The following is a 64032-nucleotide window of genomic DNA, read 5'->3' as shown; positions in this document are numbered from 1 at the left end:
TGCAGAGAAAATCTACAATTTCTTGAAAAAAAATTGAGTCACAGGATGAGAAATCCAATGCGTAGCTTTGGGACCCCTTCCAATTCCTGCTGTGAAATCGAGAGGAGTTTACAAAATTAGGCAGGATTATCATTTTAGTGAGTTTTGTGATATTTTCTCCTTGGTTGATGATCTTGAAATATTTAACACAAATTATAGTAGGTCAATCTGTTAAATTATCATAATTGTTATTTTTTTATCATTTGGAAACGGTGCATTACGGTATCTTTGCCCCCCCCCCATCATACATGTATCTATATGTGTATACTGCAATCATACATGATTGTTGCTCAGGACCTAACTACAGTGCTTTAAGAGCTGGAGCCGATTTATCTTTCTGGCTGATAGAACTTCAAAAGCAAAACCCCTTTCATTAACACACATACTCCTCTACACTACAAAGAAATATAGGTAGCTCTGCCGAAGTTGAATCTTTTTGGACCAGAGAAATCTGTTCCGACTTACGATGAAAATCAACTTAGATGAGGTATAAACAAGGTTTTGAATAGTTTGGTTAACAAAATTGTTTTGACTTGGGTGAATATGACTTATGGAAAGTCACCTAACAGAGTTGCCTGCACTGACTAAAAATACAAATTCATTGATTTTTTCATTATTCATAGACTCTGCTTTAATGTGAGTTTATCTCTTTTATTAGATATCTTTATAAATTTCATAAACATACAGCACAAAGTAGCTTTCAGAGATACCATCAAAATATGATACAAAACATCAATAAATCATGATATACATGTAATATAATAACGCAAATATTTCATAATAAATTATTTTCTCAATTTGAATAATGTACTGATTTATAACATGTGACCTTCAAGATACATTGTTTTTTTTTTTAAACATGCCAACATACAAAAAAAATAGATTTATGAAGAACACCTTCCAATGTCTACTAAGCCATACATGATGAAATGCACAATTTAAGCAAAGTATTACGTTTGATTCTGAAACCCATGTTCACACAATTATCAAACCCCGTGCAGGCATGTAAAAGAATACGTTTTTTAAAATGGGAGGTTGTTAATGCTGGATCTCAAGTCATTGGCCCTGAACACATGCAGTGTTATAACCCCGGTGGGTGTTTCATAAAGCCGTTTGTAAAATAAGAGCAACTTTAAGAATGACTGGTGATCTCTTCTTGCGGTAAGTGGTATATTGAATCGGCGATGGTTTAGCGCGTAAGTAAGGATCACCAGTCGTTCAAGTCACTCTTAACTTACGAACAGCTTTATGAAACGGCCCCCCTGGCCCTTGTATACTCATTGAAGGAGAATATGCAGTGAACTCTCATAAGGAATAACTTTTCCAAAAAATTTACCAAGCATCTAAATTCTACAAATAAATTGCTGATTGGCCTATGACCACTTTATCTACTGCCATTAGTTTTATTTATACAAAGATGTGTGAGAATATGTATCTGATATAGAGCTAATGTACATGTGGTAAAATGGCCAGATTCCTGAACTCCGGTTTAGAGCATGGTCTAAGTCTGGGCTAAAACTATGGAAAGCTATTTGTGTTTAACATGTTTACTCTGCTTGATTCTTGTGGGTTTAATGGGCTCCTTCCACGATTTCATGATGAAGACAAGTGGAATGCCTCTGGCAGTCTCACCTGCATCACGCGGTTCAATATAGCAGCAGTGCTCACTTTGAATACTACTCTAACTCGCACAAGATGTTCAGTGATACATGGTTACTCTTATTTCCCTTTTTTATGAACTAGACCAATAAACTTACAGAGATATGATGGTTATTCAACAAAAAACCCCAACATGGCCAAAGTTCATTGACTTTACATGACCTTTGACCTTGATCATGTGACCTGAAACTCGAACAGGATGTTCAGTGATACTTGATTACTCTGATGTACAAGTTTCATGAATCAGATCCATAAACTTTCAAAGTTATGATGGTAATTCAACAGATACACCCAATTCGGCCAAAGTTCATTGACCTTTGACATTGGTCATGTGACCTGAAATGCGCACAGGATGTTCAGTGATACTTGATTACTCTAATGTCCAAGTTTAATGAACTAGACCAATAAACTTTCAAAGTTATGATGGTAATTCAACAGATACCCCCGATTTGGCCAAAGTTCATTGACCCGAAATGACCTTTGACCTTAATCATGAGACCTGAAACTTGCACAAAATTTTCAGTGATGCTTGATTACCGGTACTATTATGTCCAAGTTTCATGAATCAGATCCATAAACTTTCAAAGTTATGATGGGAATTCAACAGATATCCCCAATTCGGCCAAAGTTCATTGACCCTAAATGACCTTTGACCTTGGTCATGTGACGTGAAACTCATGCAGGATGTTCAGTGATACTTGATTAACCTTATGTCCAAGTTTCATGAACTAGGTCCATATATTTTCTAAGTTATGATGACATTTCAAAAACTTAACCTCAGGTTAAGATTTCGATGTTGATTCCTCCAACATGGTCTAAGTTCATTGACCCTAAATGACCTTTGACCTTGGTCATGTGACATGAAACTCTAATAGGATGTTAAGTAATACTTGATTAACCTTATGGCCAAGTTTTATTAACTAGGTCCATATACTTTCTAAGTTATGACATCATTTCAAAAACTTAACCTCAGGTTAAGATTTGATGTTGACGCCGCCGCCGGAAAAGCGGCGCCTATAGTCTCACTTTGCTTCGCAGGTGAGACAAAAACTATCAATAGCAAGATGATCTGCAATGCCTTGGTGTACAGAGTGATGGCACTACAGTACAGCTACATGCTGTTGTAAAGATTTTTGCCATAGTTGGCTATCCATAGTTCAAACACAGGTTTAGACAAGAGTTTAAATTAAACTCAAATTCAGAATACAGGAAACTGAATCTACTTTGGCCTCTAGTTGTTTCACCACCCATCCCCCCCAAAAAAGGGGGGGAGATGTTGTCTTATCTAAAATGGGGGAAAATATAAAGAATGGACCTACATGTTCCAGTAGATTGAGCAATAGAAGAGCAAAGCTAACTTCCCCAAAACCGACAATAGAGGGATACTCACAACATCCCTAACCAAGTGCCAAATCCACACAACACTGAGTAGTGAGTGAAATGGTGCAGGGTTAGGGAATTTGACTTTTGGAAAGTAAGCTTTTCTTAAACAAGGGCCCAACTGCTGGATGTTTCATAAAAATGACCATAAGTTACACGCAACTTTACAAACAACTAGAGGTCCTTTCTTGTGGTAAATGATACACACCATATTTGTGTTAATATAGTTTCTAAGAAAGGATCACCGGTCGTTCCTAAAATAGTTGTCACTCATGAACAGCTATATGAAACACCCGCCAGGACCTGTACACACATGGCTCCATGAAAACATGATTCGCGCTCAAGCATAAAAGATTGCACAGTATTAAAATATAATCATCTATATTTACATACATTTACAAGTAGGTACCTGCAAACCTTAAATCCCAAAAGAGTGGCACATTTGGGGAGACATGACGCTGACAATAGGGACATTTTCAAGTTTCACACAAAAACAGATTTTTCACAAATATCCAAGTAGATTAGAGACAGAGTGGTTGGAGTGGCTCCCTCTTTCACCAAAAACCTGGAGCCCGTAACACAAAGCTTAGCAATGATCTTAGAACAAATTTTCATGATTGATTGCATAGACTACAATGTACAATCAATCGTAAAAATCAAGCGTACGATCAACCGTTGTGCTTTGTGTTACGGAGCTCAGGTGCGTGTTTCATAAAGCTGTTTGTAAGGTACGAGTGGCTTTACGAGCGACTGTTGATTCTTCCTTAGGAGCTAAATCCACACCAATGAAAGTTTGGTGCGCATAATGTACCTCAGGAAAGGATCACCAGTTGTTCATAAAGTCACTTGCAACTTACAAACAGCTTGATGAAACATCCTCCTGGGGGGTGTTTCACAAAGATATAAGCATGACTTAAGTCGCACTTAAATGCCGACGCGTACATGATATGCAACGCGCGATCTTATTGATAGATACGCATTAGTGCGCGTCCTCATGACACGATCTGACCAATGCGGTCAAGCCTTTCATACCGTACGCAACTCGGTATTTAAGTGCGACTATAAGTCATACTTAAATCTTTGTGAAACACCCCCCTGGACTGTTCCCCTGTTTATTGGGGTCAGTCGGCAGGCATGGATTTACTTACTGGGCGTAAATGAAAATACATCAAGCTCATTCTTAAAGAAATGCCCTCAACCATCTCATAGATTTTTTTTTTGGTTCAGGCTACACTGACAAATTTGTCAGTTGTACAGTCATGTTTGTTAATATATAAAATGCTCATCTCCATTGTATGCTTCATGTATTGCTAGGTTAAACAAGCTATGTATTTTTTTCACATACAACAATTCATCAAGTTTCGATTGAGCTAACAGCAGGATATGACCTTTGTACATAGTTTTCTGATATACAAAAAAAAATTTGTAAGCTAAGTATTCATTTATTTTGATAGAGTGCTCACTCAAAACAATTTCATATGTACGTATTATTCTACATAAAACATCTTCTGAAGTATGGAATGAACTAGAATTTCAGGATATGACCTTTGCATATAGTTTTCTATAAGCTAATATCAAAGTTTGTAAGATAAGTATTCAAAAGGTCTGTTTAGAAGACAAACAAATACAGTACTAAGAGAGGGTGATAGATATCTAATAAATTCAACATTCTAATTTTCAGAGAATCAACGGCTGATGAAAATATCCAGCCACTCACTTTTAAACTGGAATGTTAAAAGACATGTCACTATAATTCACATTACTGACCCATTACCAAATCTTTAGACAGGCTTTAAGAGTCCTGTTAAATCACCCTTAGAAGGACAGCCAATAAACCAAACAAGAACATGCATCATTGCTACGCCACAGATTCAAACGATCGTTTACAGGATCCTGGACAAGAGCCCATACATGAGGCCTGTTTCATAAAGTGTTATAACTATTGTAACTTTGACGTTGTTGTAGGTTCCATGGTAATCTTGATTTTGATTGGCTGTTGAGTCTCCCTGTTGCCATGGTAATTGCCATAATGGCAAAGTTACATTAGTTGTAACTCTTTAGGAACAGGCCCCTCAAAAATTGTCTTTAATTTAACAGTTTTAAGACAGCACATGAATTTTTCATGGATCTCTTATTATTTCATCTTACAATCCAATTGCTCACATTATTTTTTTTGTCACTGCTACTAAATGAAATAAAACATCATTTAATATAAAAAATAAAAGAACACAATATTCACATACCTATCACTCTTGATATAAAAATAGAATCTGACAAGCTTATAGGCTCAAATTCACAAAGTTTGATTACCAAGGGGATTAACCCTCACCTAGATTTTTAAATCACTCCAAAATAATAACATTCTGTTATGGTATAGCACATATAACATACCATTCAAATATTCACTTCCAAAGGCACACATTCAGTATCTGTTTACCTAGTTTAAAAGAATACTGGTACTTAGTTTTCTAAGATTCAGTGTGTGCATGCTTGACCAAAATCTAGGTGGGGGCTTAAACCTGGAGGGGAATCAAACCTCTGTCATGAAGCTGCATCTTAATCTGAGAGCAATTCACATTAACTTTAAGGTACATAGGAAGACAGTTGATTCTTTCTTTTAACCCTATCTAGGCCGGGGTATTTTGGGAGTTCCTATGGCCGGGGGGGGGGGCCTCCCAGGCCCCCCCCTAAGATCTCGGCCGTCGACCGCGCGATCGCGCCGAAAATTGGCACGCGGGTTGCCTGGGACATAATCTACAAGATTGTATAGTAATTTATTTCATGTGAATCGCTATTAAGTGATTATGCTAATTTATGCGTAATTAGTATGCGAAATCATACTTTTTCCTCTAACTCCCTAAATAAAGCTCCAAATGTACTAATTTTTGGTATAGAAACTCTTTGTGGTGTCCTTAGCAAGTGTACATGAAAAAAATTGTGACATCAAATCATTTTCTTATGTATTATATTGTTTTTTGCAATTTCTTATGTATTTCTTTGTTTTTTTTACCTTTTGTTTTTCATTGTTTTTTCAATGAAATTTGTTGGGGACTCTTCTGTGATCATAAAAAGCATAAAATGAATACATTTAGACTAGCAAAACTAAAAATAATCATACATTTATGAATTTTGGTTGAAAGCACAATTTGCATTGACTTTGTACACGAAATCACGTTTTTGAGCCATTTTCGGTCTGACATGCACTTACTCAATGTTACGTAATTTCGGAACCACGTACCCGGGTGACGCAAAATTGGTCTCAAAAGTTGCGCAAGACTTGAAAGTAAAAAGTCAGCGAGCGGCGCGGTCAAAAAATTTCGCACGGCGAAAATATCGCGCGATTCGTTGAGGGGGGGGCCTCCGAGGCCCCCCCCCCGGCCTAGATAGGGTTAAGAGTGGGGGAGGGTGTAGAGTTGGTTTTCATTATAACCATCTGTTGTGATCTACCATGCTTTTCTGCCATATGTGAACTGCTCCAAAAAAGCCACTTCACCACTGTGGAATCATATGAACAGACCTTGGTTGATAGGTTGGGGTATCTGTGAATAGACCCTTGTAAAGTCCTTTCATCTACATGGCACACATGTTGAAAGAAGTTCCACATTGGAACTTAATGATATGAATCGACTCCTGTCAACAAACTTCACAAGTTCGTCGGAACAAGCTTTACCAGACCCTCTGTAGGTCACGTGACCAGACTGATACAAAATTTGACTGACAGACTAAGGTCAAGTCACAAAAAACCAGGGGCCTGTAACAAAAAACAATGGTCTAAGAAAGCAATGATCATAGAACATTTTTCTGCAATTGATTCCAATGACTACAATATACAATCAATCGTGAAAATCAAGCGCACAATCAATCGCTAACCTTTGTGTTACGGGACAAAGATGGGAACATGAGTGAACAGACCCTTGTCAAGTCACTTCATTTCACCTGCATGGGTGGATCACTGTGGTCAAACCCTTATTAAGTAACTTCACCACATTCAAATATACATGGAAATACCTTAATTCAGTCAATTCACTTATTTAAAACACAAGTGAATCTAAATGCACCCTCATCAGGGCACTAAAGTGGAACAGTACTGATTTCTCTTTGAGTTTTGTTTTTTCTTTGTCCAATCAGAGACTACCGCTTGCATCTGTTTCGTCCATATCTCTGTAGTTCGGGCCATTCACCTGTAAAGAGAAATTGAAATTTTCACACTGATAATGTCTACAGACAGGATTTGGAATTTGGGTGGGTGTTTCATAAAGTTGTTGGTAATCTATGAGTGACTTTACAAACGACTGATATCCTTCGCTCTTCAAGTGGCTTGTAACTTACATAGCCTAATGGAACATCCACCATTCAGAATAAAAGCTCAATGAAATCGGGGGGGGGGGGGGGTCATAAAGCGGTTAGTAAATTAAGAGAACTTTACAAACAAGAGGAACCCTTACTTGTGGTGAATGATACTCACCAGATTTCTATTTGTGTTGGGTTAGTTTCAAAGAAAGGATCACCAGTTGTTCGTAAAGTCGATTGTAACTTACAAACACCCACCAGTCAGAAAAGCTCAATGGAATATAGGGAGGGGGGGGCATAATGCTGTTGGTAAGTTACAAAAAATGACTGGTGACCCTCCTTGGGTGCCACATCAAAATTTTTCATTGTATATAGCATTTTCATTTATTAGAATACAGGATAAAAGAGCACGTTTCTGTCTGCATAGATTAAAAAAATTCATACACCCCCCAATGTTTAAAGGTCAAGTCCACCTCAGAAAAATGTTGATTTGAATCAATAGAGAGAAATCAGACAAGCACAATGCTGAAAATTTCATCAAAATCGGATGCAAAATAAAAAAGTTATGACATTTTAAAGTTTCGCTTATTTTCAACAAAATAGCTATATGACGAGCCAGTTACATCCAAATGAGAGAGTCAATGATGTCACTCACTCACTATTTCTTTTGTTTTTTATTGTTTGAATTATACAATATTTCAATTTTTACGAATTTGACGATTAGGACCTCCTTGCCTGAAGCACAATATGTTAAAATAATGGAATTCCACGTGTTCAAGGAGGAATGAAACTTCATTTCACATGACAATGACGAGAAAATAAAAATATTGTATAATTCAAACAATAAAAAACAAAAGAAATAGTGAGTGACATCATCGACTCTCTCATTTGGATGTAACTGGCTCGTTTATATAACTATTTTGTTGAAAATAAGCGAAACTTTAAAATGCCACAACTTTCTTATTTTACATCCGATTTTGACGAAATTTTCAGTGTTATGCTTGTTGATTTTTTCTCTTTTTATTCAAATCAAGTTTTTGTTGGGGTGGACTTGTCCTTTAAAACACTGGTTTTAAAATAATAGGAAGGATAATACAATTCCCCCAAGTCAGAGAAATGTTTCAAACCACATTATGCAAACATTATAATATCCCAGTCAATTTCAACTGGTCCGAAAATATTTTGCTTTAGCGAAGTTACCTGTATTTAATCAACCTTAGTTAAGTATTACTGAAATGATTGAAATCAACAAGATGGAAAATAAAACCGAAAAAACATATGCTTGACAATAATAACCACAACATATTGAAGCATGAAAACAGAATGCAGTAATTACAGGAAATTAACAATGAAGAGGTTTTTTTTACACTCGTTTCCCATAATTTAAGCACAGTCTGGGCCACGTCTCACTCCCATATATAGGTGGCCATCCTTGGTGGACGGATGGAGGTAATCCCCCAAGATCTTGATTTTCACTATTTAAAAAATTATTTTTTACAGATTTACTATTTGCCCACTGGCCCCAAAGATAAATGTGATGGAAATTGACTATCAAAATTCTAATGCAGGAGGGGCAATTGCACATTTTCCCATTTAAAAAAAAATTGATTTATGATGAATTTCCATCATTCACTGCTCTGAAATCAATAAGAGTAATGCACCATAATTTACATACTTGGTTGATTTCAACGCGCGCAGAAGGAATTTACATGGCTGCATCCCCTCTCATTACATGATATATTGCTCCACTACAATATACATGTACTTCCTTACCTTCATATCGTGTTCAATTACAAATGGAGGGATGTCTAATTGGTCTGGGTGTATGGTTTTGTAGAGGTAATGGACGGCTCCTATGGAGTGAACTTTGCTTTTTATGCTAGATGCCGTGAACGTCGTGAAATACCAGGTCACTAACTGGGGGCAGAGATGAAGAAAAAGGAATGGGTATTAAAATGGGTGAGAAGGAAAGGAGAGGTAGGGAAAAAGAAAGTTTTTTTATTATGAACTACTTATGAATCCAGTTTTCATATATGTAACCTGCCACCTGCTATCAGGGCCATCTTACAAAGAGGTACAATTGATCTGATCAATCGTAACTATGGGAAAAACAGCAACGTCAGCATCTTCTAAATGCATGTTTGTTCAAAATATTTTCTAGATATGTTTATTCACAAATTCATTGTTTTGTTGACAATTTGGAATTTCCCCTTTATTTACAAAGGACATTTTGCAAATGTCCTATAGAAAAATTATGACACTGATGGATTTCTATAGAATTGCAATTGATTGGATCATCGTAACTATTAGACGGGGCCCTGAAGTAGTTCTTCCTCTCCATACTTTCAGAATTTGAAGTTCAGTTAAATTTAACAAAAAGACTTTCTATTGCACCATTTTTCCATACAGTTTGAAAGTTTCACTGAGATTGCATTGTTTGCACATAGTGCATACTGAGTGCACAGTGTCCAACAAATTTTGTTTTCTCCTCATTTTTTTAACTCTCACTGAATTTCTTCGACATTCTATCAAGTACTTGTGTGTGTGGGTGGTTGTTGATCAATTCTAGCAAGTAATCTATCATTTTTAAGCTTAGGATGTGCTTGTTCAATAAAAGTCGCAAAATTCATGTTGGGGGACTTGCTGATTTGGGGTCACTAATCATAAATAGGGATACTAGGGGCCCGTCAAAGAGTTGCAATGATCCAATCAATCACAAATATGGAAAGCCAGCAAAGTCATTATATATTTAATGCAAGCTTGTTAAAAAAAGGCTAGATATGAATGTATATCCATAAATTCATTGATTTCTTGACAATTTTGTGTGTTCTCTTTTGTTTACAGAGGACATTCTGCAAATTTCCTGTAGAAAAATTATGACACTGATGGATTTCCATAGTTATGGTTGATTGGATCGATCGTAACTCTTTGTAAGACAGGGCCCAAATACATTCCACTTGTTCAGGCTGTGGGCCATTATCACACTCATGTACAATCAATGCAATATTGGACCTTCCTCATGCAACATATCTGGTATCCTATTAAACCATTAAGACTATTCCACTCTCTCACCTTGGACCAAAAAGTTGGATGGACAATATACATGGCTCTGAGGTTCTTCCTATACCTATTATCCACCATATGATAGACATCCTTCAACCAGCTCAGCTCTGGCTGGTTGTCAGCAGAGCTCATTGTGTGGAAGTAGACGACGACGTAGTCCTGGTTGACCACGGAGTCCAGGAGGTGGATGACGTATAGAAGTACCTGAGATAAAGAATCAATAAAGTGATCCTAGGGGTGTGAGTGATCACAAATAAGAAAAGAGCTGAAGGGTGCTGAAAATAGCTGAAATTGAATGGGCTCCCTTACTTGTGTAGAAGAGAGCTCAAATAAGTTGAAATTAAGCTGAAAATCAAAAAAGTTAAATCTAAGTGTCTGGTGGATTGATCCTCCTGCATATATAAGTTTTATTTTTAATCTTGAAAGATTTCTAATCGATATTCCTTTTCCAGTGCTACTTTTTAGCTCAAAAGCCCAAATTTGGGTTATTGCATTACCATTAACATTGGCCCCTATTGGAACTTCAGGAGATCTTTTTAAAGAGAAATTCCAGTAGTTGCAGTAAACACTGATTTCATGGGAAAGTCTGTAAAACAAGGCTTAATTGTCAGAATATCATCTAGATCTGGTACAGTTACATAAACTGAACTTTGTGAAATCTTGAAATCTACGCTGAAAAATGTTCACACCAAAGATCCCCAACACAGATAGGCGCACGTGGGACAGTGCATAATTATTGCTTTGAATGTTGGGCCCGACGCTCTACCCAAATCCTGTGCTTATTTGCTGATTTCTCAGCAATTACACAATTTCTTCCAGAATCCTTTGGCACAAATGTTTTATTTATACAAACAGACACTTTGGTGGTCATTTCATTGGATTCTGTACAAACTCATTTTGATATTGTTACCAAAACTTGCATTTACCTTTAAAAGGTTTTCCAAGGCTTCTGGAGGCATTCTGGGAGCTAATTCATCCCAAGCCCTCATGTTAGTATCCCCCGCTTCTTACCTTGTTCAAGTCAATAGAATGTGCAGGGAAATTTCTTGCCACAAATGCAATGATTGGACGGCCATGGATGTCATGTCCTGTAGCATAGATACACCGATGAGCCGCGATGTCTGACAAATCTTCCTGCCTGGCTTTCCTTAATAACCTCTCGTATCTGTTAACAGGTTTGAGAAGAGATTTTGGTATTCAAGTTCTTTCATTTTATCAATAATCCATTGGTTCATTTACTTGTGCTATGTCTTTTCATGTTATTTGAAATTCAATAATGTAATGTAACGTAATGTACACTAGTGCATTAATCATGCAGAGTTGCCAACCTAAACAAGAACATTTCAGTATTCTAAAAGCTGAAAATCAGTATTTTGGCGAGGAAATCATTATTTTCAAAGAAATACCATAGGACGACACATAAAATTGAAACTTTAGAAATCAGTATTTTGTATGAAACCATCAGTATTCTTCTCACTTTTCAGTACTAAATACGGAAAATCAGTACTACTTGGCAGCTCTGATTATGTGCACTTGTTCACTGCTACCACCCTGCCTGTGGGGAATCTACAGGTAGGACTATGGTATGCCAATGTTGTCCAGAGCACACACTTTAAAACGTCATTAAAATATCACTTTTGTGACCAAAATTACTAATTTCCGTACAGTTGCAATTTATTTTTCATTAGTAACTTCAGAATAATTTTTGTATTCACCAGAGCGCTCAAAAACTTGAATTTGGGGCATATTTTTGTGTACGCCCTCTATTGGTGGAAAGTAATATGGCAAGAAAATTTTCATTTTTTGATCTCTATTTTTAATTAAGAAAAAAATGATTTAAAGTATCAAATTTAAATAAGAGCCAAGTTGTATGAATAATAGGTGTAATGGAAACTGTCAGTGTAAAAAAATCAAGCATTTGCTCCAAACAAAAAGAGAAATTTAGCCAAACATTGCCACCCTTATTTTGCCACACATGGAGATATAACTGAGAACAAGGTTATATTATAACCTTGTTCATTGAATGAGTGATTATGTGTATGATGGAGGGTCCAGTGTATGCGCACCTAACTATTAAGTTAAGATTTAACATGAATTTAATTTATTTCACAGAAATTTTCAGTTGATAATATTCCTTATATTCTTATGAGTAGGTGTGCCATAAATCTCGTAAAAATATGAAAGAAAAATATGATTTACTTGGAAAAAACCTTGGCCAATCATTTTCATATTGAACAAAAAAATGGATGCCCCATGTCTGCGCACCCATTCACAGGGATTTGATGAGAAAGGCTGCATTTTTAGGCCGTCACATAAAAGTCCCGAAATACATTTATTTTCCACCATTTTGAGTCAGATTTTTCAATGACTATCTTTTTATGTATTACATGTGTAAAGTTTGTGGTTGTTGCAATATCTTCTCTTACTAGAATCAAGCAGATACGCATGTGCGCAGACAAGGTGGACTGCGCAGACATGGGGGACCTTACCATTTTTGTGTGCTGGGCCCTAGGGGAAAACTTGTCCAAGTCACTGACAAGGCTACCCGACAAAAATAACTTAGAACATATGAATACAAAGTTTGGTATTGTGAAAGCAATGGTTCATGTATTAATACTATCTAAAATAGCCTTAAAAATGGACATTGAAGCTTTTCGAAATGCACTAATCGGAGTAAAATCGCATTAATGACTAAAACACTAGAGCAAAACAATATATAACAGAATCGTAACCAGACAATGGATGCTAAATATCTAAGCATTGTTGGTGAGAAAAATGCGATGGAGTACCATTTTAGAGACGATCGGGAAGAAGTGATTATTGCCTGAAGAAGACATGTATAATCGCAAGTTGTCCTGGAGATGTACCCAAACTAGGCTAGCGTTTCGTAAATGGACTTGTCACAGGTTTTATCTAACAAATTCCTTTTTATCGAACAGATACATACATACATAACAGGTACTTATATAGCGCTTTACCAAAAAATATGAGCAAAGTGCTTTACAATAAATAACTAATAATAATAATTACATCACACTTACAATATCTCTGTGGGACTGGTGCCTGATCTTAATGCCCTGTTCACGCGCAGTTTAAGGAACTTGCCAAGAAGGCAATCCAGCAGGTACATAACTCACAAGGGCTCTAAAAACACCAGGCCTAAGCTAAACCCTAACAAAGAAACAACTTACGAAAGAGAACTAAACATGAATATTTAAACCTATAGTTACACAAAAAATCATATAAGGAAAAAAAAATGCCAAAGTAACAATGTTTCCCAGCCAATGAAAATCGATGAAAGCTATCCAATCTGACTTGTCGGATGAAAAATGTTGATGAAAAGTTCCCCAGGGGGAACCTACCTGTGCTTCTGTTCTGCTTCTGCAGGGATAACCGACCTCTTTGCCCTCTGGTTCTGCCTCTTCACAGAGTCTGGGTTTTTCTCCATGGCTGTGAACGCGTGCTTCCCAATCTCCAGCTCCTTTTCCAGCTCCGGCTCCACGTCATATGGAGCTCCGTTGGAGATCCTGCTCCCCTTCAGCTCCTCCGCGAGGGCTTCTTCATAGGCTGCCTCCTCTGAACGAACAAAAAAAGAGAGAAGTCAATTTGATACAAACTAATCTTCAGAATCACCAGCTCCTTTCCGTCTCCAAGTCATATGGCTCTGGCTCCATCTAATATGGAGCTCCGTTTGAGATCCTGCTTCCCCTTAGTAGGAATGCCCATGATGCGCATTTTTCTATCTGCGATAACAGGCTCTCCTTCCTCATAGCTGACATTCTCGGGACAAGATCGATAGCCCACTGCTCTCGGTTTATAATGTAGTCCCACATATAGACTTTCATGATGCTGCAATATTAACTGAAAACGATAATTGATCGTTTGATCGTTTTTGATCATTTTACTCATGTCAACACCACGAAAGTCTACATGTGGGACTACAATATCTACCAAGTTCAACATCATAGAACAATCTTTCTGAGTCGAGGAAGAGGTGAATATTCTTGGTGGTTTCCAACTAAATCAAAACAATTACAAAGATATATGGAAATAGATGTCCATTTCATTAATATAAAGATGTAAAAAGTGAAATTTCAGCAACTTTTTTTTGGAAAAGGTCCCCCCCATCTTCCCCAGCTTTGGATCTATTTACGGTTTATTAAAACAGTTGTCAAAAAAATTAAATGTTTATGCTTTTAACTGTCATTTGAATAGCATTTAAACGTTTTGACTCAGCCCCAATTCATACTATTGATAACTTTGTGCAGTGAGATCCAAATATTAACTGACTTTACTACAAATCAGGACCATCAGCAGAGATCCCTTACCAGATTCTTTTCTCGTAGGACCGCCCATGATGCGTATTTTTCTCTCTGCAATAACTGGCTCTCCATCCTCGTTGCCGACATTCTCTGGGACAAGATCGATAGCCCACTGCTCCTCAAGCTCTGTTCGTGGAAAGTAAAGTGGCAGCAACTCGCTGTATAGTTGCTGCAAAGGTTAACAGTAACAGAAAAAATATATGATGACCAAGATGACCAAGTTTACACTGTCCTGTGTATTATGAAACTCAATACTGGTAAAAGCAGCAATATTATGTAAAACAAGTGGAATGCCTCTGGCCGTCTCACCTGCATCACGTGATTCAACATAGCAGCAGTGCTGACTTTGAAAACTACTATAACTCGCACAAGATGTTCAGTGATACTTGGTTACTCTTCTTTCCACGTTTTATGAACTAGACCAATACTTCTACAGAGATAGGATGGTAATTCAACAAATACCCCCAATGTGGCCAAAATTCATTGACCTCACATGACCTTTGACCTTGATCATGTGACCTTAAACTTGCACAGGATATTCAGTGATACTTGATTACTCTTATGTCCAAGTTTCAAAAGTCAGATCAATTAACTTGCAAAGTTATGATGGTAATTCAACAGATACCCCCATTATGGCCAAAGTTCATTGACCTTTGACCTTGGTCATGTGACCTAAAATGCGCACAGGATGTTCAGTGATACTTGATTACTCTTGTGTCCAAGTTTTATGAACTAGACCAACATACTTTCAAAGTTATGATGGTAATTCAACAAATACCCCCAATTCGGCCAAAGTCTATTGACCCTAAATGACCTTTGACCTTGATCATGTGACCTGAAACTTGCACAGGATGTTCAGTGATACTTGATTACTATTATGTCCAAGTTTCATGAATCAGATCCATAAACTTTCAAAGTTATGGGAATTCAACAGATACCCCCAATTCGGCCAAAGTTCATTGACCCTAAATGACCTTTGACCTTGGTCATGTGATGTGAAACTCATGCAGGATGTTCAGTGATACTTGATTAACCTTATGTCCAAGTTTAATGAACTAGGTCTATATATTTTCTAAGTTATGATGACATTTCAAAAACTTAACCTCAGGTTAAGATTTTGATTCCCCCAACATGGTCTAAGTTCATTGACCCTAAATGACCTTTGACCTTGGTCATGTGACATGAAACTCTAGTAGGATGTTCAGTAATACTTGATTAACCTTATGGCCAAGTTTCATGAACTAGGTCCATATACTTTTTGAGTTATGATGTCATTTCAAAAACTTAACCTCAGGTTAAGATTTGATGTTGACGCCGCCGTCGGAAAAGCAGCACCTATAGTCTCACTCTGCTATGTAGGTGAGACAAAAAGGAAGAACGACCCAAAGAAATGGAGATTTACTTTGAAAATTGAATGAATAATAGAGGTGTCGTGGTCTAGTAGTTCTGACTCTTGTCTTTCAATCAGAGGGTCATGTGTAGAAATCCCACTATGACCAAATTACCACTCTCTACCCAGGTGTTCAATAGGTATGTATACGCAATAGGATGTGAGAGCCTATATAGTATGCACGGCACTCGAGTCTGAGAGGAGAAATGTATACATGCCAGGATCCAATGATCGAGATGATACATCTGTAAAGTGCTTTATCAAGACATTCTTCCAAAATATTTCACATTATACAAAAACGGAATATCATCATTATTTTACTACTATCAGAGAACAGGGCCCCGTCTTACAAAGAGTTACGATTGATCCAAATAATCATAACTCTATGGAAATCCATCAATGTCATAATTTTTTTCTACAAGAAATGTGCAAAATGTACACTGTAAATAAAAGTGAACCCATGAAATTGTCAGGAAAACGATGATTTTATGTAATATACATCATATCTAGAAAACATTTTGAACAAACATGCATTTTAGATGTGGGCGTTGCTGGCTTTCAATAGTTGAGGTTGATCAGATCAATTGCAACTCTTTGTAAGACAGGGCCCGGGGCCCATGGGATCTAAATGTAACACAGCCAGGTTCTTACCTCATCAACACCCATCATTGTCAGCACGATGGTTTCAAAAGAATCTCCATGCTTTTCTAGGAATCTTCTAATTGTTCCTGAAGGGGTGGGGGATACAAAAAGAATAAAAATTCTTGGTATTAAAGATAACATAATGTAGTTGCAGTAAACATTGATTTCATCAAATTCATGAGAAAATCATCAAAACCAAGGTTAATTTACAAAGTCACTATATTTTCATAGATCCCGAGCTGGTACATCACATAAACTGGACTTGGTGAAATCATGGAATCCTCCGTCAGCTTAAACATAATCACACTGAAGAACGCCAACACAGACAAGCACATATGGGACAGTGTATTATTATTGCTTTGAAAGGGAACACAAAGCTTATCAATGATCGTTGAACTTTTTTCTACGATTGATTGCATTGACTACAATGTACAATCAATCATGAAAATCAAGCATATGATTAATTTATAAGTTTTACGTTACGGGACACCGGCATCTGGCTGGAATGCCATGCTTATTTTGTTAATTTCTTCCAGAATTTTTGGTCACACATCATCTTATTGGATTCTGTACGATCTCATTTTGAAATCATTACTAACAACTGGCATTTATCTTGCACCACAGTAATACTAAAAACTTGCCCATAAAATTTTCCAGCTGAAACAATTGTCTATTCCCTTGCCGAATTACATGTCTCATGGATCATCCCAACACCCCCCCCCCCTAATTATGTACATGTACATCATAATACAAAATCAAAATGAAAAAAAAAGCAGCTCCACAAAAATTTAATCTTTTCAAAGTACAATTCATTCCTCATGGTCATGACAAGACACATATTAAAGAAACAATAATATTACATTTGCAACAGGAGCAACAAACAAAGTACTTTTGCTTTTGCTATTAGTCTTGGTAATCCCCCCCCCAAAAAAAAAAAAATATTATATTCATTCCACGGGGTTGGGGCAACAGCACTTTTTTGTGTTCCTTATGAATTGTTAGCTTTATCCTGAAAATGTGTTTGGTGTTTTGATGTTGCAATGTGGTTTTGTTGGAAGGCAGTTATGTAAGCAATTACTTGATGCAGAAATAAAAATGTTGAACTGCAAGAATTATTGATGGTGGGACTTTAAATGATGATGTCCAGACTGTTTTTTTGGGTACCAAGTGTGACATCCAAAATGGTCATTTTCAGTTGAAGATATCTAATCAAAAGATAAACTTAGTCAAATTCAAATGGCCATAATTGATAAAGCAACATTTGTTTAATAACAAAACAGTAATGGGATAGCAAATGAAAAGAGGCTTCATATCATAAATCATTCCTACAACTCGGCATACCACCGTTACATGCGATGTCCGCGTTTATTTTTTTCTGTAACGGCGGTAAAGTGGTAAATAACTAAAAGTCAGGTTTCATTTTTTCCAAAGTTATGTGTCAGAAATAAAGGGCAGGCAGTAAGCAACTTTTCATCAAAAGATTAGCTTTGAAAACCTATGATAATGTCATTTAAATTAATCGAGTGTCGCCGATGTTTTGGGCGATGTCCGGGTCAAATTTGTAACGGTGGATCACATTTCATCGCGTATGTAAGAAGGAGACACCGGAGAAGAGACCGTCGTTGTATCAGACGGACGGGATGTTAGCCGCGATCCACACGCACATGAACAGCCACGATGTCGGGCGTTTTGAAGCATCGCAGTTGGGAATCTTCCTGCGATGTCCGTGAAACGGTGGATTGGATCTCCACGATGTTTTCCCTTTCAAAGCAACGTAAGTACGGAGATTTATCCCGATACTCGTATTTTGAAATTAGTTAAACCTTATCTTTAAAATGTGGAACTATATTACCATGCAGAAAGTGTTTTTAAGTTTGAAAAATCTCGCTAATTTTCCATTATCTTTCACTTCGGTCCCACATGTAGCTTCTTGTGTAAGTAAAATATGTAAATTAAGACATCGCCGTGTTTGTTTCCAGATTTGCTGAATGGTTCCAAAGAAAATGTTTTTATCACTGTGATTCCGTGCAAACATGTTTTGAATGGTAGCTGACATGATTCAATCGTAATTTATTTGATTTTTTTACACCGAAATATGTTGATTCAATAGGCCAATGGATACTCAGAAACAGCTCTTTCACTGGTGATCATGACGATCACGATGACATCTCAATTTGGTACAAAATTTCTCCTTGTTTAAATTGGCTCCTACTGATTCTAGGAAACATGGGTATCAAAGACCTGAGGATCAAATTTGAATTTGCAAAAAAAAATGAGAAATTTAGAACCAGTGGCAGCGCCACGGGGGAGGCAGACCCCCCCAAAAAAAGTAATTTTTTTTTCTGCTCGTCAGCTGATCCCAGCCCGAAAGGAGGGGGGGGGGGGGGCAAAATAATTTTTCTGTTACTACCCCCTACACATAGTAGATGTGCTTTGTGTATGATGAAGCATGGGAATAATTCAATTACTAGTAATTCTTAGCTGTAGGCCTAACCTTCCCAAAACGTCTCATGTTGTTGAATGTTGGTATACTTTTCAGCACTTATTCTTTTCCCTCATTTCTTTCTCCGTTTTTTCAATTGTATTTTTTTTATTTCTATATATTCAATTGTTAGGGACTTTTTCAATCGTATTTTAATTTCTATTTATTCAATTGTTAGGAGAGGGGGTGGGTATTTGTTTTATCAAAAAGCAAAAGCCTGTGTGATTGTTTTCAATGTGATTTTTTTTTATTGCAATATAACGACATTTTAAAAACATGTACAAGTGAACAAAAGAAAATGTGACACAATCAAGTTTGTTTCACAAGAGTTTATTTGCTGTATCAAAAGGTAAATTGCAGATTTGAATTCCATTTATTCATTTAATTCCAATAAAACATGAATATATTATGTAATTGTTTGAACAATAAAACTTCAGAGATGAAAATTAAATAGGATGGTCATACAGAACTAAATGGAATTGTCAAGAACCACCCTTGATTATAATGCAGAATAAAATTAGATTAAATTCATCCATTGAGAAACGAAATTGAAGTAAAGATAATTTATGAAAAGGTACAGGTAATGGGCAAGTAATTGTATTGTCAAAACAAAGTAGAACACAAAAGCAAATACAAAAATCCTTGTATAAAACATAACTTTATATTTAATTTATGAACTATGAAATGATGAATTCTATTTGCTATGAAAAAATACAAAGTGAGGGTTCTTGTGTATTTTGCAAGAACAGATCAGATTCCTTGTCATTGCCCTAGTAATCCACCCCCCCCCCCCCCCTTACTTTAATGAGAAAATGTCAAGACAATGATTTCATATAATATAAAATATCATGGAAACAATCCAGCAAGTTTTGTTGATTAAAATGTAATAATTTGAATTGTGTAAAAAAAATAGTCAAACTTCCAAATACTATTTTTCTCAAATAACTACAGGTAGCCTCTGTTGAAGGTTAAAATGTATATCTTCAGTACATGAAGTGTCAATCTGGTGACCTGTACTCCTGGCCTGATGGCGAGGCACAATTCTACCTCTATCCATTGGGTCACCGATCTTCTTGAAGTTCATAAACTTGTAACCTGAATGCAGAGAGAAATATTGCATGTTATTTCTAATAGTCAGGTTTAGTGTACAGTGTAATACATTTTTTACATTTGCCAGTAAGAAGTTTATCATATACGGTAGTTTTTAACTAAAGGAAAAGATTGTACTTTGCAGTTTTATACTTGAACATTTATTAGAATAGCTTAGTAGAAATAGTACATTTTACTCTCTCATTCACAACTCTATGTTCAAACAACAGGTGTAAGTTTTTTTTTATTCAATTTGTCCACTAAGTACTTTACAATTGTCCTTTTGGCATGCTGGAACTTAATGTTTTATCCAATGCATTTATTCCAGTGATGACATGATTATATTTTAATTAATGTCACTTAGAACTACATTACCATGTAACTGAGGTAAAATAAGTTAGAGTAAACAAATTGAACAAGTTATATATGTGTAAGTTATTAATGCATTGTCCATGAATTGCATGCCAACTTTGTCTTGTTTTGTCTTGAAAAACCATACATGTAGCTTAGAAGAACTAAACTAGTACCTTTTCCCTACATCTTTTTCACCCGAGTATTGTATCAAAGGTATCAAAATTATAATCGTGTACATGTATGAATAAAAAAAAACATTTTACCTGTTCATTGATGCATTTTAGAAGCTTGCCTGTAGATGTTGTATTTCTACACTTGAGTAAGATGAGTTAACTCGCATTTAGTGTGTTGATACTAAAAGAATGGCAAGTACATGTTATACTATTCAATATGATCATTACAAGGACATGATGTCCATGTAACGGAGGTATGTACATTTGAAAGTAATATTGTGAAGGAGATATTTTAAAGTAATAAAGATTTGGAGATCATAAGCTAGCACTCTTGTTTTTTCCCCTTTAGACAGAAACATTTGTTTCCAGAGATAGACGGAAGTGGAACCTTGAGGATTACCTTAGTATTATTTTAAATATAAATTTATCAATAATTTTTGTACATTTTTCCTTTGTTTAAACTCTTATTTAAATTGCTTTTATTTGCAAAGAATTTGACATGAAAAATGTTTTTTAGTATAATCAATTGATCTTGTGCAAATATTCTAAGGCATGAAGTGGAATTTGGTGTTTAATGGCCATTAATGGACCTTAACTTAGCAATGCTTCAAAGTATACCTCTGTTACTGAGACATGATGTCCATGTAACGGTGGTACGTACATTTGAAAGTAATATCTTGAAGGAGTTATTTTAAAGTAAAAAGAATTGGAGATCATAAGATAGCACTGTTTCATATTTTTTCCTTTAGGCAGAAACATAAATGTTTCCAGAGGTAGACGGAAGTGGAAACTTGAGGATTATCGTAGTATGATTTTAAATATAATTTGTCAATAATTTTGTACATTTTTCCTTGTTTAAACTCTAACTTAATTTGCGTTTATTAGCAAAGAATTTGACACTCAAAATGTTTTTCTTTAGTGTAATCAATTGATCTTGTGCAAATATTCTAAGGCATGAAGTGGAATTTGGTGTGTAATGGCCATTAATGGACATTAACTTAACATTGCTTCTAAGTATACCTCTGTTACTGAGACATGATGTCCATGTAACGGTGGTAACACCAAAAATAGAAGGTTAGGCCAGAAAAAGTAGTTTAGTTTTTCCAAAGAGAATATTCCATTCTGTTGAGGCATGACTTCTCTCAACTATTTAGTTCTACATGCCATCATAAATTCAATTTTCTAGACTGGTGAGAAAAAAGAACGACACAGAACATGGCACTGGTATACACACAGAGCATCAAGTTCCATTTATTGATGCTAAATCTTTCAAAATATATATGCCATGTTGGAAAGTGTGGAATAAAGTGACTAACAATGTTGTTAGCAAAATATTTATCAAGAGTAATGGAGATCAACCCCTTTATTTTGACAGTGGGAGAGCATAGTCTTAGTAAGGATGATAAATGATGTCCATGTAACGGTGGTATTTTGTCAAATCTTATTTCTCAGTTTACTCCAATATGCAGGGTGGTATGAAATGCCTGTAAGTGGATTTAGTTGAAGGATTGTCCCATGAAACATATAAGAAATAAAACATTTCATTTATTACATTTCTATTTTTTGACCCTGATGTCACAATTTTTGCCCCAACCCCATGGAATGACCATATATATATATATACCATTTCCTGATCTGGGATATGTGTGTGAATTTCCTGACTATGATGCAAATGTCAGTTGTTCCAGATGGGTTGTTTTAAGAAAGCTGTTTCTAAGCTATGAATAACTTAACAAATGACTGGTGATACCTTCTTAGTTGCTTAGTGTTAGTTTTTAATTCTGTCCCACAAGACGTTAGAAGGATGTAAGAGAAATTTATTCACTTTTCTTCTATATTGGTGTATTCTTATGTGTATTTTTGACAAAACTAGGACAAACATATTGTGCATTTATTTTTTGTTATGTACTGGATATTACAAAACACAGGTACATGGTACATACTTAAAATGGATGTATTAATCACTTGTATTTTTTGTGTGATTTCATGATTTTTTTTTTAGAAGACAATCTGAAAAGATTTTAACAGGCAGTGTAGCAGTTTTGACAAGTCGTGCATTAAGTCATTTGTCAGTTTTTTGTACGGGTCCACAGCTTTGTGAAAACTCCCCCCCCCCCCCCCCCGGATACTTACTGAGAGCTATGTGTGTCCCGTCCTCAGGGGGGTAATTCCGTCTTACGGTGTGAATTGCACAAAAAGCCAGTGATGTAATCTTCTGCTCCCTGTATTAAAAGAGAATGGGAATCAATGTTACTGATAGTTTTAGGGAGCGTTTCATGAATTAAATAGTCAGTGATTTTATCGACTATTTGTTATAAGCTCCTGAAATCATTATATCTCATTGGCTCCAAGATAAATTGTCCGTGAAAATCAATATGACTTGTTTAACCCTTTGTTCGCTCATGTTGCAATCTTGCACTTTTGTACATCTAAATTCAACAATTGTAATAATCAGTTTTTCCCCTACCTTCACATTAGATAAGTTAATAAAAGGCCACACTTCTTGGATAACATAATTATGTATCAATGGTACAATATGGAAATCTTGAATTAAAGAAAATAACATGGAAACAATTGTCATTGCTCATTATTTTCCCCCCAAAAAATTCAGCATGCAAAGAGTTAATGAAACACTCCTCTGGTCATAAGATTGAAATGTGATAGCAATTGCCTTAAACGTAACTTTGAAAACATACATGTACATGTCATACTTGTAAATGTCATACTTGTAAATTAAAGAATGATCAAATCCTGTAAGAATTTATAACAACCAATATGGTCCTAATTTAACTTTGTTGCCAGTCGCCTGTCAAGTAAATGTATGCATGGATGGGACTACATACATGTACAATTGTGCAGACAAAACATTCTCAGTTCTTTATGTCCTATTTAGAATGTTAGACACCCGATGAGCATTCTTTAACCTGATTCTTTTGCAATGGACGTTTTTACTATCACATTTCTTTCTTATTATTTGAAGAAGCTTGAATGCTCACTACCATTCATTTCACATCAATATCGATAATTTGCTTATTTGGGAAAACATATTGATTTGGGTATGCAAGAACCAAGCAAAAAAATGTTATTTTTGAAGGCTACTTTTCACAAATAAATAGACTGGATAAGCTCTACAGAGCAATAAATGGGGATTTTCCAGGGCTCTTGTTTTAATTCAAGTTTCCAGTGCTCTTTTGAGCATTTTTGGGGCAAAATCGATCCTGGCCACAAACACAGAGCTGCTCTCAATCCTCATTATATCATGAAGTGTCAACTGTTTTGAGCAGACTTATTATCTCAAATCCAAGATGCATTTCCCTAAGCAGGAGCTGCACATGAGCACTACAATATATGATTATCATGGCACCATATGTAGAGTGATGATGACACATTCTTTGTACACCATATACAGATATGTGCCTGTTAGATAATTGCACTTGCAGTATCTATTGAATTAATTGGAATTACAAAACACACATACATGTGCATGTAACAACAATGTACATATAGGCAGATTTGAAATCCCATAATTTTTTGACAAGTAATAAAAAATGAAACCACAAATACAATGTACAGTATAATAATCATAATATTAATTTACAAGCATTATAAGTTCAGTATGATATCACAAGGCTGATGGTCCATTATGGCTATTAAATTTACTTTCAGTTTCCTACACAGCCCACACATGTTCAATGAATGCACCTGGCCGGTCTGCCAGCCTTTTGTCGAAATTAACCAAACAATCTGCTTCACTTCACTATAATCTACATTACTGTATATTCCAGTGGAGGGAAACCAGAGCTGCAGGTTTACTGCTCAAAATCTGTTCAAAATCCCTACACTACAGGTACAGTTCATCAAATTGAGAAATTATAAAGGCCAAATGACATGTTTGCTTGATTATGAATTCTTAATGCAAATGGGGTAGCACTTCAATTTCCCTTTTAAAGAAATCAGTCCCTTTAATATATCCCTCTGGAAATGGAAAACAGTTGGTTTCCATTCGCCAAAGCTTCATTGTCAACTCATTTGGAAACAGATAGCATAATGGGGAAAATGAAATTAGATGTGCTTTGCCACAGAGTAAAGTCCAAAGTAGATACTAGTTATTAAACAAACATCATAAATAGCAAATTATTAATAATTTTTAATACTGGTAGTAGTTGATTTGTAGTAGATTCATGTCCACAAAAACATGAAGTAAAATGGGTACCATAAATATTTGTGTCAATGAAAATCTGAGAAGTATTTTATTCAAGGTTCATTATTATCAAGGAAAAAAGGGGGGGGGGGCTCCAGTGATCACCAAGCACCCCCTGGCTTCTGACTCAATGATGCAGTAGAACAGTCAAGTACAAGAATTCACGATGAACAGTTGAATAAAAAAAAGCCAATAATGAACTTTGGAATTGTGACATCTATATTACACAATGTTACTTCCTGCTAAACAAAAAAGAGCAATCAATCCCAGTGATCACATGAAATATTTTTAAGAATGTGGACGTACGTAGAATAATTAAAGGCTACTCCATCCTGTTGCGGCATAACATGTTTTCCTTTTCATGCCCCTTTCCTTGCCTGACACTAGTAATTACATTTACAGTACAGTCATCATTGCACTGCAGTGAATACAATTATGTGTGGATGTGTACAATGAACTTGACAAGTAATTACATTGACAGTACAGCTATCCTCGCCCTGCAGTGCACACACGTACATGTGGATGTGTAAGTGCTGCAAGTCAGGTGGCATGTTCAGGTTCGGTTCGGCAGGGTTCGGCAATTTTTTTCCAAACTTTGGTTCGGTTCGGGGTTCGGCAATAAATACCAAATTAAATTTAACATATAAAAAATAAAGACCACCGACCCACAAACAAGTGATTAGTGAGCTCCAGGATGATGTCATATATTTATAATGAATTTTGTTTCTAAAAAGAATAGTTATGAAAATTGTTGAAATTTCTTTTGTTTTAATCTTTAAACAAAAAATAAGCCATTTCTACTTTCATTTTTAAAATGAAAATTAAAAAAAAGAAAAAATATTGATGAGAGAATCAGGACAGAAACAGAATTACAAAGATCAGAATATTTTTTTTCATGATTATTTCATGTAGCTATGATCATGATCAATTACGATGTCATTGCCAACGCAGCTTCTCAAATTGGAAAGTGTTGATCGGGAATCTCGAAACAGTAGACAAACAACCTCCACTCAACTGTTATTATACCGGTAAAATTCACATTCCAAAGAATATGAGTGTTTTAGAAAGTCCCTATTTTCTGAAAAGTGGTAAAATCTGGTCAATGAATTACTTTAAAAAGATAAAATATCAGTCCATTCTTGGTCCAGAAAGATCGACGCTACGTGACTTCAAACATATTTCCAACACGAAAATGAGTACATGGGACTGTACTGTGTATTTTAGTGTTGTGAAATCACTCGGCGTTGATCGTCAGAACTAAGACGGAACTGATAATTTATCATTTCATTTTCAGTAATTGACCAGATTAAACCACTTTTAAGAAAATATTGACAACGGAAAAACGTTTCAAGTTCGGAATACGAATTTTACCTGTATAATAGCAACCGAGAGCAGGTTGTTTGGACTTCCTGTTTCAACTTTCCTTACCAACCATTTCCGGAACATCGATCATGGAACATGCGTTGATTTGGTTTGAATTTTTATATTTTCTGTTTTTTCACCCTCATTCCTTCATCTCTTATTTATTTATCTTTTATATTAATATGGAAATTTCAGAAGGTGGAATATATATACTTTACCATTACTTTGTCAGTCACAAGGAATTAATTTATGTCTTGTCTTTTTCTTTGTTTAAATACAAAACAATTAACTGTATATCCGATTACAGCAATACGTAATTCAACTACACTTTTTAACTGAGTTAAGCTTAAAATGTCCCCACATTTTATAAGGAAAAAAATATATTCATGTTTATAAAAAAAATTGAAAATGATAAAAATTTAATCAAACACGAGACCGAAACTGTCATACTTTGTCATTTACGAGGAATGAATTTATGTCTGGTTCTTTTTCTTTATTAAATAGAAAATGGTTACATGTAGGTCCGATTACGATCACGATCGATTACGGCAATACGTAATTACACCACACTTTTATACCGAGTTTAACTTCAAAATGTCCCCTCATTTTATCAAGAAATAAATATATTTATGTTAATAAAATATTTTAAAGTTGATAACAGTTCAATCAAAGACGAGATGGGAGCTATCATAGTGGATTTTAAAAATATATTGAGTGGAATTCTCTGGCTTATGTCGAAAGGGTGGGTGCTGTCGCGTTAGGGTGCGTCAACGCGAACGCGAAGATTCGTCCAAAGCCCCCCCGGTTTGGACGAAAGGGTGTGTTTAATAATAATGAATAAATAAATAAAATAAAAATACAAATATTTATAAGAAAGCTGAATATAAGGTATTTTGCCAATTTGCACGTAAAATAGTGGATTTTCAATCATTTAAAGCATTGACAATTTGAGGAAAAGAAAGAAAAGTTCAACTAATAATAATAATGATAATAATAATAATTATGATAATAAAATCAGATACCCACCCTTGCAATAAGCCACTTGGCGCCAATATTTCACTCCAAATTCATTTCCATAAATTCACTCTTTGGGGTGAAAATTATTATTATTATTATCATTATTATTATTATCATTATTATTATTAGTTGAACTTTTCTTTCTTTTCCTCAAATTGTCAATGCTTTAAATGATTGAAAATCCACTATTTTACGTGCAAATTGGCAAAATACCTTATATTCAGCTTTCTTATAAATATTTGTATTTTTATTTATTTATTCATTCATTATTATTAAACACACCCTTTCGTCCAAACCGGGGGGCTTTGGACGAAAGGGCGCGTTCCAGTGAACGCGACGCGACGTGGCGCTCCCGACGCACCCTTTCGGCTAAACCGGGGGGCTTTGGACGAATCTTCGCGTTCGCGTTGACGCACCCTAACGCGACAGCACCCACCCTTTCGAAATAAGCCCAATTCTCTTTGTGCACAATCACTAACCAATATTTTTTTGTCTAATTTTATACTTAAATCTATGTAGTCATCACACTTACGCATTGCATATTATCATTTTTTTTTTTACCGAACTTCCAAACCAGGCCTTTGCGTTCGGTTCGGAAGTGCCAAGTTCGGCTAACTTCCGTTCGGTTCGGCGGTTCGGCTGCAGCACTAGGATGTGTACAATGAACTTGAATAATCACGAAAGCTGTAATAAAGCCGGAATAGTAGTAGTAATTCAGGTTTTAAGACCGGTTTAGTCCCAGACTTCAGGGGAAACTAGATTCACCTCCATTCACAGACATCACCCTCACCCATCTATACTCTATAAAACAATGACGCAATGCAACACAATCTTTTTTTAATTCAGAGCACACTACACGGACAGACTCAGGCTTCAGCGAGAGTGAAACCCTATGAACTAGTTACATACATGTGTGAATACTGAAAAATCATGGCATATGATCCATGAAAGTTTTGAGAACAATTTGAAAACACAACAGGAATGATATAAGCATGGAGAATGAGATTACTGTATCATGAAGAGCCACCTATAGGCCATGTAATCAAGATATGTGATATCACAATTGCAGGGGAAAAGATACACGGGGCCAAGGGGCAGTTTTAATGCCCCCGAAATGCTCAAAATAGTCCTGGAAACTTGAAGAGCCCTGGAAAATCCCCATTCATTACAATGTAAAACTTATCCAATGTTGCAGTTTTAGAATGTTATTTGTGAAAGCAGCCCCCCCCCCAAAAAAAAAAATATTTTTGCCTGTACAATTATGCAACTCTCGAATTACTTCACTTACAAATTCTAACTTTACCAAGTCCATCCATAGATCAGGGGTGGTATTCTGAAAACGTTCTTATCTTTGTTCTTATCTTTTATCTTATCTCACTGAGATAAGAAGACGCTAAAATCATTGCAAATCGGTATTCTGAAAATCTTCTTAACGCGTTCTTATCTTTGTAAGGACTGCCTTCTTCTTATCTTCAACACGCCCATTTATAGGATATTACCAATCAAAATGCGCGTTATATTGGCAGTTTAACCAATAGAAGCGTACCTTATGTGAAGAGAATATCATGGGCGCTGCGCGTACACTGTTTCTGGCGCATTGCGCGAAATAGGCATTTTATACGCAATGACTGATTTTATTATTTCGAGACGTCCACGTGCACAAAATAAAGAAAGAAAAAAGTAAATAAAGCAGGTACAAATAAAGAATAAAAAATGAAGAAAGAAAGTAAGTAGGTATTAAAGTAAGAAGACAGAAAAGGGTCAGAATGAAGCAGAAAATGAAAGGAACAAAGCAGAAAATAATGAAAAATAAAAAGTAAACGAAAGAAAGCAAGCAAAAAGGACTTAAAAATAAAAAAGAAAGAAAAATAGAATAAATAAAAGAAGGAAAAGGATGAAAGAAATAAAACAATTATCAATGATAAAGTGAAGGAACAAAAAGAAAAAGAAAAGAAAGAAACTAAAAGGAACACACACACAAAAAAGAAAAAGGTCAAACTAAAAAGATTAAAAAAAGTAACATGGAACCGAAAAAGAAAATAGTCTAAAAACGAATAAAAGAAAGTTAGAAAGAAAAAAAAGAAGGAGAAAAAGGGAATAAAATGTAAAAAGTGAAGGAAGAGAAAAAAAGGGAAATGAAACAAAGAAATGAAATTGAGAGAGAAAAAATGAAAGGAAAATTAACGCAAACATGAAGACTACAAAAAGATAAAGGAAAGAAAGGTAAATTCAAAGAAAGAAAGAAAGAGAAAAAAACGAAAAGGGAAAATAAAGAGTTAAGAGAAGAAAGACAGAGAGAAGAAACAAAGTAAAGAAAAAGGGTAAATAAAGAATGAACGAAAAAAGAATGAGCGACGAAATAAAGAAAAAAAAAGAAAGTAAAAAAAGACACAAAAATTTCAGAAAGCAGAAATAAAATAAATTTAGAAAGAAAAATTAAGAATTATTAAAGGGAAGGAAGCAAAAGGGGGAAAAATAAAATGAATGATTAAAAAAAGGAAAAGCATATATAAAAACGAAAGAATTGAAAAAAAAATAAGGAAGAAAAATAAAAAGATTACAAAAAAGTGAAGGAAGAAAGAAACAAAAAGGAAAAGCATATATAAAAACGAAAGAATGGACGAAAAAAATAAGGAAGAAAAATAGAAAGATGACAAAAAAAGTGAAGGAAGAAAGAAAGAAAAGGAAGAGAAAAGAGGGAAAATAAGAAATAAAGACTCAGTAGCTATAAAGAAATAAGAAAGGGATGAAACGAAAAGGGAAAATAAAAATGGAAGAAAGATGAAGTATAAATGAAACAAAGCAAAAGAAAAAAAATTAAAAGATTTAAACAGAACAAAAGAAAAGATATACATGGAGAATGAAATAAAAGAAGAAAGACATGCAGATAGAAAGGAAGAAAGACAGACAAATAGAAAGGAAGAAAAAAGAAAAAGGGATAGAAAAAATAGACGGGCAAAATAAAGGGTGAATGAAAGAAATGGTGGGAGTAATACTTGTGGGTACTTATTACTACTAGTGGCCATCGATTTTGAGCAAGAAAAAACGCAGACATCGTGAGATGTGATAACCCTCTAGCTATCTTAAATATTATCTTGAATACCGTGAAAGATAAGAAAGAAAAAAGATAAGAACGTTTTCAGAATACCACTTATCTTGATTTTGTTCTTATCTTTTTAGCGCACTTTTGTATTATATGCGCGAGTGGTAAATTTACGCGCTCAGCATTGGGGGTGGAGAGCAAGATAAGAACAAAGATAAGAACAAAAGATAAGAAAAAGATAAGAACGTTTTCAGAATACCAATTTAAGAAAGTGACGTAGATAAGAACAAAATTAAGATAAGAACGTTTTCAGAATACCGCCCCAGTACTCCGTCTTATGAAGAGTGAGATTGATCTGATCAACCAAACCTTTGGAATGCCAGCAATGACAACATCTAAAATGAATGTTTTGTTCAAAATATTTTCTAGATAGGTTGAATATTCTTAAATTCATTGTTTCTTGAAAATTTAGTGTGCTTCTTTTTGTAGGACATTGTGCAGAGTTCCTGGAGAAAAATTATGACGCTGATGGATTTCCATATATTTGAGGTTGATCGGATCAATCATCACTCTTTGTAAGACAGGGCCCAGGTGTTCTATACATGGAGAAAGAATTTGTACCATCGATAAGACTTACTTTGCAAGAAGCAGAGCATTTCTATAGCAGTTATAGAGGGCGCTCTCTGCAGCTGTCCTGTAGCGGATGTTGTAACGTGGTCCGACTGTGTGTATGATAAACCTACAGGGCAAATGGTAGCCTTTGGTAAGCTTGGCATCACCAGTCCTACAAACTACAGAGAGGGAAAATGAGCAAGAAAACAAGGAGTTTATCAGAATGATCAGCAATGCAGAAATTTGTTTTTCATGTAGTATACAAATAATACATACAGCCAAGGGTACAAAAAAAACATTTTGTGAGATGTAATAACTTCATGAGCCCACTAATCTCCATAGACAAGCCTTGAAATAAGTGGGCGCTGAGCGCAAATTCGCGCTCATAACGCCATCAATTGCGCCCATGAAGCCCCAAAATCATCAAAATTTTGACGACCGGGCGCAAATATTTTCCAGGTAATTGCGCCCGCCGTGAGTGAGCAATGAAGCCATATCATACATGTAATTTAAATATCTGTAAAGCCAAAATCAAATAACTTTCAATTTACGATAAACACAGTTTAAAATTGCCAAGTGCGTCTTTTTTTCTGTACCATAAAAAGTGAGCTACGTCCGTCTTTTTTTTTCCTGTAATACATGTAAGCGCGTTCTTCCGGTAGCGGTTTTTCCATACTTCACCATGTGCAATTTCTAATGCACACATTTCCAGTCGGGATATCACAATTCTGTGATATAGTAATTCGAATTGCACAGGAGATAAATCCCTGTTCACAGCACATACGATGTGCAAGTCTTTTATCCTCACAGTCGCCGACCTTGCTTGTCAAAACGGAGCCTTAATAATCCAAAATAACTTAGCTTATAGTTGTGAATTGTAGCTTTTTAATTTCTTTCCTGGAGAGGGGTAAATATCAGACAATAAATAATCTAACAAGGCTCCATCTAAAAAAAAAATAGGAGGACGCCGCGTGCACTTGAGTGTGGTGTTAGCAAGCCAGTTTTGAGCTTATGTCTGCCAGAGCTCTGGGTGAGAATTCTATCAGTAATGGCCTAAGTGATGGTGATTTTCCGTTTGAGATAGAGTTTAGATTTCATGTTAATTTTTGAAAACTGTCAAAAAACTTTATGATTTCTTCATTGTGATGAATATTTTAGTTATTAATGAATACATTTTCACCGAATTCAGACTCTCCCAGAATGAAAGGCATTTTCTGTGGAGATCTGCGTTTTCAAATAACTTGTGAAAAACTTAAGCTACGGGAACCTACAATACATGTACATAGCCTGTGGCTATGTGCTGGAATTTGAATAGACTGAGTTATTTATTGATTTCGTTTCTTAATTTCTTTAACATAATTTATATGCAATCCAAGTGCACCTCACAGCCACAATCACACACAAACACTCACCCACTCCCATGATTCAAACCATAAAAAAAACTTAATTTTTTTTTTCTAAATTTATTATTTGATCTGAATTCTCTTTCTCCATCTCTCTCTCTCTTTTTTAATTTTTATTTTATTCATTTATTTAGGTTTTTTTTTTTTTGGGGGGGGGGTTCATTGATCATGATTCATTAAAGACGAAAAATAAATAAGCCCATGTGTGTGTGGTTGTAAAGGGGATGTGGAGTGAGGGTGTCAAAACACTTAAACATTTAAATCTGATTTCTTAAATGTTTGAATAAGCCTAATACTTAGCATATGCTATTCATTTACTAATTAAAAAATTGCAGGAGCTGCGCTTATACTATAAACAAATTTGCGGTGTGGTTCACCGTTATATATATATTTTTTTTAAATTGCCCCTGGTTCCAGAAAATTGCCCCCGGTTCCTGCAAAAAGCCCGTGAGCCGGGGGCAATTAAAAAAAAAATTGCCCCCGGCTCACAGGTGCTTATTTCAAGGCTTGTCCATAGAAACATATTTCTTTGATTTTCACTAGTTGGCATTGCTTTATCAAAATCTTTAAAACAATGAAGAAAACAGAATTCACATTTCAGAAAGCGGAAAACATCTCTCTCTTTTTTTTTAATACCGGTAACAACAATGAACAGACGCAAAAACTTTTTCAACATTACACATTTCAGAAGTCAATCATATACATGTCCCATGAATATATTATGATTTCTATGGCTTTTTTAAATTTCAAAACGGAACACAGGCAGCTTACGCTTGAAATCAGCCCGAGTAGTGATAAGCAAACAGGCATATAAATTATTCCAAATAATAGCTTGAATTACACATTGTCTCCCACATCATACAGCCTTAGCCCATGTAATAATACTAATACTGACTGGCTCTTCTTTTGGGAAACATCAAATATGATGACCTTAAAAGAATCCCATTGCCCTCATCTAAAGACTAGGGCAATATGATTCTGTTGCAGGCGACACATTTGATGTTCCCTCAGGGCCAGGCAATATCATATAATTATTTAGAAAATCAATATTCTAACTATGGCAGAAAAATCATATTTGGTTAATTACTCCATAATTCCTTGCTTCCACGAAAAAGTAGCCTTAAAAATGAAAGAAATAGCTCTGAAAATGTGGGAAAAAATAGAGACCCTGAAGAATACAAATGATAATAATAATAATAATAATAATAGGCATTTATATAGCGCCATCTATCTAGAAATATTCTATTCCGAGGCGCGTTGTTATTATTACCCCGGCTTTAGCTCGAGCTGCCTCTCAGCACTCATGCATTCAAGGAATTAATCCTGCCGGGTACCCATTCACCTCACCTGGGTCGAGTGCAGCACAATGTGGATAAATTTCTTGCTGAAGGAAATTACGCCATGATATCCTACTCTACCTTCAAGATCAGTATTTACTTACTTCTAAACGATGTCTGGATTTCTTGCACAAGGTCATTTCCAGCCCTTGAGAAGATCTTGTTGGTGAGTGGGCAAGGTTCTGTTAGCGATTCATTGGTTGGGTGTATGATAGCCATGGAGTCCAAATCGCAAATGTCTCCGTCCCTGGATATTTCATGATTAAAATTGAGAAAGAAAACTTCACTGGTATGGCAGGTAGGCTACGTTAGACATAAGGGCCTGTATTCTGAAGTCAGGTTTAAATTAGACTATGGTCTAACTCTGTGCTAAAATTATGGGAAGCCAAAAACATTGGCGTACATTGCATATTTCGTATATTTACTATTTTGTTTCCCTTTGCTTTCATAATGAAGAAAATATTTCAGTTATCATTCTGAGACAGTTACAAATGATTGGAGTGTCATAAGAGTTAATAAACTGAGCATACTTATTAAGATTTGTGCCCCAATTGTCTCTCTATACTTAAACCACCACTTTAAACCCGAGTTCAAAATACGAGCCTAGGAATGTTACAAGAAACTTGCAATCGATAGCAAGTCAATTTAAGGTTTCACAATCAATCAGAACTCTTCGCTATTAATTGCACATTTGTAATTGATTGCTGGTTCGCTTCTTGTATCACTACAAATTGATTTGCTCTTGTTAAAATTGTTCTCATCACTTGTAAATTTGCAACTAAAAAAATTGCAAATATTTTGTTGCAATGCCCCTATAGACTTATATGGGCTATTCCACGGTTACTCACGTTACATTTGGAGACACCTTGACTCATACTTGGAGCTGCAACTCCATTATTATTGATAGGAACTAAACATCTCCTTATCACAACAAAGTACACAGTCTGACTATCCTTCGTATAAAAACAAAACTTAGGAAATTCTATTATGCTCCTGGCAAATCTTTGGAATGTGTCGGTTACTCACGTTACATGATTTGGACATGCATAAAATGAAAAGTCAACATAAGTGAAAAGTCTCCTCATACAAGGCTTTTATGAAAGATGATTATATCCATTTCAAAGAAGTATATTAGGGAGACAAACTTTGTATATAATTAAAAAAATAAAGAACACATGGTTTTCACTTGGGGTGCAGATAATATGGTTACTCACGTTACGGTTACTCACGTTACATTTTGTCCATGTATGGTTAACAACACACATGTCATTAAAAATTCAATAATGTGTGTAAAATTCATTGCTAGGAACATCTAAAAGAGATTTTATACCAAAAATTGGAACAATTGGAGCTTTATTAGGGAGTAGGAGGGAAAAGTATGATTTTGCTTACTAATTATGCATAAATTAGCATAAACGCTTAATACCAATTTGCATGAAATAAATTACTGTATAGTATTGTAGATAATGTCCAAGACAACCTGCATGCAAATTTTCGGCGTGATCGTGCGGCCAATGGCCGTGATCTCAAGGGGGGCCTGGGAGCCCCCCCTCCCCCCACCCCCCGGGCCATATCAACTCCCAAAATACCCCAGCCTAGATAGGGTTACAGGTAAGGGCATTCAATGTGTTGTTCAAACACTCTTTAAAGTTAGGTTAATCAAAACCAAGTCTTACTAGTGCACTCTCGCATTGTGAATACTTCTACTAATATTCAATTTTTTGTGTGATTGTATGACCACTGATATTTTGATGAACAAAGAGTCGCATCAAAGAGATGTACCCTCATTTTGCTTTTAATTAATCAAAAATAACTTCACAACTAACCATGAGACTTAAAACTTGACATCCCACAGAAAATGTTACCGAACTGAATAATTTTTACTGGTTACTCACATTACATGATGGTTACTCACGTTACAAAGTTACTCACGTTACAGTTTTTCTTCATCAATTTTATAAAAAAATTGTACTTTTTAATGATTTTGATAGTCATCACTGTGTCAAAGATTGTTTGAAGGAAGAGAATTTAAAATCCCACCAATTAACTGTGAAGAATTTTTCTCTCAGAAAACAAAATCGTTTTTTTCGGTTACTCACTTTACATAACCTGAACAGGTTGCAATATTTATTTTTGAATGACTACTACAAATTTACTTGAAAAGCGGTTGTGTATTTTAAGTAATTTGACTCTTCTAAACTTCAGAAATATATAAAGTGGTATGTTGTTGCAACAACAAAATGGTAATAAGGCATATTTAATTTTTCACTATTTTTCTTGTATTTTGGTACACAATGGAAGCACAACTTTTGACCATTTTTTTCCAAAGTATACATATGAAAATAAACTTTTTATTTCTTGTTCCTGAAACTATCATGTATGAAGGACTTAAAGTATTAACAAATTCAAGAAAATATTGAATTTGAATTTTTAAGCTCATGTCCACCAACCTGTTGAATTGCCCATAAGCAAATGTGGGGAATCATAATTCTCTGAAGCGACAATTGATAACGAACATTTAAACAGCCAAAAAACTGGAAATATTTGGAATAAAAAGCATTAGTGGAACCACCGAATCATTGTCACCTGCAAAACACATTTTTGCTCATAAAAACATTCCTCATTTTACTCAAACCTTCAATGTTTCTTATATTTTCTTGCTCTTTTTAAACAATTCTCTGATTTAAATAGTTTCATTCTGCTCTTCCTTTTTTTACTTACCACAGAACAAGTTTCTTGTTGAGGTCCCGTCTGCAAGGGAATTTGGATTCTCTTTCATCGCCAGAGATGCTGTAACCCGGGACATCTGTATTGGACCATCTCTCAAGGCTACTTTCTTCTACTATTCCCAAGTTGGTACTAAGAGCGTCCATAACTACTGAAAGATAAAAAATGCTAACTTTATAAGGGTTGAAAAATTATTTGCTGAAGGTAATCGGTTTATTTTCATTTGGTCTAATGCCAATTCGTCCAATTGCCAACTCATCTATCATTAGGTCTACCATCAGTTCGTCCAATATCCACATGGTTTAATTACGATTTCGTCCATTTGCCATTTAGTCCATATTTACTATATACTAAGTGTTAATTGGGCAAAATGAATGAAAATAAAACGAATATCAGAACTGGTTAAGAGACGAAATGGTCAGACGAACTGGTGATTATACGGCGTGATGATTGAACCAAATAGTTGTTAGATGAAAAGTTAGACGGAATGGCATTAGACTAAATGAAGGTAGATCACATGGTGAGTGGACGAGTTGACAGTGGACGAATTGGCAATTTACCACACGATCACCGGGCTCAGTCCCTTTACAATGACGTCATAAAGAAAAGTGAATCCGGACATAACTTACTTTGAAATAATGACAAGTGGAATTACTAACAAGGGTATTGATGTGAAGCTGAAAGTAGTGCAGAAAGCTCGAGAGAAGCAAGTTTCGCGGTTTTCATGCCAAACCCTCCACCCTTAATCACCATTATGGTTTATTTCCAATTCGTCTAACATGTCTAATGGCAATTAGTCCAATTGCCAACTCGTCTACTATAGTTTTGTTTATCATCAGTTCGTCTACTCACAATATTGTCTACTTTCATCTAGTCTAATGCCATTCCGTCTAATAACCAGTTGGCCCAATAACCATATAGTCCATTTATTATTTGGTCTAATTAAAGTAGTGTTGATTGTGCAAACTGAATGAAACGGAAATGGGTATTAGACCAACTGGTTATTAGACGAAATGGTAAAAGACGAATTGGTTATTAGATAAAGTGATGATTGAACCAAATGGTTGTTAGACGAAATGTTTATAGACGGAATGGCATTAGACTAAATGAAGGTAGATCACGTGGTGAGTGGACGAGTTGGAACATGGACGAATTGGCAATTAACCATGGTAATCATGAAGGACAAGCAGAGTTACTACTGTTCCCCCCCCCCCCCCCCCCACAAAAAAGAAGCAATTCGTGGAATAGGGACGATTTTTGAAAAGTTACCATATAAAAATGATGTATGAAGGCTTCAACATTGTCAGATAATACGCGCTACCATTTGGGACAGGGAGAATTAGTGGTCAGCGAACGTCCACATTCCCTCCTTCGTCATCTTCATCAATACTTTAGCAAATGAATCAGCACTGTAAAAAATATATTAACTAGCGCTACAATCGTATCAAAACAATGTGCAGCATGTGACTAAATAGAGGGCAAGAAACACAGAAAGACAGAGAGATCTATCTAGAGGATGATTAATAGGCCTATACAGTACCGTATACTAACTTCCATGACAATTTATCAAACTTTAAACTTGGTTTCCGCGTGAAAACGATTGCTGCCATTTCTGCTTTTTTGAGGGAAAATTTCATTCTTTTAAAGGGGATTTTTTAGTTAAATGAGGACTTTGTGGAGGTAAGTGATAGTGTGCAGTGCCTCTGTATATAAAAATGTGTTTAGTGTGTGTTTTGGTGTTTGACTGAGCTGTGCTGGCTTGTGAAATTGGTTTGCCATGTCTGGAAAACTGCGATGCGAAACCATGCCCAGAGCTAAAAAAGAGATTGGCTCTGGAAAACTAAACATGGCTCCATGGTAATAAAAATGACCCCACCGCCATGTATTTTTTACCTTTACAATCATATATATTAATATAGAATAATGTTTAAATCATTCACTTGACATGAACATTTTGTTTTACAACAATACAGTACCGGTATACATCAGTATAAATACATCAATAGATTTTTATCGCATGATACATTTTCCATAGATTTCCAATCAATTGTATGTATATATATTATGCATATATACATTTCTACTTATTTATTACTAATATTGAGCATGCAACGATCACATATTTCGAGCTTGACATGGCCTGACAACCATTTGAATAAAAATAGCATAAAAATAGTAAATAGTAAGGACCTCCCTCATCACTGATGTCAAAAAACAGGCCAAGAAAATGCCTCCTTGTTTTAAAAAAAAAATAGTAAGATAGCAAATAGTAAGGTCCTCCCTCATCACCGCTCTCAAAAAACCTGGACGATCAACTACTTTCTTTTTTTACTTGGCCTTATATTTACCCACTCTTTTCTTTACATTGCACTTGCTGCATACCCCTCCATGAAAAACAATGATTTTCGTGCATGACAAATTACATCATGATTCTGGATGTGCACCGGACGGGTAAAGATATTCTTAATTATAATGATGTAAGAAATTGGTGTGATTTTTTTCTTCATACATCATATCATGAGTAAATCCCATTTTCTCCTGTCCGTCGGAAAAATTAAAAAATAAGGAACAAATAATTGGTAATCTAGATTTCAGATATTTTCTTGGAATATGTATAGTATCAAAAGAAAGATTAGAATCTAATGAAAATAGTGGGCCTTCATTCAAGATAGACATGTCATTTAGAATAAAAAAAAATATATAGACAAAACCCGGTCGCCTGAATTGGTCTCATACTGACCAGTCGGGACCTGGGGCCTGTTGCATGACGAGATGAGCGATACGTAGGAACGTCCTAGGACCATTCTTCCGAGATAGGAAGATTGGCGACAAATCAGCGCTTTCCGTTTCACGAAGGCAATTTTGTCTTCCAAGTCCGCGACATCGTTTTATATCGATAGTATCGGAAAAATATTTAGTCTTCATCGTCACCTGAACCTTTTATTTCGGAATGACGAGTTTTCTTAAAATCATTTATTTCAATAAAAAGAGATCAAATGATGTTTTATTTATTACTGATTGTAGAATTGGTGTATGGAGCTTACTTTATGAGGTAAAAAGAGAAAAAACTTTAAAGATTCACAAACATAACTGAATAAAATCGAAATTTTCATTATTTCCCATATTTAGAACACGGTGTCCTTTTAAAGACACCTTTCATTGATATTTCAACGAAAGAGACCCTTGCCCGATATAAAAATTGATTTAACTTAGTAATTTAGACATTTTAGTAGTTCAATATTCTATATTTTATAGAATACTTATATATGATGACAATTTTGCAAATTATGCGTTAATATGTTATTTGTTGAGGTAAAAATAGGGTTTGAATGGTGTAAACAAAATCAACAGTGTCTGATTGTATGAGACTAAAAAGGAAAATATGAGAGGCTACATGTGAAATATGTAATTTATTTATTTTATTTGTTAGATATAACGCAAGAAATACAAATGTGAGTGTTTAGAGTATAAACATACCTCAGTTGCATGATGAGTATCCGAAGACAAGGAAAATATGAACATTGCTGCAAACATGGCCAAGTGAATAAAGTAGTGCTATGCAATAATAATTAAAACATAGAAAAAGCTGTGTAATCCGCAATGGAAAAAATACCGTTAACCGGAAATAATGCTAAAAATTACGATCATAAACGTTGGTCATATTTAAAGTTGTTCACTGAATTAACGGAAATTTATCTAAGAATATAAGGTTTAAGAATATACAAAATATATATGACTAACGTGATTCTTTTGGGGCCTACCCTGCGATTTGAAGGCGCCTCTTCGTATGGACTTTTCATAATCTTTTCTTTGTGAACTTATCTTCATTTATGATTGTGATGGATTCGTAAGCTATGGGCCTAATCTGTATCTTAAATTCAATTAGCTATTTCTGCAGATCTTTGTTTTGTTACATCTCAAGTTATCCCAAATTCATTCAAGAAATAATTTTCATTGATTATAATCAAGCTCATCAAAAATAATAATTATAATGAAAATGAATAAAAATAAATGATTTAGCATGTTTAACATCTTAGTTTTGTGTCTTTTTTTGCTGAACGTTATAAACACGTTTTTTACTTACATAATTACTTTTTAAGAAATTTGTTTTCATGTTGTTTAATTATTTATATTGAGAAAGCATAAGGAGTCAGAGAGGGAGTGCAGCCCATTTCATAGTTCAAGTTTATTTATTTTTTAATGGAAAAGGGGTGGGGATAGGACGTATAGGGAGAATAAAAGAAAACATATTTTGAAAATATTTGGGCTTACATTACCCTCAGAGAAGTTAAAATGACTTCCGTTTTGGTCGTCTTGTCGACCTGAAAAGTGATGACAACTAGCCCCCATGTAAAAAAATAACTTGGCGCCATCCCAGATAAAACGCATCAACCCCCTAAAAAATATGTTTAAAGGTGATATGTCAGTGTGGCTTGCCGTAACCGCATTTTCTCTCATTGCCGACGGTGGCGGGCGGTGTGCAAAGAAGATCATGCCTACGTAGGACTTGTCTGGAGGTGTCTTTCCAAGGACCATTCTTCGTATCGCCCAAATCGGCTTTGTGAAACAGTTGAGCGATATCTCGTTCTTACGTAGAATGGTTCTACGAAAGACCATTTCATGCAACAGGCCCCTGATTATGCAGACTCGAACTAACAACAATACCGTCGGTAAATGGGGACGATAGTCAAATGTCAGAAATGGTTAAATGAATCCCAGAAACGACGGTTATTCCTGTCTAAACTTAAAGTTAGATGGTAATGTCTAAATCAAATGAACCCTTGAGTGCTTCGTAACGTAAACATGGTAGAGCAAGTCACAATACCGTACCGTACATTTTTCTTTTTAAAATCTCTGAACACCGCCAAGATACCCACTAGGTAAAAACCCAATCCCCACTGACCTGACCACCGACACACACACAAGCTTCAATTCCGACAGACTGTATATCGGGAGCTCTCTTGACTTTGTCTTAGCCCAGGAGCTCACCGTGTATTTACCCATACCCACGGGACAAGGGTAGATTATGGTCAAAATATCTAGCAAGATTATGAAAACAGAAATTAGGTCTATGCACTTACCACAATTATATGGATGAAGGTCTAACGAGTGGCAGTTTTCCTGACATCTGGGCACAGACTGGAACCTCAAAAAACGAAAAGTTCTCTCCTTCTATCCCCGTTTCGATCGGCCATTTTGTTACAATTCATAACAAAAATGGCCAATCTAGACAGGGGTAGGCATGGTAGGAGAGAACTTCGTTTTTTGATTTGAGGTTCCAGTCTGTGCAGCTGTGCCCAGTCAGATGTCAGAAAAACTGCCACTCGTTAGACCATCATCCATATAGGCCTAATCGTAGCGTAGACTAAGTGCATAATTTCTGTTTTCATAATTTATCTTGCTAGATATTTTGACCATAATCTACCCTTGTCCCGTGAGTATGGTCAATTACACGGTAAGCTCCTGGGCTCTCGCCCGCGTAGCGGGCGGGAGTTCCCTGGGTTATCTTAGTCTTAGTCTCACTAATGGGATCACGATCAGCCTGCGCCTGCTAATTGCTCTACCCGTACCCGAGAAGTTCCGGGGGAGTTTCTGTTTTGATTGGGGGTGAAGCCTGGCTGAAGGACCGTGCTCACTCAACTCACACTAACCCTACTGGGGTCCGGACAGCCCGACCACCAGACAGCCCGACCCTGGACAGCCCGACCCGCTGCCCTGGACAACTCGTCCCGGTCGAGTTGTCCAGGGTTGGCTCTGAATCGGACAACTCGACCACTTGAATTCTTCTTCAAAATTTCATGAAATGAAATTTCAAACTTTACTTCAAAAGTATTTTCCGCATAATCCATGTTTCTTCAATACATTCTCGACAGAAAAATTGACATTTCAGTGCATTTTGAGCTATTTTGAAAGAAAATAAAGCGAGTTCCCTTGCAACGAGAATAATCCGATACCGCCGGCGAGCCGTGTTCATTCAACTTACAACTTGCAAATTTGAGTTGATTTTTCCGTCACTTTACATATTTTAATGGTGAGTGTGTGCTATTTTGTATTTTCATATTCCGTTTTCACATTTCCTGTACTTATTTAAAGTTATTGCATTTCACAAAACTGATACTTAATGCAAACTTTTTGAGATAGTTCACCTGGAAAGGACACCGATGCGGTGCTTCGCCTCGCCGGCCGGCCAGCTCGGCGACCGGCTGTGCTGTGATTGTGACTGAGTGAGGCAGTCAGCTCAACTAGCTATGCGAGGTCAACTTATTTTAGTTAATTTTTCCGTCTCTTGACATATTTCCCATTTTCCAATGGCGAGAGTGTGCTATTTTTGCATTTTTACACTTTTACTTATTAAAAAGTTTTTATGTCACTAACTTGAGCTGATTTTAGGAAATTGATTGACTGCGTGGTCGGAATGCCCTTCCCAAATTTTAAAGTAACCATCCTTGACGCCCCTTTTTGGAGGCCTTCAGGCGGGAGGGGGGGGGGGGGTGCTTCCAACCAACATCTAAACCAATTAAGGAAATAGATTTGAAAATGTCTCAGTTTGTAAGTTATGAAGTTTACAATATGGAATAGTTTATTGAAAAAAATGTATTATACCGAAATTGAAAAACTTTACATGTTTTCATCAAAAATCTAAATTTTAAAACTTGCTTTTCGTTATCGAAACACATGTCTCTTATTTTTTACCTGTCAGTATCTGTCACAGCTTTTTTTCTGATGCAAATTCCACTGGAAACAACAGGTTTTCTGGAGGATACAAGCACTTGGGCTGGTCCCAACCACCTACACCCGGGATGAGAAGAGGTTTCATACTCGACAAGCGATGGCCTTGGCTTTCCATTTCTTTCACGAGCAGAAATGATACCGAGTTCCAATGACTTGGGCATCAGAGCAGCAGTGCCTTGATCGATGAGGTAAGTACAGCTTCTTAGATAGTATCAAATTTGTGAACTTCATGCAGGCACATCAAATTTCAATTTTTATTTTTTGGTATTTTCAAATTCTTTGAATGAAAGAAAGAACAATTGAATTGAACATTTACTTATTTCTTTTATACATTGTTTGAATTGAACAAAAATTTAACTTATTTTTTTATATACATTGTATTCATAAAAAATTTAAATTGCTTCTTAAAAATGTAATTACGACATGTTTAGGTTAAGTAGAAGTTGTAACATTCTAAATTAATTTTAGGTATGTAGGGGTTATGCTTAATTCATGAGGAACATTTATGTCATACACATCTAGATGATACCAAGTATCATTCAAGTGAGCTTGAAGGAGAAGTTCACCCTGACAAAAAGTTAATTGTAAAAAACAGCAGAAAAAATAAAAAATATTGCCAAAGGTTTGAGGAAAATCCATCAAAGAATTGAAAAGTTATTAGAATTTCAATTATTGGATTTGTGATGTCATGTGCGAGCAGCATTTCTGCATAATAAATGGTAAAAAGTCAAGAAATTGTAATTTTCTAAGAAAATTGAAACTGGTTTTACTATGCCTTTTGTATATATTCAAAAGACAAAACACTTCACACCCAAACCTGAAAAGAAAAGAAAAATAAGTCATCAGGAACCATTGAAAAAAATTGAATTCATGAATTTTATATTACAAAACATATGGGGCAGCTGCTCGTTTATGACGCCACAAATCTAAAACTTAAAATTCGAATAACGTTTTGAAACTATTCCACATACATTCACCAATATTTTTTTGCTATTTTGCTATTTTTACGACCAACTTTTTTTCAGAGTGAACTTTCCTCTATTATTGAATTAGTTGCAATTAATTTAACTTTAATATATTTAAAAAATGTATTTGCTTCTAAACTGAAGGTTGAAATGGTTTGATTTGTTTCAGTAGCAAAAGAGGTGCAGAGCTTCAAATAGTTGAAATTTCTTTATTTTATTTCTATCTTTCCAGCTCTTTGAGACCACCTGAATTGCAAGCTCTGTATGGCCAGTTTATGTGTGACAAAATAAGAGATGAGGAAGGGATCATGTAATTGCCATGGAAACCAAATATAGTAACGTATAACAGGTTGTATATTCCTGAAAGTGCAATTGTTGGATAAATGTTAATTTATATTGGCACTAATGTAATTTTAAGATCGTCCTTAGCTTTACATAAACACCAAGAGCAGAGGATATTGTTCCCAGTTGGAATTGTGTCATATTTATTTTCATAAGAGTATTATCATAATTGTGGTAATGTAATCCTATTTGAAACTTTGAACCAGTATAAATGTGGGATATAATATGTTTTATATACACTGAAGTTCAATATGTGTTACTATGTAATTTTAGATCTGATTAAGTTTACCTTAAATGTTACTTAATAAAACCCACTTAACTCCAAAGAAGTATTTTGAATATTTGGTTCTTGCACTATTTTGTATCTCTTTTCTCGCTGAATATTTACCTTTTATTGAGAGCTGCGGTGACGGGTTCCATGACATTTGCTCTGGCAAATTCCACACCATAATCTTATGAACAGCTTCAACCAGCAAGGTCTAAACCTAACTTAAAACCATATTGCAACCCTGAACCTCTATCATAAGGGGCTTTCACAATTGCTCGTGCGATTATTTGCGATCACTTGGTCACAATATATGTTGCACAGAATTGCAACTGTGAAGGGTCGTAAGTAGTTGCGCAGCCAATTGTGAAAAGGGCTTTAGACAAAATTAAGCCTGGGGGCAATTGTCGCAGGAGCAAATGTTGTGTCACATGGTAATCAGATGGAGATGATTGGAGAGATGAAGATGGGGGGGGGAGGATGGAGATGAAAGGTGGGATGGTCATGACGAGGAGTGATGGAGTTGAGAGGGGTGTGGATGATGAGTGGATGGAGATGATGAGAGGAGGGATGATACAAGGATGGATTGAGATGATGAAAGGTGGAATGGCCATGATGAGGAGTGATGGAGTTGATGGGAGGGGTGTGGATGGAGATGATGAGAGGAGGGATGGGATGAGGCAAGGATGGATGGAGATGATGTGGAAGGGTTGACAGGAGTAGGGGGTGGAGATGAGGAAGAGATTGAAATGAAATAGGGATGGAGATGCGAAAATGGTTGGAGAAGACGGGAATGGAGATAATGGGGGTGGAGATGTCAGGCGGCGTGTTGATAATGAGAGAAGAAAGATAAAAGGGCAGGGGGGTGATCATCATCACAAACATTGCCTCCACCAACTTCATCATTACCATCATCGTCATTATGACATCATCATCACCACAAACTTCATCATTATCATTGGCGTAATGAGTGAAAGATTTTGAGGGGTAAGATATGGCCCATCATGCCAAAGTTATTTTTTTACATTTTTATTACACAAACTCATTTTTTTTATTATGACATCATACTAAAACTCTTCTCTCTTTTCGTTTCTCTTTCATTCTTTTTTTTGTATTTTATCTTCTTTTTTGAGGGGGGGGGGTGCTCTTGCCCCCAAGACCATGATCCCCTACCACCTGTATTCCACTGTTCATTACCAACACCATCTACTATCGTCATAATCATCAACACCACTAGCTACATTACCATCATCGTCATCATCACCACCATCATCGACATCATTACCATCACTATCATCACCACCTCCCATCTCATAACAATCACCAGTCCATAATTATCTTTATCACATCATCATTATCCTCATCACCACAACATCTTGATCGTCATCATAATTATTTTATCTGTGATTTTATACACAGAAACTAGTACTTATGTCACATTATTCATCTCTTACTGTAAGATGGACTTTACATATCACCCAAAAATGACATTTCAATCATTGTTAGCAAAAATGAATGAATAGGATTTATATCTCCCTTATCAAATCAGCGCGTGTTGAAAACGCTTTGAAAAGGGAACCAGATAAATAATAATGTATTTCATAACTATTAATGAGAATTAATGAAAAGTAAAATGTCAAGATTCAAAGTCGCAGCTTGCATATTTGCGATTGACAAAAGGAATATTTCAAGCTAAAGCTGTTTGTTGGAATTCTTGTAGAGAGTTGGTATGATTATCATTAAAGGGGTGGTCCAGGCTGAAAATATATCTTGATACACAGAGTAGAATTCACTGTGCAAAACGCTGAAAATTTCATCAAAATCGGATAACAAATAATAAAGTTATTGAAGTTTAAAGTTGAGCAATATTTTGTGAAAACAGTCGTCATGAATATTCATTAGGCGAGCTGATGATGTCACATCTCCACTTTCTGTTTTCTTATATTATTACATAAAATCATGTTTTTTTTTTCATTTTTTCATACTTGTGAGAATAATATGTCTCCCCTATGATTAAATAAGTTGCAGCAATAAATATCTAATGTACTAAATCAGTAATTGTTGTCAATCCAGTTTTTCTGTTTCTTGGAGGAAAAAATTTGAATAAACCTAATTTCATATAATAAAATACAAAAGAACGAGTGGAGATGTGACATCATCAGCCCACCTAATGAATATTCATGACGACTATTTTTACAAAATATTACTAAACTTTAAAATTCGATAACTTTGCTATCTGTTGTCCGATTTTGATGAAATTGGCAGTGAATTCTACTCTATTTATTAAGCTATAAATACCTTCAGCCTGGACCACCCCTTTAATAAAAAAGTGGCACGAATATTCATCTTTTGATAGACATGCAAGATTCATTTTCTAAATGTGTTGGAAACGGCATTACCATGGGAATAACAAGACAGGGTATTAATTTCCTTCAGTTCAGTGGTATCCCTTTTCTGCACTTTTATTCCTTTGCATTATTTTTTCATTTCTTTATTTGCGCCCCCTGAATGTGCCCCCTAGATACGACCCTGACTGACCTGGGTACAATACTAGTTTTATCTACTTGATGAGAATTTCAGTCAGTTTTTGAAAGGCAAATCCGTTAGAACCTGCAAAGTTAAAAGTGTTGTGATAAATTAATGATAGATCGTGGCCAGTTTTGGTTGTTAAAGCAAATTTCATAAATTATTAAATTGAAATTTAATGCATGAGTGAAGTTCAACACACATTGCATTTTTGGGGGCAGCATTTTAACTTTATTACGAGCTTACGTATACGTAAGATCGTATCTCTGTGCTTTATTATGTGGATCTCAGCAATGTGTTTGGGGGAGTCGGGAGAATAGAGGGTGAGATGGAACTTATGTGGGAAAAGTAGGTTGATAGAATAAGGTTCAACAGAACATTTAGCCCCCCCCCAAAAAAAAAGAAAAAAAAAAGAAACCTCCCTCTCACCCGCCCTCCCCTTCTGTTGAGAGACTGATTGCTCTTACATGTACGTATGAAGTCCAGAGCAGAATTTTCGGAATTTAATGATAAGTTCCGAAAATTGGGGCAACAACTTTTACCTATCAATCCTTCTGTCAAAAATTTATCAATAAATCAATTCAATCAATGTGCAATATGCTTGATCAAACATTCATTTTTTTTCAATGAATTATTCAATAAATCATCATCGGCCTAATCAGTCAATTTCTTGGTAATCATTTGGCACCCCCTAGTTCAATCATCAATCCCCCCCCCCCCCCTTAGTTCAAACATCAATTTTGCACTCCTACATGGATAGAACATGGCAGCGGATAAGGTTTCAAAGCCTGTGTATAGCTTTGGTAAAGGGTCAATAATGTGATTGATGATCGAATATCATCTAATATGACAGTCTTACTGAAGCAGAGACCGTTAGATATTTTCCAACTGCACTTCTCTGAGAAAATTTCAAATATTCAAATCTTGGATATATAGCGCCCTCTCTCGGCGATGCTTGTTTTAAATTTAAAAAATGGGCATTCAACAACGAATTGTTATGGCATTCAAGCACTTATCTTATAAATTTAGTGATTAGATATCCAAAAGTTACAAAGAACATATCTTGAAAGTTTCAGCCTATTTCATGATTTGGAATAGGATTTAATTGAAAGACAAAAACACACAGATATTTTAATTTGATCGGGTGACCCGATCAAGTTAAATTTCCATGTAAAATCGCAAAATTTATCCTGTAAAACACATTTTCATTTTATATCCTCCACATCATAACTGTTATAGGGCATATCCATTCATATTAGCTAGCAATGAATTGGAATAGTGATAGGTGCATTTTGGTGGATTTACCAAAACTATACACAAGCTTTTTATCAATGACACCCTTAAAAATGTTATGAGGGAATGTGGTGACCGGGGAGAAAATCTTTGAAGAATTTGAATAGTAAAAACTTAATTGATTCTAGAGCAAATAATAATAATGGCCCACATATATAGCGATTATTTTTCTTTGTGGTCGAAAAATCTTGGTAGGGCTTGAGCGAAGAAGAGAAAAAGGGAGGGAAAGAAGTAGAGAAAAAGTGGATAGACAGAGCGAATGAAAGAGTGGAATGGGGGAGAAAGGAAAAAGAAGGGGAAAAAGAAAAAAAAACAGAAAAAAGCGAGAGGGAAAGAGAGTGACGGTCCTACTTTAGGCCTTTTGAGATAACCTAATCGTGTTTTTGAGAATGAAATTATGATTTTCTTAAACCTTTTTCTGCAGGACTATCCCCACAACATATTTATCTTGGTGCCCCCTACAAAAGTTCAAGGCCCCCAGTGCACCCAAAGCTGAATAAACCCAGCTACTTCATGCACTGATGAGATCGAGTCAATGGATTGCATCATTTCCAAGAGGTTCTCAATAACATTCCTGAGATGATGAAAAGGATGTTGGTGGCGATAGTGATAATGATGAACATTGGTGATGACGGTGACGATGGTGGTGATGATGATATTGGTGATCATGATGATGATGCTGATGATTATGATGGCGATTATACTGGTGATACGATGACAATAATGATGGATGATGGTGGCGATGATCGTGATTTGATGAAAATTATGGTGATAATAATGATGGCGATGATGATAGTGGTGATGGCGATGATGATAGTGGTGATGGCGATGATTATGATGATGATGGATGAGAATGATGTTGGTGGTGATGATGATGATGGCAATGATTGTGGCGATCGTGATGGTGGCGATGATAGAGATGATGTTGGTGGTGAACTGGTGATGATGTTCCATTCCTCCTCTACATCCCCTCATCTCCATCGCCTCCTCATCTCTGCTCTCAGCTTCATCTCTCATCGTCATCCCCTCCATCCTTTCCCTCATAATTTCAATCCCTCCTCTCATCTCCATCCTTCCTTTCATCTCCATGCCTCCTCTCATCATCTCTATCCCTCTCATCCCCATCCCTCCTCTCATCATCTCCATCCTTCTCATCTCCAACCCACTTTTTATTACCATCCTTTTCACATCACCGTCTCCATCCCTCCAATTTCAACTTCATCTCTCTCACAATGTCCACCACAGCACTTAACAGTGAAATGTTCAGCAGAAAAAAATACATGGGAGTAATAGAACCCAATATTCACAATACTTTTTAGTAGACTCTTTATTTTCTATGTAACAATGTGATAAACTTGATCACAACTATAATTACTAAGTAACACATAATTTTCTGTTATATCTTACAAACAGTATAGCATAACAAAACATGGTCTTGTTATGCTGTTGAAAAAAAAAACATACATAAAGAAAATCAAATAGTGCACCATTCCTGGTATATCTGTTTACTATTTATATATTCACAAATTCATGTGTGCCCAGTCATACTTTTGCCTCTTAGTATAAAAAGCAATTGCCAGTCCAACTTCAGACAAATAATTCCTGCTATACTTCCTTAAAGCCTGCTATATTTGTATACTATTTGTACATATTCACATATTCATGTGTGCCCATATTTGTTGATTTGTAACTCTGATTGAGAACAATATCCTCTGCTTTGGGTGCGAATGTAACAATATAGACAATCTTAAAACTACAATAGTAACCATACAAATTAACATGTAATAATTAATTGCCCCTTTCGGTTTAAGAATATACATTTCAAAATTTATTGCATATATATTTTATAACCATGACAACTAACTTAACCCTAACTTACGTAGAGGGCTCTTTCAAGGTTAAGTCCACCCAAGAAAAATGCTAACTTGAATACATAGAGAAAATCAAACTAGCATAGTGCTAAAAATTTCATCAAAATTGGATTTAAAATAAGAAAGTTATGACATTTTAAATTTTCGCTTATTTTTCACAAAACAGTGATATGCACAAATAGGTAAGTCGATGATGCCCATCACTATTTTTTTTTATTGTTTGAATAATAAATATTTCAGTTTTTAAAATAGATTTTATTTGACAATAAGGACTAACTTGACTGAACCATATTAGCATTAAACAATGATAATTTCACATGTTCAGGGAGAAATTAATTGTTGTATCACTTGACAATGAGGAGAAAATTAGAATATTTCATATAATAAAATACAAAAGAAATAGTGAGTGGATAACGTCATAGTCTCCTCATTTGCATACCAGCCAGGATTTGCAGATAACTGTTTTGTGAAATTAAGCGAAACTTTAAAATGTCAAGACTTTCTAATTTTACATCCGACTTTGATGAAATTTTCAGTGTTATGCTTGTTGGATTTCTCTCTTTTTATTCAAATCAACTTTTTGTTAGAGTGGACTTGTCCTTTCAGCACTTCCTTACAATTTTGTTTTATAAATAAAAACAAGCTAAGTACAGTTTGCAATCCATGTTGTCTCAACTAAGTCAAACAGCTGGAAAGATGAAGGGGTATGAAATGAATTATTGACAAAATTATTGTAATTTCAAATATTTGAAGATCTGCAGTCTGCACCTCTTAATAAAAGAAATTAGACCATTTTCAATCTTCACCTTGTCTTGAACAATTTAGAAGCAAATACAATTTTAATATATCACAGTTAAGTTAATTTGCTAAACACACTAGAACCATACCTGGTATCTTCTGGAAGATTTACAAAACATAAAGGATCCACATAAATTTCGCATTACCATACCCAAAAATTAATTTGAAATGTTACAACTTCTTCGAAACCTATAAGTAAATTTTTTGTTCAATTCAAACAATGTATAAAGAAAAAAAAAGTAAATTCATTATTCAATTCAATTGTCCTTTCTTTCTTTTAAAGAATTTGACAATACAAAAAAAATAAATTTCACTTTGATATGCCTGCATGAAGTGTGCAAAAATTGATTTATTGTATCTATAAAGCTGTGTTTACCTCATCGATCAGGGGACTGCCGCTCTGATGCCCAAGTCATTGGAACTCGGTAATATTTCTGCTTGTGAAAGAAATGGAAAGGCCATCGCTTGTCGAGTATGAAACCTCTTCTCCTCATCCCTGGTACAGCCCAAGTGCTTGTATCCTCCAGCAGACCCACTGTTACCAATGGATGTTGCATTAAAAAAAGCTGCGACAGTAATCGATAACGAAAAGCAAGTTCTTAGATTTTGATAAAAAGTTAAGTTTTTCAATTTCGGCAGAATACATTTCATTTTTCAATAAACTATTCAAGTTTGATAATTATAAATACCCTCTATTGTCAGTTGTTAACCCCCCCCCCCCACTGCCCTTCAAAACTTCGAAAACAATAAAAAAATTAAAGTTATTCAAGAACAAAAATAAACAATGACACTTTCCTACAAAAATTGTAAACTTCATAACTAATTACATGTACATATGCCGGCTACTGAGACATTTTCAAATCTCGGCCTATTATTTCCTTTTAATTAGTGACATAAAAAAAAAACTTTTTAATATGTGGAAGAAGCGTAAAAATACAAAAATAGCACACTCTCGCCACTGGAAAATGAGCAATATTATGTCTAGAGACGGAAAATTAACTAAAATAAGTTGACCTCGCATATAGCTAGTTGAGCTGACTGCCTCGAAATGACGGAAAAATAGACGCAAATTTGTGGAAAAAAAATCTCGTAATGGGTGGGACAACTCGGCCCGCGGTCCGAGATGTCCCGTGGTCCGAGTTGTCCCGTCCGGACTCAGTCACAGCCGGTCGCCCAGCTGGCCGGCCGGCGAGGCGAAGCACCGCATCGGTGTTCTTTCCAGGTGAACTATCTCAAAAAGTTTGCATTAAGTATCAGTTTTGTGAAATGCAATAACTTTAAATAAGTACAGGAAATGTGAAAACGGAATATGAAAATACAAAATAGCACACACTCACCATTAAAATATGTAAAGTGACGGAAAAATCAACTCAAATTTGCAAGTTGTAAGTTGAATGAACACGGCTCGCCGGCGGTATCGGATTATTCTCGTTGCAAGGGAACTCGCTTTATTTTCTTTCAAAATAGCTCAAAATGCACTGAAATGTCAATTTTTCTGTCGAGAATGTATTGAAGAAACATGGATTATGCGGAAAATACTTTTGAAGTAAAGTTTGAAATTTCATTTCATGAAATTTTGAAGAAGAATTCAAGTGGTCGAGTTGTCCGATTCAGAGCCAACCCTGGACAACTCGACCGGGACGAGTTGTCCAGGGCAGCGGGTCGGGCTGTCCAGGGTCGGGCTGTCCGGTGGTCGGGCTGTCCCGGAACCAATCTACTTTATAAGTCACGGTCAGGACAGTTCCAGATATATCCATTTTTTAAGTAACTCATTCAAAAAATAATAATCACGCAAACATCGTATTACCTCAAGACTATCTAACAAGTTAATTGTTTCACTAAACCGTCACAACACTGCCACTGGATTGTTGCTCGCGATCCATTTCCTTTCGCTTTTATTTTCACGTGATCATCGGTCACGAGATGGCGCTATTCCACTCAACTTGACAGTAAAGTGTACTTCTATTTTAGAAAATATTTTTCTAAAATATCTGAAATATCTAAAATATCTGTGCAAATTACCGGGGTAAATATTGTAGCTTCATAGATTCGAACTGTTCAGATCAATACCCCAACAGGAGACCGGAAAATCTACAGGATAAGTCCTTCATTTCTGTACCTGATGTGATGTGATAAAGATATGGGCACAAAATGTAATTAAAGCAACAAATTCATAAGTGTGCCCCCAACAAAAAAAAGTAAAAATTAATATTTTACAACTGAGGGGTGGGGAGAGAAAATAAATAGAAGGAAATGAAACAGAAAATTAAAATATGGAATTAAGTTATGGATACTAAGCCTATAAAAGAAAAAGTATATCATAATAACTTATGTAATAACTGGTGATGTTGATTTATATATTCAATAAATATTGAAAGTAAAACGTCTGTCACAAGTCATTTTATGCTAGATTTTCACTATTTTTTGCTCAATGGATCGATTCGTTCGGTCGATTAAGCCTACTTATACCACGATCAACAATAAGATAGCAGTTAGTTTTGAGGTGTTTAAATGGCAAGTCCACCCCAACAAAAAGTTAATTAAAATAAAAAATAAAAGGATGAAGAAGAGGAGAAGGAAGAGGAGGAAGAAGAGGACAAGCCAAGAGATATGAGGAATAAGAGGAAGAGGGGGAGGAAGAGGAAGAGGAGGAATAGGAAGAAGAACAGGAAGAGGAGGAGAAAGAGAAGCTAGGAAGAGAAAGAAGAGAAGGAGGAAGAAGAGGACGAGCCAAGAGATATGAGGAATAAGAGGAAGAGGGGGAGGAAGAGGAAGAGGAGGAATAGGAGGAAGAAGAACAGGAAGAGGAAGAGGAGAAAGAGAAGCTAGGAAGAGAAAGAAGAGGAGGAAGAAGAGGACGAGCCAAGAGATATGAGGAATAAGAGGAAGAGGGGGAGGAAGAGGAAGAGGAGGAAGAACAGGAAGAGGAGGGGGAGAAAGAGAAGCTAGGAAGAGAAAGAAGAGAAGGAGGAAGAAGAGGACGAGCCAAGAGATATGAGGAATAAGAGGAAGAGGGGGAAGAACAGGAAGAGGAGGAGAAAGAGGAGCTAGGAAGAGAAAGAAGAGAAGGAGGACGAAGAGGAGGAAGAAGAGGAGGGATAGGAGGATGAAGAGGAAGAAGAGGGATATGAGGAAGAAGAAGAGGAGGAGGGATAGGAGGAAGAAGAGGAAGATGAGGAAGAGGAAGGAGGAAGAGGAGGAAGAAGAGAAAGAAGAGGGAAGAAGAGGACGAGAAAGAGGGATAGGAGGAAGAAGAGGAGGAAGAGGTGGAGGGATAGGAGGAAGAAGAGGAAGAGGGGAAGAAGATGAATAAGAGAAGGAAGAAGAGGAGGATGAAGAGGAGAAAGAGTAGGTTGAAGAATAGGAAGAAGAGGAAAAGGAGGAGGAAGAGGAGGATAAAGAAGAGAAAGAAGAGGAGGCAGAGGAGGAGGTGATACATAACCTCAGTCTAGAGCAAATTAGCGGGGATGATTATACTAAACTAATTGGTTCAATGTCAAATTCTTGATGGGTCAAAATGATCTCAATCACTATTGCCAATGCATCTGAAGTAAACCTTTCCGAAGAAAATCTATAATAAAGCCAATTTAAAGATCTGTATGGGTATGCTAAGTCATACAATTTCCAATCAATTTTAATATGCCCTCCCCTTTTGATAAGTTTACTGGTGTCTGGTATTTTATTTTAAAATCATTGCACATTTATTTTCTACTACCAATTAAAGTGACTTCTCATCCTTCACATCCCTCATTCTCTTTCTTTCTCTCTCTCTGTCACCAATTTTTTTTCTTTTCTTTCCAATTTCATCATACTCTCTCTCCCTCCTCTCCCCCCTCCCTCTCTGTCTTGTCCTCTCTCTATACAGTGTCCCAGAACAAAGGGAAATTCAGTTTAAATTTTTCCTATCATGATCATAAATTTGCTTCATAAAATGTACATGAATGTAAAGATATACTTCTCCTCTTTCATTTTGAGACCCATCTCAACATTCATAATGCATGCAAGACTGAGTTAGAAATATGAAAAGGGTGGCACCAAATCTCCATTTGCACGAGCAAATTGTGATTTTGAGTGAGTTTTACTGGCTGGTACTGCTATCTATTCGGAAAACAAAGTTTATGACTTGAATATCTATCTATTCTTCTTTTGTATGAGACCTTATGGGTAAAATATGAATGACGCATGGTCGAGACAAAGTTGCATGAAAACATGCTTGATTTCTACCTATTACTAGTAGACGGATGGTTGGAAAGCAACCACTTCATTTTCCCAAACACAGCAGCAGACAATAGGCTAATGGTGAATGCTGTTCGGGCCGGGGAAGGAAAGCCCTTTGTTGTTGAAAAAAAGTCCTGGAGCCTATGGCTATGAGAATCCAATGTTACAACAGTAATAATTTTGATATTAAAGTTTTGTCTCGCTATGTTTCGCAGGGGCGGCAAAATATATTTGAAAGTTTTTTTTTTTAAGTTTTACAAAAAGAATTCAAACATAACATTCAAGCCAATCGTATTACACTCATCCCTTTTTCACCGGTAGCCCATTGTCTGCTGCTTTGTTCGAAATACTCTTTTTTTAAATGATCTAAGAGGTGGAAATCAAGCATGTTTTCATGCAACTTTTTCTCGACATATTTTATGCACGAAGTCTTATATGAAAGATGAAAAAATTAATATTAAAGTTATGAACTTTGTATTCCGAATACATAGCAATAAAAGCCAGAAAAACTCACTTAAATTTGTAATTTGCTCGTGCAAATGGAAATTTGCTAGCACCACTTTCAATTGTTTTAACTCAGTCATTCGTGAATTATGAACGTTGAGATGGGCTTCAAATGAAAGAAGGGAAGTGCATCTTTTAACTGATGTTCATCTCATGAAGCAAATTTATCATTATGATTGAAAAAATCACACTGAATTTCCAGTTTCTTTTTTTTTTTCTGGGATGTACTGTATATTTCAATATTAACCTTCCAGTATAACAACCATTCAAACAAAACATCCACCCAGACCGAACAGAAGGATCTTGGTGGAAACATTTTAGTTTCACATTCTGTATTTTATTTCAAAATTATAATACGTTTCAGCATGATTTCATTTCAGCAAAAAGATAATCAACAACATGATAAAGTCACAATTTATCTCATTTATAGGACTACAGCTTGTTGGCATAAATCATTGACTGGTTGAAATACAGTTATGTTTTGAATTAAAACAAATTCTTTGCTTTTCATAATTGGTGCCATGTTTTCTAAATGCACATATAAAAGAACAAATCTTGGAAAACAAATAAGCAATGTAAAACTATCAAATACATTAACATGGATCTTGATCCAAAATTTAAAAAGTGGACCATTTTCTTTTAATGACAGAAAAAAAATCACAGTTTAACATGCTTCTATCTACATTGATTCATATTTTTGACTAAAATCACAACTACCTTTCGACCTTGTATTTCAAATTGTGACAAAGATAAAGTTTCTAAGTCATTTCTTTTTTACAGAGTGGCAGGAATTGTTGATATAATTTCAGGATAGAGGAGGAAGGTTCTAGGACAAGGGTACAAGCAAATGATGAGCTTGGGAAGTGGACAGATGCCAGAGTAATTGGAGGAGGGAGGAGACTATTCTGATCTTTCATTTCCTATCCCTACCAATGTCTTCATGTTGGTGCACATTGTGTGAGACACTGGGTTTTGCTCTCGATCAACAGCAAAGAGTTAACCCATTAGCATTTCCAGAGAAGAGATACATTGTCATAGTATCTAGTATTAATGTACACCAAAATATGACGAGCTCGTTGATCTTGGCAAATACCAACTTGGTGACATGGGGAATGTTACCAAAGGAGGAGTTATCTATTTCATTTAATAAAATACAAAATACCTAACTGTTACAGTATTCGCTCTCTTATTTCCGTCATTTGTGTTGTGCATACATGTGTATGTACATGCACAGTATTATGTTCATGCAATCGCAAGGTTGCTTAGCTACTGCTTGGTGGCGTTTGTTAATTTCCTGTCACGGCTGGCCGCACAGCGTCAGGGAACTGGACAATAGGATCAATCCATCACTCAAAACCATGGAAAGCACACTAGAAGAAATCTTTGGGTGAAGAGATGAAAAATGTGAAAGAATTTCAGTCCCCATTCTTCTCATTGTGCGGAGAGAAGTGTACATTTTTCATACAACATTGGTTTGGTTCAGATTTGAGCAACATGATGGTATTCAGTTATTGGATAGTGAGATTGAGGTTCTACTACTGCCCCCCCCCCCAAAAAAAAAAAAGATGAAGTAAATAAAATAAAATAAAGTAAAGATAGACTCCTATACCTATTGCCGAAACTGCATGAAAAAAAGGACAAAAGATAAAGAAAAAAACAATGAATGTGAAAATGCAACAAAATACCATTGCAACAACATGTGGAAACAAAATTCCAGACAGAGTCAATTCATCTTCCCCCTGGATTCACCAAGAGAGAAGTATACAGAACAATTACAGACTTAAATGCCAATGTATGCATGCTCAGAAACACACTCCAACACAGTATGGATAAGATCAGAAGCACATCAAAATCCCTAATTTCAACCTTCTCCAAATGAGACTTGTGCATGGAATTGAAGAAAAACCTTTGGAGACAAATAGCAAATTCATAGGAAGGAATTTGATGGCACAGCATCAGGAACATGTTGAGAAACAAAGCAATGAGAGGCCAAAGATAACAGAGTTTTGTCGTCTGTTGGTTGTCTGGATGATTATGTTGTTGAATGTGTTCAAGTTCCACCACTTAATCTATTCTAGATTGGAAGCTATTGAGGGAAATAAGCATGAATTTGACAAATGCATGCAAAACAAGAATAATAGGTCTTTTATATTCTAATTTGTTGGTCTGCCACTTTGATAGATCACTTCTTAATATCATCAGAATTTTCTTAATTTCCTTCTATCCTTGATTCATGGGAGCATGATATATCATTACCGACCACACAATTTCCTTCAATTTTTTGTCATATTGTGACGGAATCACAAAATGATAGCAAGCAAAATCTATGTCATTAGTATAAATTGTGATGTCATAATGCTTAATTTTTGCAGTGCCGATAAGTTAAAGAAATTGCAATTATGATTATTAATGGTCATGGCTTTTCTAGTCAGAAACCATTAGCAATGCAAAAAAATTGCGCATTTGATAAAAATTAATTACCACACTTACAATTTTCATTAATCTAGATATAGATTTTTGACATCTTATATTTTGACATCTTATATTTTCCAACATCTTTGGAAAGTGTTTGAAGGTAACTCTTTAGACAAATTTTGGCAGCAAGAGGCTAAGAACCTTGGTATAACATAGATATGTCACCAAGGGTCTCTATACGAGGCATCCTTGAGCTTTTTATGAAGATCAGATAGGAATAAGACTTTGTGGTACAGTTATTCTTGGATCTTATCTCATCTCAGATCCTTGATCTTATTATGAAGATCATAGTTGGGAGGAGGAGGATTTAATGATATATTATGCAGCTATTCTTGGATCTAACGTAATCACAGATTCTTGATCTTTATTAAGGTCAGAATAGGATTAGGATTTTTTTTTTGAATATCATGAAAAATATTGTTTGACCTTAGAAAGTTAAAGGTCAGTTTGTTGTGTGGAATTGGGAAAGTTAGAGTTCCTGATGGTTAGGACAGAGCTGTAAATATGTAAATCACTCTATTGTCTACATAGGCGGCAGATGCAAGGGGGGAGGTGAGGGGGATTGCTTGTCCATCCCAAAATTTCAGGTGGACCCCCCCTAAATTTTTTGGCTTTTGCCGCCAATGATTGTCTAGGATGTCTCCTAGGTTAAAGGCATTCATTTTCTTGTTTTAAATGATCAAAGCCTCTTTTTATTTTTGTAAATACACAAAAAAGGTAGTGGACTTTTAGTATTTAAAGTGATGTATTGATTTTTCGATACAATCTTTCCATGATTAGTCGAGACAATTACATTACTGGATAGTTTTCTTTGAAAAACAATAAGGAAAGAATCCTTGGATGATCCAAGTTTCCTGGGATTTAAGCTGATTTTTCAAAGAGGTAAAGCAAGTTCTGATAGTTGTAATAGGAAGGAATGTGATAATTTGAGACTTGTCCTATCTAAAGACTTTGGTTAGAAAAGTTGAATAAGCCGACAGAGTTATCATTGGATACTTAAGGGAGCCGTTGTATAAAAATTTGCCGGAGTTTTTTACGGCAAAACTTGAAAAATTGAAGAATGTTTTTTGCCATAGCTTCTGTACCAAGAGCAAAGTCCTAAACACTCAGGCAAAATAGTTTCAAGATGGCTGCTCTACTGTATGCCATACAACAGGCAGCTGTCTTGAGACGGGAGCGAGTCTTTAGAGATCGAACGCATCCCTTGGATATCTATGACGACAGCGAGATGCAGAAGTTGTACAAATTTTCCAGACAGGGATGAGTTCATATCATCAACAGACTTGCTCCCCATATCGAGCATCCAACTGGAAGGAATTTTGCATTGCCTGCATGCTTGCGAGTGTTCATAACATGGTATTTTGCAACTGGATCGTTTCACAGTAACACAAACGTAATACACGGCATACATTTGTCCACTGGGTGGATAGGCCGGGTTGGAAAATTAACCCGTTGAGTGGAGACTGTGTTGAATTGAAGCTGAAAGTTAGATTATTTGAGTGTTTAAGCTCAGAATAGAGAAACGGGGGGCCGTTTCATAAAGCTGTTCGTAAGTTACGAGCGACTTTAAGAGCGACTGGTGATCCTTTCTTACGCGCTTGACCATCGCCAATGAAATATACCATTTTCCGCAAGAAGGGATCACCAGTCGTTCTTAAAGTCGCTCTTAACTTACGAACAGCTTTATGAAACACCCACCAGGAGTATAGTGGATGGCCAAGGGCCTAGTTTAGAAAGTAGTAAAAAGGCTTGACATAGCCGAGATTCCCGAGAATAGAACTTTTCATTCTTTACTGGAGAAAAAAGCATATTTGTTGGAAAGAAAATAGTAACAGTTCAAGATCAACTAACAACTTTGATCAGTCTTCTAATAGTGTTGATCCAGAACACCGATAAAAATTTAAGATGTATTCCTAGTATTCAAACACGTTTCTCGGTCATCTGGAAGAGCAACTATATAAAAGGAGTAGAAGAAATCATTTCTAAAGAAGTTTGTGGAGGAACTCTTTGGCTGTAGCTGCAAAGGCATCAGTCCTTGAAACCCATCTATCTCTAATCAAGAAAAAAGGTTGGAACGGGTTTACTCATTCTACTGACAAAAGGAAACGTAAACAACGTTACTGCAGAAAAGACAGGTGGTAGAAACAGCAGCTACAGAGCATATAGGGGATATAAGAATGCAGAAAGAGCCTCAAGCTCTCCTGAACATGGAGTCTATACACAAGTGTTCCATAACAACAATAAGTTTTTTTGTCATGTTTTTGCCTGAAAAGGCCAAAACTTGCAAATCTTGCATAATTGCCTCATGTTATACAGCAGAAAGCTTCTCTGAATAGCAACGGATCAACCAAGATCGAAGTGGCTAGTTATCATTCCAAGAATGGAGTACTTGAGGTGTCCTTTTATGTAGGTACAGGCATGATAAACTATGTAAACACTCTTTGGCTGTGGCTGCAAAGGCATTAGTCCTTGAAACCCATCTATCTTTTATCAAGAAAAAAGGTTGGAACGGGTTTACAACACTCCACTGAAAGAAGGAAACAATGTTACTGGTGGTAAAGACAGGTGGTAAAAACAACAGCTACAGAGCATATAGGGGTCAAAACAATGCAGAAAGAGCCTCAAGCTCTCCTTAACATGGAGTCTATACATAAGTGTTCCATAATGACAATAAGTTTCTTTGTCATGTTTTTGCCTCAAAAGGCCATAACTTGCAAATCTTGCAAAATTGCATTTTGTCATCGCTTCAAAATACAGCCTTATGACTTTCGTGTTGTCACATATTAAAGAAAAGTGGTACTATCCTGTTGATGGAAATTGGGCAAACAAAAAGGCACAAAACAAAGATTTCCGTACTCCAATTCCAGCTATGTAGAAGTCCAACCATAAGTGTATGATTTGTCTAACACATTCACACAAGGAACTTCTGACGAGAGAATTGAGCATACTGTGAAGAATTCAGGATTTCCATTTATGCGATTGTCTTTTGGACGTATAATGATGCTTATTACGTAATTTACCAAAGATGCGTCATCTAAGGGAAGACCCTGGTTTGCACAGTGCAATTTGTTAATAAAATTCATTATTTTTTCTGGATGAGTAATCATCCATTGCTGGGATTATTGAATATTATATTCGAGAAATTACATGTACTTGATTTGAGCCTAGATATAGATTTATATCCGTAGTTATGAAATATAGATAATTCAGCTGTATATAAAACCAGATTGTTGCAAATTTTTACATAATAATAAGTTTCAATTTTGGAGGCATTATTTTGAAATTTAACTCAACATGTTCTGCTAATTTCCTTTTTTCTGGTATTAAGTCAAATTGAGATGGGATCAAGAAAGAGATCGAATGCATCCCTTGGATCTCTATGACAACAGCGAGATGCTGAAGTTGTATAGATTTTCCAGACAGGGATACGTTCATATCATCAACAGACTTGCTCCCCATATCGAGCATCCAACAAGAAGGAATTTTGCTTTGCCTGCAAGTATTCATAACACCACGGTATTTTGCAACCAGATCAATGCTCAGTAACACAAGCATAATACACGGGATACATTTGTCCATGGGGTGGATAGGCCGGGTTGGAAAATTAACCCGTTGAGTGGAGACTTTGTTGAATTGAAGCTGAAAGTTAGATTATTTGAGTGTTTAAGCTCAGAATAGAGAAACAGGAGTATAGTGGATGGCCAAGGGCCTAGTTTAGAAAGTGGTAAAAAAGGCTTGACATAGCTGAGATTCCCGAGAATAGAACTTTTCATTCTTTACTGGAGTAAAAAGCATATTTGTTGGAAAGAAAACAGTAACAGTTCAAGATCAACTAACAACTTTGATCAGTCTTCTAAAAGTGTTGATACAGAACACAGATAAAATTTAAGATGTTTTCCTAGTATTCAAACATGTTTCTCGGTCATCTGGCAAAGCAACTATATAAAAGGAGTAGAAGACATCATTTCTAAAGAAGTTTGTGGAGGAAAACACTCTTTGGCTGTGGCTGCAAAGGCATCAGTCCTTGAAACCCATCTATCTTTAATCAAGAAAAAAGGTTGGAACGGGTTTACACACTCCACTGACAGAAGGAAACGTGAACAACGTTACTGCAGAAAAGACAGGTGGTAGAAACAGCTAGAGCATATAGGGGACAAAACAATGCAGAAAGAGCCTCAAGCTCTCCTGAACATGGAGTCTATACACAAGTGTTCTGTAATGACAATTTAGTTTCTTTGTCATGTTTTTGCCTGAAATGGCCAAAACTTGCAAATCTTGTAAATCTGAATAGCAATGGATCAACCAAGTTTGAAGTGGCTAGTTATCATTCCAAGAATGGAGTAGTTGAGGTGTCCTTCCACGTAGGTACAGGCATGATAAACTATGCAAACACTCTTTGGCTGTGGCTGCAAAGGCATCAGTCCTTGACACCCATCTATCTTTTATCAAGGAAAAAGGTTGGAACGGGTTTACACACTCCACTAACAGAAGGAGAGTGAGCAACGTTGCTGCAGAAAAGTCAGGTGGTAGAAACAAAAGCTACAGAGCATATAGGGGAAAAACAATGTAGAAAGAGCCTCAAGCTCTCCTGAACATGGATTCTATACACATAATGACAATAAGTTTTTTGCCTGAAAAGGCCAATACTTGCAAATCCTGTCATCGCTTCAAAATACAGCCTTATGACTTAGTGTTGTCACATAAAGAAAAGTTGTACTATCCTGTTGATGGAAATTGGGCAAACAAAAAGGCACAAAATATTACCACACAGAAAGTGAATAAATAACAAAGGTTTCCGTACTCAATTTACAGCTATGTAGAAGTCCAACCAAATGTTTATGATTTGTCTAACACATTCACACAAGGAACTTCTGTTGAGAGAATTGAGAATACTGTGAAGAATTCAGGATTTCCATTTATGCGATTGTCTTTTGGACGTATAATGACGCTTATTACGTAATTTACCAAAGATGCGTCATCTAAGGGAAGACCCTGGTTTGCACAGTGCAATTTGTTGTTAAAATTCATTATGAAGCATGCAAATTTTTTATTATTGAAATGCGCACATTGATAACTTCTGAAATTTACATTAGCGAAAAGGACGGCTGTCATTGATCTAAGACATTCTATCGTTGTTCAAGACTGATTATTATTGGTTAAACAGAAAAAAGAAAAGCAACCATGAACGTGTGGAGGAGAAGGCTGAGGGCCTTTGTGACATAAGTTCAATTTTGAAATGTCACCATTCCTTTGTTAGTTTTATTCATTTTTTAATTTCAATACATTTTTAAGAGTTATTTTATATAGTTTTTCATATTTAGAAAGATTACGGATCCGAAGTTACAGGCTCAGATTAAAAAAAAAACAGAATTAACATGATTCAGTACATGGAAACAATTTCATATCATTTTGCTTGAATGTGTATTTTAGGAATAGTCTTTGTCTTTATGTTGAACTT

The 64032-nt window shown here is 35.8% G+C and overlaps 1 protein-coding gene and 3 long non-coding RNA genes across 4 annotated transcripts; 2 read left to right on the top strand and 2 right to left on the bottom strand.

The window, feature by feature from the left end:
* Window positions 1-6467: 6467 nt before the first annotated feature.
* LOC121413712 (protein GDAP2 homolog) lies at window positions 6468-36755 on the bottom strand. The gene is made up of 11 exons (XM_041606638.1): window positions 36580-36755; window positions 33963-34105; window positions 31144-31297; window positions 23017-23105; window positions 16795-16871; window positions 14760-14922; window positions 13794-14007; window positions 11443-11596; window positions 10441-10635; window positions 9142-9285; window positions 6468-7259 (listed from the first exon to the last, which is right to left on the bottom strand). The coding sequence occupies exons 1-11, from the start codon at window positions 36729-36731 to the stop codon at window positions 7203-7205; spliced, it is 1542 nt and encodes a 513-aa protein (XP_041462572.1). The 5' UTR covers window positions 36732-36755; the 3' UTR covers window positions 6468-7202.
* Window positions 17739-22068, top strand: LOC121413714. Its single transcript, XR_005969768.1, has 2 exons — window positions 17739-18559; window positions 20219-22068. It is a non-coding gene; the product is annotated as an uncharacterized LOC121413714 (long non-coding RNA).
* LOC121413713 lies at window positions 20224-22482 on the bottom strand. The gene is made up of 2 exons (XR_005969767.1): window positions 20974-22482; window positions 20224-20362 (listed from the first exon to the last, which is right to left on the bottom strand). It is a non-coding gene; the product is annotated as an uncharacterized LOC121413713 (long non-coding RNA).
* A 5489-nt stretch (window positions 36756-42244) lies between the features above and the next one.
* Window positions 42245-46117, top strand: LOC121413711. The gene is made up of 3 exons (XR_005969766.1): window positions 42245-42616; window positions 43286-43505; window positions 44515-46117. It is a non-coding gene; the product is annotated as an uncharacterized LOC121413711 (long non-coding RNA).
* The last annotated feature ends 17915 nt before the right edge of the window (window positions 46118-64032 follow it).

The sequence above is a fragment of the Lytechinus variegatus genome, chromosome 4, assembly GCF_018143015.1.
Source record: "Lytechinus variegatus isolate NC3 chromosome 4, Lvar_3.0, whole genome shotgun sequence".
NCBI classification, from domain to species: domain Eukaryota; kingdom Metazoa; phylum Echinodermata; class Echinoidea; order Temnopleuroida; family Toxopneustidae; genus Lytechinus; species Lytechinus variegatus.
The sequence above is the reverse complement of the archived record's forward strand: the minus strand, read 5'-3'. Positions and strand labels throughout refer to the sequence as shown.

Excerpts from the sequence above, each read along its gene's own strand:
- LOC121413712 (XM_041606638.1), bottom strand. The coding sequence starts at position 36,731 with ATGGACGCTCTTAGTACCAACTTGGGAATAGTAGAAGAAAGTAGCCTT. Across the intron at positions 31,298-33,962 it reads AATCCAGACATCGTTTAGAA|TTTGTAGGACTGGTGATGCC; the intron begins GTAAGTAAATAC and ends CCCTCTCTGTAG. Across the intron at positions 14,008-14,759 it reads TCCTACGAGAAAAGAATCTG|AGGAGGCAGCCTATGAAGAA; the intron begins GTAAGGGATCTC and ends TTGTTCGTTCAG.